This window comes from Hermetia illucens, chromosome 2 (assembly GCF_905115235.1).
Source record: "Hermetia illucens chromosome 2, iHerIll2.2.curated.20191125, whole genome shotgun sequence".
Taxonomy (NCBI): domain Eukaryota; kingdom Metazoa; phylum Arthropoda; class Insecta; order Diptera; family Stratiomyidae; genus Hermetia; species Hermetia illucens.
In genome coordinates, this window is record NC_051850.1 from 80149231 (window position 1) to 80221319 (window position 72089).

Sequence of the window (72089 nt, forward strand, 5' to 3'; positions counted from 1 at the left end):
AGTATTATTCTGGATCACATGGTTGCGGTATCAATCATAAATTTCGTGGTTATATAGGGTACAGAAGCGTCCATCTTCGTGTAGGGCGCCGAAAACTCTTCTCTCGAACGGGTAGCTATTATCGGTTGTGATTTTAGGAGAAATTATCAACGGTCTCAAAGTTGTAGTCTCCTATTTTCATTGCTCTCATTTGGCCAGTGCTATTTGATGCTGTTATTTCTTTGGTTAGATACAGCACTCGACATGAATTGCAAAAATTGGAAAACTAAAAAAAGTCCAATGCCTTTTTATTAGTGAAAATACTCAAGTCATGATCATTAACAAATTTAATTTTTATCAGTGCACATTCAATTTACAGTTAATTTTAACACATTTAGATAGAACTAAATTCAACTTATGCAAATACGTAGGCATTCAATTTTCCGTTATAAACAATTTAAAATACACATGCTTAAATAGAATCCAACGTATATAGAACGGTTCAAAATTGTCAGAAAATGTAGGGAAATAGAAAATTTTAAAATTTACACCACGATGCTTAAAAAACCTAAGGGTAACTCATTTTATCGAAAAAATGAAGAAATTCTTAACGTAAGAATACGCATTTTGAAAATGCAAATTGGTGCTATATAAAGATCGATACTTCAAATAGAGTATGGAAAATTGAAAGAAAAATCTAGAAACAAAAAAAGCCGACATTTAAAGATTTGTAAAGTAGCATATTATCGGTCTAATTGAGTGAATGAGAAATATTACGCTTATCTATATGCCCATCAACAAGAAAAAAACATATACACACCTCCCTTCTACTTAATTTGGTTAATTTCAGTGGTACTTTACCCAAAATTGTATTCGTTGAACTAAATCAAACGAATTCCGAAACTCATAATTTGCATTTAAAAATACTTGTAGAAAGTTTGGTCAACTATATATCATATACATTATGTTTGACTTGCAAAACAAATAATAATATAACAAATATATAATAACGAAATTGTATTTTACACATATGTTTAATATATGGCTTTCAATCAAATGGTAGTGTTTCCTTTATTTACTTATGAATAATTATCGTAACATAATATTTATAGATGTTTGACAGTATAACTCAAGCAATTAGTACGTTTTTATCATCTTTTTTCTTCGAGTCCCCTCCACCGCTTTGATTTGTAGATACGGTCGGCAAGTTTTCAGCAGCAGCTGCTCGTTCAGCCAGGAATTTGTCAAACTCTGTACTTGTCAGGGTTTCCTCTGTTCCATCATCTTTCTGTGAATTCAAAAAAGCAAAGGGAAGACTAGATGTATAAAACTGACCGAAAACAGAACTGTGCTGAAAATCACTAGGTAACAAGAAATCATATCAAGTTTGCTAGTAGAACTTAATATTACTGGAAGTTCAACTATTTCCTTAAAACCAATAAACAAAAACCTAAAAAGTAAGGAAAATATTGTAGAAAGAAGTAAATTTCCGGAAAAATTAACATTTAATCTTAAGTTTTTTGTCTTAATTTAAATGCGATTTAAAGTTCTTTTTCTTCTGGACGATATCAATCTAAATAGAAATTTGTATTCGCTCATTCTTCAATAGCTACAAACAACTCAGAAAACCGGAAGCTATGCACTTCAGGTATGACAGGTTTTGTGTACTTCCTATGTAAGAACATTTCAGGGGCAGTTATCCCAATTGTGCCTTGTTCGAAATGTTTATGCATTTAGTTTGACAGACTATTCACTCTAATGTGATACTGACATTCAAAGCTTTGAATTGCAATAGATTTGCACAAAACAAACAACTTCGACCTATTATAACTTTATTAGTGATAGTTCGATTTCCACCAAACTTAGTAGTATAATGCTCTATAGTATAGTCTATTTATATTACTAATTACTCCAGGATAAACATAGAGGGGGTTCCAAATTAATTTTTAGGTTGGGTAGTTTCTGAAAATGGATTCGTAAAATAAATTACCTATTTTAGGCCTACGCACTCTCTTCTATCACAATTAATGCCAAAACTAATACGGGCTTTCGAAAGTATTCATTGAGACTTTCATTTGATAATAATAATAATAATCGTTGGCGCAACAATCCATGTTGGATCAGGGCCTTGAAGTGTGTTAGAGCACTTCATTCAAGACCGTAACGGTACACTAGGAGGCAATGTGGTCAGCATTGCGCTCGCCCGAGATTATTACCCTGATTTGACTCAGGTACTCATTCACAGCTGAGTCGACTGGTATCCGACGTCAAATCACGATACAAATTCCACTGCCACCAGTGAGATTTGAACCGCGACCTTCCGTACGACAGCCTTGCGCTCTAACCACTCAGCTATCCGGACACACTTTTTATTTTACATAACACCCTTAAAAACGAGGACTGGAACTTACAAGAGGACAATGACCCCAAACATCGCAGCCGTCGCTGTACAGACTGAAAACGGGTGTCGTCACGCTAGATTAACTTTCTCAATTGCTTGATGCTAGTTTAAATAAATATGTCTGGGCTTAACTCTTGAAGCGGCTTTCCTGCAAAATGAAACCCAATTTGGAAATTGCTTCCCTTCGAATATATCTACATTTTGGGAAAAAATAGGCTTTGGAAATGTCCAGCATTGATGGAGATTGACTCCTTACTAATATTATTGTTTTGCTCCGGAGCACCTTTCATGTCCATATGAAATTCCATTTATTTATGTATAAAAAAATGAATGAAAAAATGTATCAATTATGCCGTGCACTAATTTACTTGACTGCAAGAAATATTTTAGAGGTTGTGAATACAGTAAACTACTTGAGAAACAGTTGCCCGTCAAACTGCCTCAATGGTTGAGGAGAAGTCAAACATTTCATTTAAGCTGGTTCTCACTTTGTTTATTCAGATCACAAAACAAACAAAACTTTGTGGGCAGAAGCGTAATTGGGATTATGGTAAATTTCTTTAAAACCTTAAGAGTTTGTCGGATTTGTGTAATGTGGAAACCAGCCATGATCCACAGTTGATGGAGCTTGTTAGCCATCATTCGAAGTTTTTTGTTGCAATGATGGAGAAGGGATAGCACCCTAAATTTAGAAGTTACTTCCGTAAATGTCATTACCCAATCAAATTCTTAGCCAGGTACAAATGAAGAAACAAAAAAGTACAAAGGAGAATTTAGCTTTATGTTATCACAAGGACCTTGCAGATCAAGAATCATAATGAAAACAACATCTCAAACCGAGAGGAAAACAAGCTTTATGCACTCTGCACTCTGTGACTTGGAAGTGTCTATGAAAATGAGTGAATAATAGTAATAAAAATAATCAATGGTGCAGCAAGCAGAACTTTGCTTTAGAATCGGTAAATTGATTGCACTTGACAGGTTTTCATTTCATTTTCGTTCGTCTTCCCCTTTCTTCGGTTTCTATGAAATGTATTGGATTGCTACAAACTACCGCTGTTCTTTATTTTGTGGCAATTGTTGACATTAGACTAATAAGCTCATCATATCTTTATACTACTTTATTCACCAGGGGAAACTTTTACCGTCGTTGACTATTTGCGCACATGCCAGCGTAAAAACTATCTAAAATGCATGTTGCTCTTTATAAAATATATGTTCTCCATTAGAATAAAGTAATATCCTACTTCTCTACCTTCAAATTTCTAAACCTGCAAACACTGACATTGAAAGGCATTAAGATCTGAAACTCAATTGGTCGGCCCAATTGGTACTCTGGGAATGTACATAAAATAATTGCTCGAAAAACTGCCAGGAATCAATCACACTAGCCCGTTTTTAAATAATAAAAACTTTGGTAATTGTACTTCCAATGAAAAGTCAAACAAGAGATATTTGTAGTTCCAATTCAAAGTTGCCTTACGTGCTGATTAATAGTGGCACTCATGAATAGTTCGAGATAGATTAGGTATACAAAGTCATCGTAAACAATCTGACACATAATAAAAGCAAGAACTAGAAATATCTGCTATGAAAAGAGCAAATAAGATCAACGATGCAAGCAAAAACGCTACGCTGCCCATTACAGTTTAAAAATTGAAAGAAACTTAATGATAACATTACTTACGGAAGTATCTAACCACGCAGCCATCTCGTCAAATTCTGATTCATTCGCCGTATGCTTTACCCATTGAACACATAAAACAACGGAAAACAACATAAATTCGATAAATTGAAATTTTAAAAGCATTTACAGTGCAAAAAGGAAACACAATGGGAAAAATAAAACACAAAAAAATGAGGTGTAAAAATACATTCTACTACTTTATAGTTGGTATCAAACTTACAATATCATTGTTCTTCGCTGGAGTATTTTGACTTTGAGGTTTAACTGCAGGCCTATAATATCTTCGATTAGAAAAAGACAATTAATATTTACTTTTATAACTTACGGGTTGATACCAACTTCGGAGCCAACGTTCCGCGATTGCGCCAGAATGTCGAATTCGTCAATGTCATTTCCTTTTATAGTTGCCCCTGATGCAGCCGTAACTGTATCAATTTTAGAAAGTTGCGAAGAGGCTGTACCGACGTCTGTTTTATATAGACGTATAAAATTACAATTTATACATGAAGTAGATGAGAAATAAAAAGTTCTTCTAAAAACTACATAACACTGCAAAGCTTTGATAATAATTACAAATTCCGTTACCAGATATGTCGAGAATTCAATTGTGCAAGAAACTCTCTACATGCCGGCTAAATGACGGACGCGAATCAACTCATTTTAAAATCAAAATTGCTGTTTAAAAATTCACTGACTGATTCTAGAAGTATCGATGTAGACTGTAGGACGAAAAAGCGGAACATACGAATAATTATTGAAGATTAGTGTGAATGCACCCTGCCTAAGACCTCGATATCGGGATGACAAAAGGAGATATAAAATGTTAATGAGTAAAGAGAGTCACTTGATTCTGGGATGGTATACTGCATGACAGAAGTTTAAACTATTGTTAATTATTAATTAATGATTGCTGCCAATGATGAAGGTGAACCTCCATGGAGGTGTCAAGTCACCTATAATAATAATGATAAACGTTAGCGCAACAATCCAATTGGATCATGACCTTGAAGTGTATTAGATCACTTCATTCAAGACCGTAACGGTACACTACAGGAATACAGTAACCTGTAGGAAGCAATGTGGTCAGCATTGCGCTCGCCCAAAATTATTACTCTCAGGTACTCATTCACAGCTGAGTTGGCTGGTATCCGACGTCTACATTAACTGGGACCTTAATAAACAGCCAAATTCTCAATCGCTTTTGAAGATAATTAGGGACTCTCTTTTTTCGTATATCATCTTAATTATCATTATGATTGGCACTTATCAAGAAATAACACACACTACATTACATAAGCAGTTGTTAGGAGCAAAAGGATAAATGACAATATTGGCTTTAAAAGACAATAAAGTGAAGGTCAGTGGAAAGGACGAGGAAAAATCAAGAAATTTGAAACCATATGCAATTATTTACCCAATCCTGAAAATTTCGTGGGTAAATCTTCTGAACCACCAGCAGCGCCATCACTTAGATCGATCAATGAATCTTGCTCCCGATTATTACCTGCAAATACATTTAGTTAACACATATCATAGAGCGATTCAAAAGATTACTTGTAGTGTTTGCAGCTGGTATCCCCATTGCTGCACCCAGAACTGCTGACGGTGCATTGTAATTCTTTAGATCGCGATTTTTTTCAAACCGCAAATGCCTCAGAAACAGGTTGTTTAATTCATCATTTATACGCAGCATTTCAGCCGTTACTTCATCGTTACGCACTAATCCTATCAAATCCATAATTCTTTCTTGCATTTCCCTACAGAAGAAAATTCACATGTAAATTAGCTCAGGAGAGCAGAACAAAATAAATTCAAACCATCAATTACTCACTTGCATGTTGCCACTAAATCGGTTAGCAATTTGTAATCCTTGGGATCTTCTTCCCCAGGTTTTAGTTCGGTTAGCATTTCACTCAAGATGGCCATATTCATTGTTACAATTTCTAAATCAGCACGAATTTTCGCCATTTGCTTAGGGGTCGATGAAAATGCACGAGGCGACTGAAAGTATAAAATAAAATTTATATAAAATTATATATAATTCTTCTTTCAAATGGTCACCTCTGGAGACTCTGTAGATGCTTCCTGAGGCAGCACTGAAGATTCTGGAACACTCTGTAAGCCAAAGAACAACTTTAATTTTTGTATTGTTTCTAGGTGATTACTGGCAAATATTACCCTTTGTGGAGTGTAAATTGGTGCAATAGAATCCAAATCTGTAACTGGAAATTCGATTCCTTTATTCTTAAGTTCCTGATATACCTGAACAACCCCACTCAGATCCGATTGGTTCTTAAATGTATCTGCCCATACTTGAATGAGACTAAGAACTTTTTCCTGAACGCCGGTAGGTGGGTCATTTTTAGGTCCAATCAATTTAACAAGTTCTTGTATGAATTCTTTATTAGCTACCAATACATGAAAAGCCTTTCCGCAATTTTTTACACATGTCTCCAAGACAGTTAGTGTATACATCACCACCGTATGGTTTTTCCCAGCATTTTGAGAGAGCCTTTTCCTGATTGCCTTCATTGCATCCCTGGCTGTGTCCGAAGATTCATTAATCATGTCGCATATTTCCATGTTTAACGCCCAATTCTCCGACGCAAGAGTAGCATCTGTGGCTTGCTCTAAAACAAGTTATGTTTTCAATTTTAAAATAATGCGCCACTTCACTGGCAATTCGAACTGTATATAAGTTATGGCAAATATAAGTCTTAGTCCAATTAATATAAACAAGATAAAGAAAGTAGAGAGGTACTCGCCAGGCACTAACTCTTCAATATGTAACCGTTCAGTGAAATTTCGACTGGACGTTTAGATCCTAATATTCAAGCAAGCGTTACGAAGTTAACAACGGTGAGGATCTTTCTATTTTATACTAAATTATTGAAAAGAAAAACTTATGTAAATATTTAAAATGAGAACGACAGCAACGTCCTAGTTAAAGTGATATTCGCATATTGTTCAAGAAAATGGTGGTTATTCTAGCGTTCAACGTGTAAAACAGGGTATCATTTTAAAATGATTATAAAATGAAGTTAATGAAAACCATCGAATTAAAATTTTACGTTTTGCGTGGCAATTGGGTACCATTTTTCAGCAGCCATTTGGACAAATGATTTGGTCTGCGAATTACTCCATCGATTATAGTTAATTATATACGCTTCATACTTGGAGTTCAATATTATTATTATAGCAAATGTGAAGTTCACCTAAAACAGATACAAGCAAGTCGGAATACAGGACACTGGGCCCTTCAGGTATAAAGGTTTTGTGTTCATCTTATGTGAGAAACTCTCAATGCACGTTTTCCCATTCCTCCCTAGCTAAGAATACCAAATATTCCTTCATATATTGTCAAACTCCAAGATATAAATATGTATATACATATTAAAGGCATAAATATTGCGCTCATCCTAAACAAACAAACATTATCTACCATATTCTGATGCGTACATATAAATTCCACTTTACTCTGTGCACAAAAGTGTATATATGTATGTAAATTAAACACCACACATACATGTCCTTACTGTACACTACCCGCAAACTTCATTAGCACAAACAAAGCCATATACATATCTATCTTCAGTAATTGATACTGGTATAGAAATAATTAAAAAGTGCTAAGGAACTAAAATGTCCCCATGGACCTCGCCGTTCATATAGCATTAAGCGGAGGTGCATCTTCGTAACACTGAGAGTCAGGTGACCGCACCTAACAAGGTAGGTCAATATTCGTTTTGAGAATGAAGGGGGTCCTAAGTCCGCATCAACTTAATGCAGGACCGGACCAAATGGGGAGCAACTTACTCCCTCTTTCCTGGTCCACGGACCCCGTTGCGCGTTACGGAGGACACGATGGACTGGCTTAGAAACATAGTGCGTAAATTGCCAGGATGGAAGGGAACGGAACTGTTGATATGTGCTGGTGATGATATTCCAAGGGCACATATGGTAACGGTCAAACTTTCCAAAGCTGCAGCGATTGAGACGGGGAAGCTTCTACGTCTCCTCATCACTCAGTTCCGCACACGGTTATGGAAAGCTTTTAGAAGCAAGGAAAAGGACAAAGGCAAACTCCTCATGTCGGGAATAGACGAGCCATCCCTGCAGTCAATTAAACGTCCTAACTGCCTCATCAATTACAGAGTTAGTAGCATACAGATACACGTGAACAGAGAGATACAAAGAAAAGATACTTCGGAGGAAAAATCGGATGGTAAGCCTAGCGACGTTTCCGGTGGAATCGCGAAAGCCACAGAGGCTGAAAGGGCACAACCTAGTAGAGAAGTGGACCTGCTGCCCACAAAAGAGCTGGACGACCTTGACCTTGACCTTCTGGAGCTCAAGTTGGACATCTTTTTCTGCGGAAATATCTATTCTTTTCTTACCATGCTTGAATTCGTCATTTTTTTTGTAGGCAGTTGGTAGCCCATGTGTAGAACATATGCTAAAAAACCTATTCCAAATTATGCAGCGTTGACAAACTGAAACGAGGTTTTTCCTCAGCATATATAATACCTAGTGGTACTTACTACGGTATGGTACTACGACCCAACAAGATGAACAACATGAAGTTCACCCTCGTTGTTTGGCGGGTTTGTAACCTAATTTAGCTTGTCTGAAGTTCAAAAATTTTTTCCATTATCATCTTTTATTCAACTCTCAATTCACACTTTGCATGTTTTTGGAAGAGGAACTTTTTTGGTCGATAGTAATTGGTATACGATGGACAGGGCCCACACTACTTTCACTCTTCTCCTATCCACGATTTTCTGTGGCACCATAGCTATAAGAAATGGATATTCATTGGTGCTTTACTGACCATATACTCGCTATGGTTTTTACTGTCATTCCCCGTCACCTAAACTTGCGATTCCTAATATAGTCTGCGCTTTCAGTAGAAAAAGTTGCAAATGAATCTGCGCCAGCGGAAATTTTTCATCATAGGAGCTGAAAAGCGTATCGTAGATGAAATTTATTGTGATTTTTACCGACTTCGTCCAATTTATAGCATGGAAGATAAAGTGGAACAGATGTAGCATTTATTTAAAAAACAATAACTCCTTAACTTTCGCCATTGACCGACTTGATTAAAAACGTAAATAACGGTACATTCGGATTTAACAATTATCTAAGATCCCCTTATTAATACCAAATAGTAAAAAACTGAATTTCGATTTTTGTCCACTGGACGATGCAGTATACGGCATCCCGAATTAGTGACACCAAGGGATCACATGACAAGGTTTCACTTCGAGAAGAAGTTTGAAACACTTTGGGGCAACAAGGTAAATTGACGGCATAGGGAGCAGGCGCCGCGGGAAAACGCACTTTGAACAGCATATTTCAGATTGAAATATACGCCATAGACGGAAGTGCCTATTTCAACCTTCAAAGGAGCTATAAGGGGCAGAGCATTGCTATTCCAACCAACAGCCAAGCGATTATTAAAATACTTAAGCCCTACCAGGTAAACTCATATGAATGCCTTAACAGACTGAACACGCTCAACAAGGCCTGGAGTCTCTGGGTTCCAGGCCACACTGGGTTAGCAAGCAATGAGGCGGCGGAAGAGCTGGCCAGGAAAGGAGCAACGACGGCGCTATACGGACCAGGGTCATTCTGTGAAGTCGGAGATAAATTCATGCCTACATTGAAAAATGAAGAGGAATTCCAGAAGTGGAACAGTCCAAGGTACTCATGGGAGGATACGAACCCAAGCGCTTGAAAGATTGTTTAAACTTGACCTAGAAGAGATCCCAGATCATAGTGGGAATACTCACTGGTTACTGCAGGCTAAACTATAATTATTAGCTGGCCAGCCAGGGATATCTACAGACACTGGCACTGTCTGTAGATTCTGTGAGGAGAGTGATAAAACCTGTTCTGGGAGAGTATCCAACACTTGTGCAAAGTAGGTGCAGGAACCCTGGTGAATACTTATTACCAGATGCCAGGTTGAAACACTTGGAAGTAGGGAATAAAATAAAGTTTCGGTTATGAATTTAACGGACATACTATAGTTTTGTAGATATACTATCAGTAAAATAGCACATAGTCCTTTTAAGGGCGCAGGGCGACGTACTTTGAGGATATTATTATTTTGAACGTAATATTTTGCATAATTACTCTTGAACGTATTATCTATCATAATATGTAAAAAGAAAAAAATCGAAATTGTTGGGAAACCGGAAGCTGGACACTTCAGATAAGACATGTTTTATGTATTTCTTTTACAAAAACATTTGAGTGGACATTTGTCCCATTACCTAGCACGTAATGTATATGGAAATATTATGTCAGAATATTCCCTTTTGCGTGATACTGACATTCAAAGCCTTGAATTTGCATAGAAGCGACAAGTTTGTCCTATTATAATTTGTTAGTAATAGTGCGATTTCCTCCAAACTTGATAGGATCGTGCTCTATGTTATAGCCCATATTGCTTCATGATTCTAGGATGAATTTAAGGGAAGTTTTACAGTCAATTACTAAAAATTATAGTAATTACTAAAAATTATAGTACTATATATTATTAGCTTTATTTTAACAGATATTGGTATGGAGTATTTCGGAGCCTAGGCACCATATAGTGACAACTTCTTGAATTTTTCGGTTGGGTAGCTTCTGAGAATGGGTGCGTGAAAAAATCATCCATCAAATGATCACCTCATGTTTGCATGAAAGAAGACGGTAAAAAGATGTATTTGACCTACCCTAACTTTGTTATAGATAGTAGATACCTGCAATTTTGCACCTTTGCAATGAACATGCATGCCGAGCATATCATTTCCACGACCCATTAGGTAATTAGAATATTATACTGCGCCTTATAGCACTTATTAATAGACTAATGACCAATCGCAATTGTTATCCTTCTTAAAATTGATGTACTAACGTCCGATTTATGTGAAGAGTGCGGAGTAAGGGAGAATAACGATCACATTATCTTCAAATGTAAGAAATTTTCCAATCGTAGTGCGAATTTTAAATTTTTAAATAGTTTAGGAAGGTCAAATCGTTTTCTTCAAAAAAGTCATGTAAAGCCGATTGTTGCTGCTTACACCAAAATACAAATGATAACGGACTGCGGATTATTCAATTAATGGGAATGGATGCCGCAATAACCGCAGTCAACAGAGTAATGTTGCATTCTCAAAGAACGCGGGCACGCGCAGAGACTTATCACGAAGTCCGTCGAGCGGAGAAACGACTTCACACACACACGCTTCCGCCTGGGAGAACCAACAAGTCTGTGAACTAGAAAAGTACAGGGAGCAACCGCACCAGGCGCGGAAGATTTACCAACAAATCAGCAGGATGAAGCCTTATACATCTCGATGCTCATCCTGCCGAGACAAACAGGGAAGTCTGATTTCCGACAGAATGGGCATATTAGAGCGATGGGTTAAGTACTTCGATGAACTACTGAGCAACCAGAACATTGGCAAATTGGAGGTACCGCCAACCGACGACGACGGACAAATACTGCTTTAACTTTAATATTAATTTCTTTGCAAACCACACTTTTAGGTACACCGGAACATAGACTGGGTTTTTACAATCAATACTCGATAGATTTAACCATTAGACTTTATTAAATAATTTGTGTGACTGTGACTGTTTGCTCGTTAGAGGCAGAAGAGAGACTCTCGCTTCATGTGTTTCTTTTCTGCCCCTAACTCATGGCACACTTTTCTCGCCGGTCCTCCACTCCCGTGGTGAGCTCCGCAAAGTGGATAGATCCGCGCCATCTATTCGTTCGCATTCGCAACATTCGAAATAAATTTCGAATGCTGCGAATCCTGCCGCGCCACATCACTCCGCCCCCAGATGAAACCTAGGGGTTTCGGCGACTGATCCCGGAACTTCGTTCGCCGTCAATCCACAAAACGGACACGACGCTGCTTCGGGGCGGACACGGGTTTCAGCCTGGACAGAGAGACCGCCTTTTTGTGTCCACCGATCTCGAGCTGGAAGAAATGTTCTCCCCGCTCGAGAACGCGGTACGGGCCCTCATATAGAGGCTGCAGCGGCTTCCGGACGGCATCCGTCCTGATCAGCACGTGCGTGCATGTGTCCAGTTCCTTAGGCGAACAAGCAGGTATGGGCGAGTGTCGAGTGGGTGGTGGCGCTTTGATGCGTCGGAGATTGTCCCTCAGCAGACGCACCAACCCCGACTCCGTGAGACCCGATCTCTTGTCGAAGACGGGTCGCTTGGGAGTCTTGGGTTCTCCCCGTATACTAGCTCTGCGGGGCTGGCAGCAAATTCCTCTCGTCGGGTTGTACGTAGGCCGAGTAGGACGAGAGGCAAGACTTGGGACCAGGACGGATCGTCACGCGCCATAATGGCGGCTTTCAGTGTCCGGTGCCAACGTTCTAGCATCCCATTGGATTGCGGGTGGTATGCAGTAGTCCGCTGGCGTTTAAAACCAAGGAGCTTGCCTAACTCGGAGAAAAGGGTGGACTCAAATTGCATTCCCTGGTCAGTGATGACCACTGCAGGGACGCCAAAGCGAGGTATCCACTCTCGACAGAGGGCTTCGGCACATGATTGCGCCGTAATGTCTTTCAGAGGTATTGCCTCAGGCCACCGCGTGAACCTGTCGATGATTGTGAAACAATACCTATAACCGTGCGAGTCTCGCAAATGCCCTACTATGTCGAGGTGTATCGTGTGGAAACGCTTGGTAGTGCGGGGGAATGAGCCCACTTCTTTCCTTACATGCCTGGAGACTTTACACTTTTAGCATGCGATGCACTCTCTGGCCCAGGAATTGATATCCTTATTCATGGAGGGCCAGAAGTATTTTCCGGTGACTAACCGGTTTGTTGTCCTGATGCCGGGATGCGCCAAGTCGTGAACTGCGTAGAACACTTCCTTGCGAAATGTGGTCGGAATGTATGGCCGAGGTCCCTTTTCCGAGTCTTCGCAGCAGAGAGAGAGGTTTGAGCCGAAGATGGGCAACTCCCGAAATTTGTATTTGGGGTTGGATTTGAGGCTCTGAAATGCTGCGTCATCCTCCTGCGCCTTGGCAATAGCCGAGAAATCGAGTGAGGCGGGGATGTTAACCTCGGAGACACGAGACAAAGCGTCAGCAACTATGTTGTCCTTGCCGGACACGTGCTGGATGTCTGACGTAAACTGGCTTATAGAGCTCAGATTTCGAATGCTGCGAATCACTCTCTCTTCTGCCTCTAACTCATGGCACACTTTTCTCGCCGGTCCTCCACTCCCGTGGCGAGCTCCGCAAAGTGGATAGATCCGCGCCATCTATTCGTTCGCATTCGCAACATTCGAAATAAATTTCGAATGCTGCGAATCCTGCCGTGCCACACTGCCACCACCAAGTATAAAAGAAACAGTCCATGCAATTCATTGGCTAAAAAATCACAAGTCGCCAGGAGCCGAATTGGTTTAACATGGAGGCGACCAGTTACACCAAGTGGTTCCTCAACTTGTGCTCAAGGTATGGGACAGCGAATCAATGCCTGACGATTGGCAACGAGGCATTATCTGTCTCATACATAAAAAGGGAGATATCAAGCAGTGCAGCAATTATATAGGTATCACGTTGCTGAGTACCATCTATAAGATATTCTCCGCTATCTTGCTAGGCCGGATAGCGCCATACGCCCCAAAACATCATTGGCCCATACTAAAGAGGCTTCACTACAGGCAAATCAACAACAGATCAGATTTTCTTTCTGCGGCAAGCGATGAAAAAACTGTGGGAATATGGACAACAGTTGCACCATCTTTTCATCGACTTTAAAGCCGCCTATGATAGCATAGCCAGGGTAAAACTGTACACGGCCATGAGAGAATTCGGTATCCCGACGTAATTAATAAGAATGACTAGGCTGACCCTGACCAATGTGCGAGGCTCTCAAGACCATTCGACATCAACAACGCTCTACGACAAGGAGATGCCCTATCATGCGTCCTCTTTAACCTGGCCCTCGAGAAAGTAATCCGTGATGCTGAGGTAAATGCAAAAGGTACGATCCTCTTTAAGTCCACCCAATTACTGGCCTATGGTGACGATATCGACATCATGGGAAGAACCAACCAAGACGTAAAAACTGCCTTCATCCAGATCGGGCAGGCGGCGCGAGATCTTGGGCTGCACATCAATGAAGGCAAGACAAAATATATGGTGGCAACGTCAGCACCGAAAACCAACCAACCAACAACATCAAACTGCACTCGTCAAACGGGTAGAATAAAGATAGGAGAATACAACTTTGAGACCGTTGATAATTTCTCCTATCTAGGGTCGAAAATCACAACCGATAACAGCTACGATGATGAAATCCGCGCACGGTTGTTGTCAGCCAACAGAGCCTATTTCAGCTTACAAAAACTGTTCCGCTCGAAACATCTCATCATAGGGTCAAAGCTCTTACTGTACAAGACAATGATCTTGCCAGTCCTCATGTATTCTTCGGAAACTTGAGTTCTTAGCAAAAAAAATTGCGAACTCTTGGACGCGTTCGAGAGAAGAATCCTCCGAAGAATTTTTGGCCACTTACATGAGGATGGACGATTCCGTAGCCTACATAACGACGAAATCTATGAGCGATACCATGACCGTCCGGTTGTAGATAAAATCCGGCTCAATAGGTTACGGTGGGCGGGTCACTTAATCCGTATGGATGAGGATAATCCAGCCCGGAAAGTATATAAGGGCAATATCTATGGTAGAAAAAGAAGACGAGGCAGACCCTGCCTAAGATGGAGCGATGGCGTAGGACAGGACGCTAGACAGCTTTTGGGAATATCGAATTGGTGGACCTCGGCGCAAAACCGGGATATCTGGGGTTCCTTATTAAGGCAGGCCTAGACCGGATACCGGTTGTTGCGCCGTTGATGATGATGATTATAATTTCAGTTTTTTTTTTCAAAAAACGGTCTTTGAGAGTTTTGTTAGATTGCACCATAAAAGTAATTTCCGTCATTAGTGAAAATAAGGCGAGTCGATGTCTAGGTGTCTGTCTGTCACATTCGATTTATTCGTAAACTACTGGACCGATTGTCACGGAAATTGGTGAGAGCATGTGGTCCTTTATTCCCTTTACATACAGTAAGTGGCGCCATTTTGTGTTAAGTTTAAGGTGGGGCTCCCCATACATGTGCATGAAGGGTGCAACTTTTTTTTCACAGGTCTCATAGATGATATTGAGTGAAAAGTACGGGAGTGAGGGCTCAAAAAAATGTAACAGGTCTAGAACTCCATTTATATATAATCGCAAACACGACATGAGTGCGAATTATATTGAAGTGAGATCCGTCCTAACTTCAAACCTACACCAGGCCGAATTTTTTTTATCAAGGATGCTGGGACTCCTGAATCCGCATTTGATGACGGACCGGATCACTTGGGGAGCAACTTACTTCCTCTCTTGTGGTCCACGGACTCTTCTTTTTGGGTTTTTGCGATTATATATAAATGGAGCTACTTTCGGTCACGCTGCTCCCAGGGCAGAGGTGAGGCAGCGTCTGATGAGCTACCTCTGCCCTGGACGAAACCGTCAGTCAAGATTTTTTCTTTTCTTTTTGAACTTGGATGTTTAACCCAAAGAATAAAAATCTTTTGCCTTAAGGAGGTCATCCCGTGTGTCGGATCCGCAGAATCAAATTTTTTTTGCATCAATTGTATCTAATATATTGTAGAATATATGGGTAAAGTATTTTTTTTAATATTCGGAGTCATTCGGAAATTATTGTGTTAAACATTTGTCGGTCCGAATGACTTCCTTAAAAGGACAAGAATTGAAGCCAATGCTGCACATGTGTTTCTTGAAGAAACCTAAGGTTTATGGACTAGGTATAGCAGATTAATGATATTACTGATCAGTTAAGATTTGATGGCTAAAAATCACATTCTACTTTCTAAATGCGTTTTTCTCGAAACTGCATATTGAAAACCTGCTGCCACCATAGCCCAAAATATATCCAACGAAATTCTTTGAAATTTTCACGACTTATTCAGAACATATTTCTACGGTCCGCAAACTAGGATAATTGCGATTCATTCGTTATTTTTTTTTTTATTCATTAAAAAAGCCTTGAAAAAACACCAAAATTCACAAAAAAAGTTTAACAAGGCACCAAAAATCTAGCTTTTAATATTTTTTAATAATCCTAGTTTGCTCACTGTAGCTAACTCTGCACGTTAAAAGGCCGTTTACTCCTTTTCTTTAAGATGATCACAACGCCCTCTAGCGCGGCAGCAGAAAAACACCTTTTTTGGAGATGGGTGTATAAATTGCTGTATTTCAATAATGAACTATGCTATCAGACTGGAAAAATTATTACGCATGTTCAAGATATTAATAAATATATGGTGAAAAACTCGTATTTGTATCTTCATCCAGTTCTTCTCAAAAAAGCTCTAAAACAAGTCGGAATACCGGAAGCTCGCGCTTCGGCTATAAAGGTTTTGTGTTTATCTTAGGTGAGAAACTTCAACGCACATTTTTCTATCCGTATATAGCTACAAATCCAACACATTCCTTCATATTTTTCCAAACTACAAGACATATGTAAATATTACAGCCATAGATATTATCCTCACCCTAAACAAACAAGCTGCCTATTTCCAAATACTGTACATATATATGCACGTATATAAATTGATCGTACCCATATTTCCGATTTACTTCGTGCAGAAAGCATACGTATGTACATATATAGCACGCATATTGAGTACAGTTGGTTTGATATATCTATCTGAATTAGACAATACCCGCAAACTTCATTAGCACGCATATACTATATACCTACATACATACATGTCTGTTTGCTGTAATTGATATTCATGTAGAAATGACTAAAAAACTTAAACAAAATAATTCTTTGCGACCTCATTCATAAGAACTCCTTTCGTTCTGGAATTGATGAATTAAAATGTGATGATGACGTCATACACGTTGTAGAATGCACGAAATTCACAAAAAATGGCAAAGTTTGACCCCCTATAACTTTGTTAGCACTATTTTTGGTTCTGAGAACGAGACCTGTTACACTTTTTGTGGGTCATATTTTGAGCCCTCAGTCCCCTATGTTTCACCCAATATCAAATATGGAACCAGGGTCGAAAAGTACTAATTGAGCCCACATTTTATGAAAAAAAATTTGCACCCTCCACTCATATGTATGGGGAGCCCCCGTTAAACTTAACAGAGAATGACGCCACTTGCTGCATGTAAAGGGAATAACAGATCACATACTCTTACCAATTTTCATCACAATCAGCTGTGACAGACTGACAGACGGACAGCATGGTGATGGAAATTGCGAAAAAAGCAATGGAGGCCAATAAAACTTGCGCGGTAGTTACTCTCGACGTGAAGAATGCCTATAATACGGCAAAGTGGAGCAAAATAATTGCGGCTTTAGCCAAATTGGGGGCTCCTAAATATCTGGTGCACATAGTCATGGAATTTCTCCGTGAGAGGATATTGTGCTACGATTCGGACGGTGGACCTAAGACGTATACAACAACCTGCGGGGTTCTACAAGGATCAGTCCTCGGTCCTCTCCTGTGGATAATAATATATGACGGAATTTTAAAGTTGCAACTACCCAAAGGAGTGACAATCATTGGCTTCGCAGACGATGTCGGAGTAACTATCGTCGCACAAGACATTGATGAGATCGAGGTACTCACAAAAGAGGCAATTTTTGAAATCAGGTCTTGGCTAGAGGAAGCTGGTCTGACGCTCGCGGAGTATAAAACCGAGGTAGCTTTGATTACAAAACGAAGGTAGCAGACGTCGATAGTCTCATCTTGAAAATTTAGCAACTAATGCTTCCGGAGTGGCTACATTGTTGGCAAGAATATTGCCAAATATAGGTGGACCTAGGCAAAGCCGTCGGCTCCTGATCTCGAGTCTTGTTAGCTCCATCTTGCTTTATGCAGCTCCAGTCTGGGCATCGTCTTTGAAGGTGGAAGCAAACAGAAGAAAAATCGCAGCCCCATACCGATTGAGCGTATTACGTACGTCATGCGCTTAATGTACAACTTCAGATGAAGCAGCTTGTGTGATAGCCGGCATGATCCCCATCGACATCTTGGCGAACGAGAGCCGACGCCTCTATGACCCATCATATGCAATCGGTGAGTCCTATACCAATCGTCGGCAATTGGCACGAAGTGATTCTATTTTGGAATGGCAAAAAAGTGGGATGATTTACCTTAAGGACGCTGGACACACAGGATTATTCCAGATGTCTCTAAATGGATCAAGCGAAGGCACGGTGAGGTTAGTTACCACCTACCTCATTTCCTAAGCGGACAAGGAGGGTACCGTGCATACCTTTATCGCCTCAGGCGTGACGACTCCCCGTATTGAACGACATGCGTGATGATTCCGGAAGATGCAGAGCATGTTGTTTTTAACTACCCGCGGTTCGCTGCACACAGAGCGGAGGCGGAAATTGACGCCGAGGCACGGTTGACACCCGAGAATATCGTGGACCACATGCTAGCCTCTGAAACATCTTGGACGGCGGTGGAAAAATTAATGAAGACGATCCACAATCTGCTGAGGAGGGAGGAGCTTCGAAGGGAAGTTACAAATAACGACAGAAGCCGCAGTTCATAACTGATCCTGCCCCGCGATGTAATACCGAAATGGCAGTCCCGCGGGGTAAGCGAAGGAGAAGGAGGTGCTTTTAGTGACTAAAAGTCTCATATAACCGTATGGCAGGAACCAGCAGTAGGTTTTGAACCTTTCCACCTTCCAACGTATAAAAAAAAAAGACCGACGGACAGACAGACATCGACTCGATTCTAATAAGGTTTTGTTTCAAACAAAACCTTAAAAAGCAAAAAAACAAGTCGGGAAACCGGAAGCTTGTCGCTTCAGGTATAAAAGGTTTTGTGTTTCCCTATGTGAGGACATAACGTAGTTCTCCATTGGCTTATAGCATTGACCCGAGATATTGAGATCGTTCAATTCTGGGCAGGTTACTGCCATTGCCAGAAATGAGCGATTTAAATATCTCGAAGGGCAGGTTACCGACATTGCCAAAACTCAGCGAGTTAAATATCTCGAGGGGCAGTTCACTGCCATTGCCAGAACTCAGCGATTTAAATATCTCGAGTCAATGCTATATATGGAGAACTGCGTAATGAAATTATTTCACACATTAACGCAACCTGGATGAAGTGGCATTCCCCAACTGGTGTTCTTTGTGATCGACGTATCAGCGTACGTCCCAAATCTAAAATTTACTACAATGTCGTCCGTCTGCCGCTCTCTATAGTTCTGAGTATTGGCCGACTATAAAGGTCAATGAACGGCGTCTTGCGGTAATGGGGACGAAGATGTTGCATTGCACTGGTGGCGTGACACGTTTTGATTACGTCTGAAATGAGAATATCCGCGATCGAACGGGTTTGCACCGATCGTGGAAAAACTGCAAGAGAGGCGATTTCGATGGTGTGGTCACGTAATTCACACTAACGAGAATTCAACAACCAGTATTGGCCAGAACATCGAAAGCAATGGTAAGCAACCAAAAAGCCGGCCAAAACAATGGTGGCTTGATATGCTGGATGGGGATTTAAAGGTCTCAAGATTACATCCTGATCAGGCATTTGATAAAATAAAATGACGAAACCGATCACCACAGGCCAACCCCGCTTGTGAACTGATGGCTGAACAAAAAGAAAACGATGTGAGGAGCGAGGAGTGCGCGACAGCTCCGTGTAATATAGCTAAAAATTCCATTGCCCTCTATTTTCTAGAAAGCGATTTAAATAAATCATTTGATGGAAAGCCCTGTGTTGATAATGGTCAACCTCATACGCCTCACACCGTGAGTTTAATATTATTAGCAAATGCCAACAATTTAACCAACATCAAATATAAACAGTCGGGAAACCGGAAGCTGGACGCTTCAGGTACGAAAGGTTTTGTCTATTTCTTAGTACGTAGCACGTAATATATCCATATATTATGTGAGAGTATCCACTTTCGGGTGATATTGACATTCATAGTCTTCAATTTTCAAAGAAGCAACAAAGTTGAGGTATTATAACTTTGTTAGTAATTGTGCGATTTCCACCAAACTTGGTAAGATCATGCTCTATATTATAACCTATATCACTGCATGGTACTAGGATGAACTTAGGGAGGGTTTCTAACCAATTACAAAAAATTGTAGTAATATACTATTATTAACTTTATTTAAACAGATATCGGCATGGAAGGTATTTCGGAGCCCAGGCACCATATAGTGGCAGCCTCCTGATTTTTTTCAGATTTTTCGGTTAGGTAGTTTCTGAGAATGGCCCCCTTAAAGAAGTGATCACTTTCAACCCCCCGCGCTCCCCACCCTTCCAACGAATGTCAAAACTAAGATCGGTTTTGAAAAGTACTAATCGAGACTTTTAATTTGATACCCCACATGACTATATTTGATGAAAAAAATTTTACACTCCCCTTTTGCATGTATGGGGACCCCCCCTTAAATTCGACGTAAAAGGATGTAATTGACTGTATGCGTGAGCGTTAACAGTTCCCACCTTTCTACCAAATTTGGTATCAATCGCGATAACCCTCTCCGAGAAAAATGGGTGTGACGGACAGACAGACAGACAAACAGACGGACAGACAGTAAACTGATTTTAATAAGGTTTTGTGTTTACACAAAACCTTAAAAAGGGCTAGGGAGAATTAGATTCTTCTTGAATAGAATTTTAATATTTCACTCGAATTTCAATTATTCTCGTTAATTATGACGTCAGCATCTTATTTGTGTGACTTAGGATGCTGTTAATTAGCACGAAATTGATAAGTTTGAACTTCTATAACTTTGACACTAATAGTTGGATTTTCATAGAACTTAGCATGTGTATGCACGAGACTGTTCTCTATGTCGGTGCAAAATTTGGTACACCTAGGATGAACTTAAGGGAAGTTTTTTAGTCAATTTCTAAAAGTTGATAATATACTATTAGTAAATTTATTTGAGCAGATACCGGAATGGGACATCTCTCGAAGATTAGGATTTCACATAAGTGTTTTAAACAAAACCTTAAAACGGGCTGGAGATAAATAGATTCTTCATAATGCGACTTTAATATTCCACGCGAACGTCAATTATTCCGGGTAATTATGACGTCAGCATCTGATTTGTAGGGCTTTGGAAGCAGTAAACTCGCGCGAAATTGCTAAGTTTGAACTGCTATAACTTAGGCGTTAATTGCCTAATTTCCATGAAATTTAGCACATATATAAATATTGTCCCCTATGCTGGTACAAAATTCAGAAATCCTAGGATGAATTTAAGGGGGTTTTTCAGTAAATTTCTAAAAAGTAGTAATATACTATTAGTAAATTTATTTGAGCAGATATCGGAATGGGACATACTTTGAGGCCTAGATTCCATTTAGGCGCACCACCCTGATCTTTTTCGGATTTTTAGGTTGGGTAGCTTCCGAAAACGAGTCTAATGTCAGTTTCGGAAAGTACAAATCGGGACCTTTCATTTGATATCCTGCACAACTATATCCGGTGAAAAAAAGTTTTAAATCCCCCCTTTGCATGTATATGGAGCTCCCCTTTAAACTCCACCTAAATTTATGCCACTCGCTGTATGCGTGAGATTTCATAGCTCCCATCTGTCCATCAAATTTCGTTCGGATCGGTTTAGCCGTTTTGGTTTGGTTTTTGGTGCGTGTGACAGACAGACAGACATTGAATCGATTTTAATAAGGTTTTGTTTCACACAAAGCCTTAAAAACGACCTTCACACTCCCTTAATTATAACCACATATCTTCTGCTCGTTTAGTCAACTAGATTTCGGCAAACTTCAGAATATGGTCATGTGGGGTATCAAATAAAAGGGCTCGTTTAGTACTTTTCGGAACTGGCCGCAACCACATGATTAATGACAACTCCCTCACATAATTATCGACGACAACCAGTAAATTCCTCAATCAATTATATTCAAGGCCTTCGTCGAGGCCCCAGCGAACAAAAACCGTTACTATCTTCCCTCAGACAACAAGCATCGCCCCGAAGTGACTCACAAACATCTCGGAACTTCGAAAACCGCCGATTGGGCCGGCCCGTCGGTATTTAAGGATAGTAGTAAAATTCATTCCTCGCGCCGATATTCCTGTACGGCTTGACTGCCAGGGCACTGGACCTGTTTATTAAGAACATAGACAAAACCTTTAAATACGTGATTACTAATCTATCGACCGACAGACTTAAAGTTCGAATCAATTGTCCTACACTCAAAAGAGACTCTTCCAATTATTCTCGTGGCAATGAAAATCAAGGAATTAGCACAGGTTACGTCGATTCACATCTCAAATCTCTCCACCCTTTGGTCACAGGTCAACCAAATTAACATACGCCTCTTCGGCGTAACTCTCGATTTCGGGTGATTTGTGATCGACATATCAACGAACGTTTCAAATCTAAAATTTTCTGCAATGTCATCCTTCTTGTCGCCCTCTATGGTTCTGAGTGTTGGCCGACTATAAAAGACAATGAACGGCGTGTTGCGGTAATGGAGACGAAGATGTTGCGTTGGACTAGTGGTGTGACACGTTTTGATCACATCCGAAATGAGGATATCTGCGATCGTTATGAGGTTGCACCGATCGTAATCGGTGTCGCCATTTGGCTCTATAAAATGCCTGGTCCGGATGCAATCTCGAGGCTTTTAAATCCCCATCCAGCGTATCAAGCCGCTTTTGTTTCGACCGGCCTTTTGGTCGTTTACCATCGACTTCGATGATCGCCTCTCTCGTAATTTTTCCACGATCGGCGAAACCCCATTACGATCGCGGATATCCTCATTTCAGATGTGATCAAAACGTGTCACACCACTAGTTCAACGTAACATCTTCGTCTCCATTACCGCAAGACGCCGTTCATTGTCTTTTATAGTAGGCCAATACTCGGAACCATAGAGGGCGACAGGACGGACAAAATTTCGGTAAATTTTAGATTTGAGATGTTCACTGATACGTCGATCACAAAGAACGCCACTTCATCCAGGTTACGTTAATGCGTGAAGAAATTTCATAACGCAGTTCTCCATTGGCTGCTAGCGTTGACCCGAAATATTTAAATCGCTCAGTTCTGGGCAGATCACTGCCGCTCACAGTAATTGTACCTGTTTCATGGGGATTGGTCGTCAAAAATTCAGTTTTGTTTAGATTCAATCTGAGACCGTGTTGCATGAGGCGATCATTCCATTTTTCGACAAGTTGTTCGAGATCATTTGCTAAGAAAACATCATCTGCATAAAGCAGTGTATAGGGCGCAGGACGTTGGACGTCCCCTGTGACGGTGTCCATTACAAAAGCAAAGAGGAGTGGGAAGAGGACGTTTCCTTGATGAACACCAACAGAGGGACGAAGCGATTTTAATACACCCGCCATATTTCGAACTCCTCTTTTCGGATCGTGGTAGAGCAATTGAACCTAGCGCACAAGTTCTTCTGTAACTGTTGTCAAGAACGCATTCAACAATTTTCATAGTATGGGAATGTAACCGGATCGGGCGGTAATTTGAACATTCTGCTAGACTACCTTTCTTTTTTCATATTGGAACTTTGGTACTTTCTTGCCAGTCAGATGGTGTTCTACATTCCTGAATAACCCGATTAAAGAATTCACTGAGCCAGTGTTGAGTCCCAGCTATTCGCTATCCAGAACTCAGATGCGATGTCGTCAGGTACTATTGCTTTCCTCGATTTCATTTGTTTTATTACTTCCTCGACTTCAGCAATGATTGTAGAAGTGGAGGATATGCAAATTCTTCAGTTGAAATCTACTCAGAGTATTCTCGCCATCTAACCGTTACGGCTTGACGGTTGGTAAGCAAAGTACCCTTCTTGTCATCAACACAACAGAATTATTCGATATCCTGTGTGCGTTCGTTACGGCTTTTGGCAAGTCGATGCAGATCTCTCTCGCCATCCCGAGGGTACATATTATCGGAAAGATGTTTGTAATGTTCCGTTCGGGTGACAGCGACTGCTTTCTTTGCTTCCCAGTTGGCATTCTTATAAATTTGCCAATTGGCCAGTGTTTTATCGTCGAGAAATTTGTCTGGTGTAGCAATATGGATTAGTATAGGTGTTATGCGGTTAAATTTCGATGCCGAGGTATAGCTTCAGAAATACCGCATAGAAGAAACGAGGACTTTGTCAAGGATATAAAGAATAACGCAAGTAGAAATGATTACAATTGAGAATACCATATCACGAAAGAGTTTACAGATGCTCGCAAGTTCTCCCATCTTTCTTTGGCGGATGGTTCTCCATAGTGAATAACAAAAATATTTTTACATTAAGCGAGGTTCTATTCCATTGGTGTGCATTGTTAGATACATCCCATATTCAGTCAGATATGTAAATTAACAATGGTACCGAGGTTGGCTCAACATTTTGGGGTAAAGTCAGATAAGATTGTAATACTCCGAAGAGCACTATGCTCTCTCTGTACTCTGAAAAATCCCTTAGAAGCCAGCGTTGCGATGCGTTCCTATGACTTAGGAATTAGTTTCAGAGATGATATTGATTATATTGTGACATTCGAGTCTAAAATAAGCAACGCCGTAGTACAGGGCTACGCTTGGTGAGGAGATCGAAACAAAGGAAAGGAATTTTCTATGAGGATCTCAGTGCAGAATATTTTAGAAACTGTATTTTCCGTGATCTCCATATTGGTTACAATAATACATTGTTTTAAATTTTTCTTTTTAAACACGCTTCAGATTAATGAGTACCAGAATAGTGTAGCGCTATGCATCACCGAACACTTTTAACGTAGAAAAGAAAGACGTTATTTTATGAAACATTGCACGTAGCCCAGAAAAGGTTTCCTGAAGATGGCACTCTGATCGTGATGGGTGATCTGAATGCCTAGGTGGGATCTGCTGTGATAATACTTGCTTGGGCCTGTAAAGAGTTGGATTTGTATAGCTCGGCATTGTTGGCACCGTTTGAGTATGGAGCCTGTTGTAGGCTTAACATCGCGTGGCGATCAGAATTAAATTCACAAATTGTCTTTTGAATATACCCAAATAGAAACATCGGCCTCATTAGACGGTTTTGCTTTCACTAATATATTATTTTATTTTGATACGCATATACCGACATCTCGGCTTTCACTTGTTCCCTTCTTCAGTGATATACATTTGCGGCCTGATCACTTAATGGACGTTTACCTTCGTTTTCATGTTTAACCGCTGTATAATGAGAATGGACGATTCCGTAGCCTACATAACGACAAAATCTATGAGCGATACCATAACCGTCAGGTTATGGATAAAATCCAGCTCAATAGGTTACGGTGGGCGGGTCACTTAATCCGTATGAGTGAGGATGATCCAGCCCGGAAAGTCTATAAGGGAAATATCTATGGTAGAAAAAGAAGATGAGGCAGACCCTGCTTAAGATGGAGCGATGGCGTAGGTCAGGACGATAGACAGCTTTTAGGGATATCGAATTGGTGGACCTCGACGCAAAACCGGGATGTCTGGAGTTTCTTATTAAGGCAGGCCTAGACCGGATACCGGTTGTTGCGCCACCTGACTGATCTTTGGCTACCGAAAACGAGTTTGAGTGGAGTGGAGGTTCTGGAATGTCAGCATGCTCACCGATAGTACCGAGGACCTCCAGAATCCTAATCCGAAGCCGATATAAGATGGGCATTTTGGGCCTAGGTAAAGTAACACGGTGGGACTCTCCAAAGTATTGCCTTTTGCGCCATAATACTTTTGTACTCTGAAAATCCTGATGCTAACAGAGAGATTTCGGCCTCGGTTTAGGAGCATTACAATTGTGCAGTGCAACGCACTAACGCAGATTTCCGCTATATTTTAATGAGCAATTACAGGCAGTTCAAAGTTGACAATACGATGGGTAATCTGAATGCCAGCAACGGTGAACGTAAACTTCTCCAATTTTCACCACTTCATCATCGGCAGCAGGTTGTTCGAGTACAGGACTTGCCACAAGGTCTATTGCTTTTCGAATAACCGACAATGAATATCTAATCAGATCGATCAAATCACAATCAATAGTAGATTTAATATTTGTCTTTTCAATGTGCGTAAAAAAGGTGTTGACATCTGTTGACGTAGGTGACCATCAGTTGATCTACCGAGCTCGAGATCGAGCTGATTAGATTCTGTGCAGTAGGCAATAATGACTAAAAATCAAAAAATTAGTTGCGCTTCTAACTAACAATTTAATTTTCAATTGTTAGTTGCAATAAATAAATTAGTCACAATCATTCGTTGTTAATTGTATTATAATTACTTTTCACTACACTGGTATTCGCAATGCCATCTCTGAGTTTCCGTGACGTCATTAAACAAATTGACCGCTTTTAAGGTTTTGTGTAAACACAAAACCTTATTAAAATCGGTTTACTGTGTGTCCGGATAGCTGAGTGGTTAGAGCACAAGGCTGTCGTGCGGAAGGTCGCGGTTCAAATCTCACTGGTGGCAGTGGAATTTGTATCGTGATTTGACGTCGGATACCAGTCGACTCAGCTGTGAATGAGTACCTGAGTCAAATCAGGGTAATAATCTCGGGCGAGCGCAATGCTGACCACATTGCCTCCTACAGTGTTCTGTAGTGTACCGTTACGGTCTTCAATGAAGCGCTCTAACACGCTTCAAGGCCCTGATCCAATATGGATTGTTGCGCCAACGATTATATTATTACTGTCTGTCTGTCCGTTACACGCATTTTTCTCGGAGACGGTTACAGCGATTGGCACCAAATTTGGTAGAAAGGTGGGAACTGTGAACGCTCACGCATATAGTGAGTTACATCATTTTACGTCGGGGTGTAAATTTTTTTTTCATCAAGTATAGTCATGTGGGGTATCAAATTAAAGGTCTCGGTTAGTACTTTTCGAAACCGGTCTTAGTTTTGACATTTTTTGAAAATGTGGGGAGTCCGGGGGGTTGAAAGTGATCATTTTTTTAACGAACCTATTTTCAGAAATTACCAAACCGAAAAATCTGAAAAAAATCAGGGTGCTGCCACTGTATGGTGCCTAAACTCCGAAATACCCTCCATACCGATACCTGTTCAAATAAAGTTAATAATAGTACATTACTATAGTTTTTAGTAATTGACAGGAAAACCCTCCTTAAGTTCACCCTAGAATTACAAAATTTTGCAGCAATATAGGCTACAGCATAGAGCATGATCCTGCCAAATTTGGTGAAAATCGCACTATTACTAACAAATGTATACTAGATTAAAACTGTCGCGTTCCTGCAAATTCAAGAATATGAATGCCAATGTCACTTGAAAGTGGAAATTTTCACATAATATATGCATATTTTACGTGCTGCATGCTAATGGGTCAAATGCCCACTGAAATTTCTTTATAAAAGAAATACACAAAACCTTTCATACCTAAAGCGTCTAGCTTCCGGTTTCGCGACTTGTTATATGTATGAGCAGGCTAATGAAGTTCTCTACCATTTCACACCCGCCAAAGATGGGCGATGAGACGAGAACGACGACTTCTGGCAACTTCTGGCCACATAAACATAACATTATCTCCGTCCCAAAACAGCACAACTATTCCAATATGGATTTTATAGGAAACAACCAGAAAGCAGACCAAAACAGTGATACGCTATATGGCGTTTTCAGCAACTCAACTAGTGAGTTTGTTTAAAAAAACTAATTTTTAGAAAACTACAGCAAACTATCGGCGATCTCCGGAGCCTCCAATAGAAGTCCCCCCCCCCCAAACAAAAAAAAATCGTTAAACTAGAAGGTATTGTCTATACAATGATCCACTGTTGGCTAGGCCTATGCCCGAGGGAAATCGTGAAACTAATCTAAAAAGAAACAAATCGGGAAACCGGAAGCTAAACGCTTCAGGTATAAAATATTTTGTGTTTTCATATGTGAGCAACGATGAGTGCATGACAGTTCCATACCTATCTAGTTAAAAATTCAATTGCCTTTATTTTTAAAGAGCAATTAAGAGAAATAATTTGATCTGGAAAGCACTGTATTGCGAATAGTGAATTTCATACGTTTCACACTAGGAGTGCATTAAAAAAAACAACCTGTTACGAAACCACAAAAGGAGTTTCGGACTGGATTGACTACACAACGACGAACCCAGCAACGACAACGAAATAACAATTTGCGCATTTTCTCTCCCTGTACAGAGATGGAGCTGCCAAGCAGCTAGCCGATACTCTGTTCCAATGTAGGGCTGATGTAACAGTGTTGCAGGGGATGCGTTGAACAGGGAACAGTTTCCTGGAGAAGAGCCAATACAACATACATATGTGCTCGGAGTAGGTTTTTTAGTCAGCCAAAAAATGGAACCTACTGTTATTGGCTTTGAAAACATAAGCGAACGGCTATGCACTCTGCGCTTGCGAGACAAATTTAGAAATATAAGTCTCATTAATGTTCACGCCCCTACAGAGGAGACTGCAGAGTCTATGAGGCAGTAGAACGAACCCTCGAAGCCTGTCCCAGGTATAATATCAAAATCATACTTGGTGATTTTAACAGCCAAGTAGGGACGAAGCGCGTGTTCAGGCGATACGTTGGCTCCCATAGCTTACATCAAAATACAAATGATAACGGACTGCGGATTATTCAATTAGCAGTGTCACACGAAATGGTTGTTGGAAATACCTAGTTTGTGCGGAAAGCGGTTTGCAAACAAACGTGGTCCTCTTCAGACGGGACCACTTTCAACCAAATTGACCACGTGCTGATCGAACGCGCCACCTGTCAGCCTTGATGAATGTCAGAATATATAGGGGGGCCAATATAGACTCGGATCACTATCTCGTTGGCAGGTGCTCCAAGCTCGAATGGCAACACCACACAGAATCCCCTCTGAAAATCAGGTGAGAGTTAACACCGAAGCCATCCACAGCACAGCCCTCCGCAACACCTATGAGGAGGAAATGAAGGAAATGAATGAGGAATGCTGCATACCGAGTAATGTTGCATTCTCAAAGGAGGCGGATACGCGCGGAGACTTATCACGAACTCCGGCGAGCGGAGAAACGACTTTACAGACGGAAAAGGGAAGCTAGGGAGAACCAACAGGTCTGTGAACTCGGAAAGTACAGGTAGCAACCACACCAGGCGCGGAAGTTTTACCAACAAGTCAACAGGATAAAGTCTTACACACCTCGATGCTCATCCTGCGGAAACAAAGAGGAAAATCTGATTTCCGACAGAATAAGCATATTGGAACCACCACCAAGTATAGAAGAAACAGTCCATGCTATCTACCGGCTTAAAAATCATAAGTCGCAGGAGCCGATGGAATTACAACCGAATTGGTTAAATATGGAGGTGACAAATTACACCAAGTGGTTCATTAACTTTTGCTCAAGGTGTGGAATAGCGAATCAATGCCTAACGACTGGCAACGATGCATTATCTGTCTCATACATAAAAAGGGAGATATCAAGCAGTGCAGCAATTATAGAGGTATCACGTTGCTGAGCAATATCTATAAGATATTCTCTGCTATATTGCTAGGTTGGATAGCCCCATACACCCGAACATCATTACCCCATTCCAAAGAGGCTTCACTACAGATCAGATTTCCTCTCTGCGGAAGGCGATGGAAAAACTGTTAGAATATGGACATCAGGTGCACAATCTTTTCATCGACTTTAAAGCCGCCTATGACAGCATAATTAAGGTAAATTTGTACACGGCCATGAGAGAATTCGGTATCCCGACGAAATTAATAAGAATGACTAGGTTGACCCTGACCAATCTGCGAGGCCAGATAAAAGCAGCAGGATCACTCTCGAGACCATTCGACATCAACAACTGTCTAAGACAAGGGGATGCCCTATCATGCGTCCTCTTTAACCTGGCTCTAGAAAAAGTGATCCGTGATGCTGAGGTAAATGCGAGGTGTACTATCCTCTTTAAGTCCACCCAACTACTGGCCTATGTTGACGATATCGACATCATGGGAAGAATGATCAGAGACGTACAAACTGCCTTCATCCAGATCGGGCAGGCGGCGCGAGATCTTGGGCTGCAAATCAATGAAGGCAAGACAAAGTATATGGTGGCAACGTCAGCACCGAAAACCAACCAACTGACAACATCAAACCACACTGGCCAAACGGGAAAAATAAAGATAGGAGAATACAACTTCGAAAACGTTGATAACTTCTCCTATCTAGGGTCGAAAATCAAAATCAATAACAGCTACAACGGTAAAATCCGTGCACGGTTACTGGCAGCCAACAGCTTACAAAAATTATTTCGCTCTAAACATCCCACCATAGGGTCAAAGCTCCTATTGTACAAGACTTTGATCTTGCCAGTTCTCATATATTCTAAAATGTTAGATATTGCCTTCTGTTTGTAGTTAAGTCTAAAATTGATAGATCAGTAGCTTACTCCAAACTACAATTTTATTTTATTATGTATATATATTTCGGAAGCAACTTACTCCCTTCATCAGTACAAAGCTACTACTAGTAAGCTACTGGTCTATCAATCTCATATATTCCTTGGAGACTTCTTAGCAAGAAGCCGTTTGGCTGTGGATAAAATCCGGCTCTACAGGTTGCGATGAGCGGATCACCTAATCTGTATGGATGAGGATGATCTAGCCCAGAAATTCTGTAAGGGCAATATCTATGGTAGAAAAAGAAGACGAGGCGGTCTGCCTCTGTCTGAGATAGAACGATGGCGTACGCCACGACAGACCCTGCCTGAGATGAAACGATGGACCGCGGCGCAAAATCGGGATGTCTGGAGTTCCCTATTAAGGCAGTTTTGGTCCGGATACCGGTGGTTGCGCCGTTAATGATGATGATTAATCTTATCTTAACTCTCTATGCACTGTTTTACATTCATTCATAACTAAAAATGCAAAAAGTGTCCTTCATTAATTGTTAAACTGCAGATATACATATGTAGATACATATCAAAGATATAAATAATGTGCTAATCCCAAACAAATGAACGTTGTCCATCCAAATTGATCTAGCACACATTTTCCACTTTACTCCTTGCACAAAAGCATATATACATATAATAATAATCGTTGGCGCAACAATCCATACTGAATACTGAAGTGTGTTAGAGCACTTCAAGCAAGACCGTAACTGTACACTACAGTACACTGTAGAAGGCAATGTGGTCAGCATTGCGCTTGCCCGAGATTATTACCCTGATTTGATTCAGGTACTCATTCACAGCTGAGTCGACTGGTAGCCGACTTCAAATCACGATACAAATCTCACTGCCACCAGTGAGATTCGAACCGCGACCTTCCGTATGACAGCCTTGTGTTCTAACCACGCAGCTATCCGGACACACATATATACATATACTTAAAGTAAATACCACCCGTACTAACGTACAGACATGTCTATTCTATTGGGCACTACCCACAAACTTAATGAGCACGAAAACATATATACACGTGTCTGTCTTCGGCGGAAAAGAAGGTAAAGAGGAACAAGAAACAACAACATGCCGCGTTACCAGAAAAACCTCTGCTTAAAATTAAGGCGGACACAAAGGACGGAGCACCAAAAGAAAAGGTGGGGAGACAAAGGAGGATTAGACTACCAGCTCTGCTTATTAAGCCGACGGAAGGCAAGACTTTTCTGGAGATCCTCAGTGAAATCCGTTACAGGATCAAGCCTAAAGATAGTGGAGCAGAAGTGTCTTCTATTCGAAAAACGAAAGGTGGTGGGATCCTATCACCCGAAGACAAGAAATAAAGTTACGTTCTGTGAAGCAGTTAAGCTGTTTCTGGGAGAGAAAGCTTTGCAATATGCACCGAAGTGCAACCGCTCAGGAGTTGCTAGCTCAGTTCACTGCCGAGGCCAGAGCTGGTTTAATGCTCCTCAGTGAGCAGTACCGAAACAAGAACCCAGTTTAATGACACCCTGACATCAGATACCGCTGCCATATAGATTCACAACGGCACCCTCCTTAGGGTTTGTCTGGGTTCGGTGTTTAGGGATGTTTTTCAATGAGACAATGCCGGACTTTCGACGCAGGCTTGATGCTTTGGAGGACGCTATCTTGAGCATTGATATGCGGATCATGGTTGGGATGACTTCAATGCCAGGGCACTTGAATGGAGCATGTCTCACTCAGACTCCAGATGGACACGAATTCTCGAAATGGCGGCGAGAGCAGGACTGGTAGTTTTAAATAGGGGATCCATCCCAACGTTCCGACGCCCAGGCTACGAAGGAAGCATTCCAGATATAACCTTCGCGGCGGAGTCACTTGTGTCGCTGGTGGACAGGTGGCGAGTTCTGGAAGACTTCTCCAAGCAACCATCAATACATTGCCTTCGAAATGGTGGATACAAACTCTCGGTGTGCGCACCCAAGGCACTCTTTCTGTGCATGGCACGTTGCCCAGGTGAACACTGAGAGGATTGTCGAAACTATTGGAACAGATATGATCGCGCTGGAGGGTACTCCAGGGGATGGTGGCGCTGCAGCTAACACTGTTGTAAGATCAGTTATGAAGCTGCCCAGAAGAGCATCGCGACGTATATTGGTGGATGGCAAAAATTGCAGAGTTCCGGACTCACGGAAGGAGTGTCACAGACTTCGCCGCTTAACACAACGACCGGGAGGAGGCATATACCATAATAACGGAGTACAAATCAGCCAAAAGAAGACGCCGCAGCGCAGCTAACAGGAGCAAAGCTCGCTGCTGGCAGGATCTGGTTAATGAGGTGAATGGAGACCCGTGGGGACTCGATTATAAACTTGTAATCCGAAAAATTCGTTCTTTACGAAAACCCTATCCACTTGAAGCCAAGAAGATGGACCGCATGATACTATTCCCTGCGCACCCCGTACGGGCTGATGGCGTCGACGGAGAGAGCACCGAGGAGGCACTAGGACCCCGATGGTATTCCAGCAAAGATATACAAACTGGTATTCCAACATCGGCCAGTCCTACTGCTCGGCGCATTCACCGTTTGCTTGAAAGAGGGCATTTTCCCTTCTCATTGGAAGGTGACGTTGCGGTTGCGCTGCTCAGCAAAGGGAAAGGCGACCCTGAGTTGCCGTCTTCATATCGCCCACTTTGTATGCTTGACACTGCTGGAAAAGCGCTGAAAAAGCGCTCGAAAAGCTCGTCAGAAGTAGGCTCGCTGAAGCGATACGCGCTGCCGGAGATTTTAGAGCAGGGAAATCCACAGTTGATGCTGTCACGCAAGTCGTGGATGCCGTTCGGCGAGCGGAGGCACATAACCGCCGAACTCGTCGGGTGGTGCTCCTCGTAACGCTTGACTTCAGAAACGCCTTTAATTCCGTAAGATGAAAAGACATTCTACGCACACTAGACAATACTTTCCACGTGCCGAACTATCTCTTACGGATATTGAGGAACTATCTAAGGAACCACTGATGTCAGAGGAAGATTGTGGTCACATCGCGGGTTGCACAGGGATGCGGCCTAGGGCCGGACCTCTGGAACGCTACTTATGATAGTCTACTTAAACTCGACATGCCAGAAGAGTCGTGCCTGGTCGGTTATGCAGATGAAGTTGCGGCGCTTGTTGCCGGACGCCCTGCCGAACAGGCGCACAGCAGACTCGGCATATTGATGCGACGGATAAGCGAATGGATGACTCCTCGTGGTTTCAACCTTGTACTAAAAAACTGGAAGTAGTCATCCTGACTAAATAGATAATTCCGACCCTGCGTCCTATATCGATTGGCGAGTCGATAATCGAGTAAAAACCACCGGTAAAGTACCTCAGGCTGACTCTTGATTCAAAGATGAGCTTTTTTGAGCAAATCAAAATAGCATCAAATAAGGCTGAAGCTCGAATTTTGGCGCTAAGGCAAATATTGGGAGTTTTACGTCTTGCAAGCGATGATTAGTTTAACGCAGTCTGTCCTGCTCTACGGTGCAGAGGTATGGGCTGACGCACTTGATAAGGAGGTATATCGCGGCGTCTGCGTACCGCACTGTCTCTGAACCGGCCCTTATGGTGATGGCGCGAGTGATTTCCGTTGCCCGGCTTGCTAAGAAGCGTCAAGCCATATACAAGCGCAAGTGAGGTGGTTGCTCGTGAAGAACGGCAACGCACACTAGATGAGTGCTCATTGCCAACTTAGGTGCGTGGCTGAATCGGAAGCATTGTGTGACTAACTACTTCCTTATCCAGTTCTTAAGTGGGCATGGTGGTTCTCAGTCTTACCTGCACAAGATTGAAAAAGCACGATCTCGGGATTGTATATTTTGCAATGGAGTTGCGGACGACGCCAATTACACTCTTCTTTCATGTGGAAGCCGGGATGGGATTCGTGAGCAGCTCTATTTAAGCACAGATGCTGAGGGGCGCTGACAGGTGGAGTCGTGTTGCGCATTACGTTCGGGTCCTTCTCGTTGCAAAAGAAATAAAGCTCGACCGGTGGAGGAACCGGATGGCAGAGGATTCCTTGAACTGACAGTTCCTTTCCTCCTCTACCCTCCCGTTGGTGAAAGGAATTCCGTGATTTGAAGGCTCCGCAGTGTGACAAACGATCCCAGGCTAAGATCTGAGGATGGGCAGGTAATTAGTTGGTAGTCCGACGACGTACCGTTGCGGGATCTGATCCCGTGTACTGGGAGATGGGTCGAGCAGAAGCATGGAGAGTGGAATTACCACCTAACGCAGTTCCTTACGGGACACGGTGTCCTCCCCTCCAAATACATTCCCTACCTTTGAAGGTAACCATGGGGCATTGCAACATTGGGACTCTGTTGAAGGGTTCACTTGACTGCCGCCCCAATACTCGTGGGTACAAAATTAGGGACATTTTAAACAATTTCAATGGGACCCCAGTTGCACGAAGACAGTACACAACACGGTTAAGATTCGCTCAACAACACCAGAGCGGCTCTTCGCCCTTGGATGTTTTGGCGGTTATGCCGTCAACCACCAATCTTCAAACAGGTTTCATTTGAGCTCGGTCTGGAATCATCAACTTACCGGACTAATCAAAGGAGCAACACAAGTGTTCCACCTATAAGGCATTCCATAAACCCAGTAGTCAGCAGAAGCTTAGTAACTGGGGATGTCGACCCAATTTATAATGAGGCTTCGACCGCATTACAGGTCGCATTCACAGAATATGCAGAGATTCTCCCAGACGCTAGGCCAAAAATGACCATCATCATCAACGGCGCAACAACCGGTATCCGGTCTAGTCCTGCCTTAATAAGGAACTCCAGACACCCCGGTTTGGCGCCGAGGTCCACCAATTCGATATCCCTAAAAGCTGTCTGGCGCCCTGGCCTACGCCATCGATCCATCTTAGGCAGGGTCTGCCTCGTCTTCTTTTTCTACCATATATATTTCCCTTATAAACTTTCCGGGCTGGATCATCCTCATCCATAGGGATTAAGTGACCCGCCCACCGTAACCTAATGAGCCGGATTTTATCCACAACCGGACGGTCATGCTATCGCTCATAGATTTCGTCATTGTGTATTGTGAATCGTCCATCCTCATGTAGGGGGCCAAAAATTCTTCGGAGGATTCTTCTCTCGAACGCTGCCAAGAGTTCGCAATTTTTCTTGCTAAGAACCCAAGTTTTCGAGGAATACATGAGGACTGGCAAGATCATAGTCTTGTACAGTAGAGCTTTGATCCTATGGTGAGACGTTTCGAGCGGAACAGTTTTTGTGAGCTGAAATAGGCCAAAGATCCCAAAACTAAAGGTTACTTCGGCAACTACTAACATCATTGCTGCCATTGACAGAATTTGGGCTGATCTTTTGGCTAGCGAGATGACTGCTACAGAGGTTCACAGCCTGGTCTATGTTGCAGCTGACACGGTTATTCGTCTCCATAATCAACATCTTAGAGCGAATAACAGGGGTGTGCGCCGGAGGACCCCACCATTCTGCGTATTTCGGCTCAATAAAAGAGTCGAAAGGTTGAGAAAGGAGATTGGCCGTGTCACGCAAGCACTTCTTGGAAATCCATCACCAATAGCGCACAAATCCGTTGCGAACATTATTGGGAACTACCATCTCTCCAATGATGTGACAATCGAAGAAATCCTCGATGTGCTGAAGCAGAAACGTGTGTTATGTTCCAATTGCATCCGTAGGTATCAAAAGAACTTTCAGGGCAAATAATACCTTATTCTCCCAGAACGGAGATTTTATAGAAATCTCACCAACTCAAGTCGTGAAAGTAACCTCGATCTGGATCAGGCAGAAGACTTCTGGAGAAATGTTTGGAGCGAACCTAGCCATCGCAATTTAGAAGCAGTGTCGCTCCTACACCTTACGCGTTTATGTAAGGGCCTCCCCGACATTACCAGGCCTGACATAACTGAAGCTGAGGTCCACCAATTCGATATCCCTAAAAGCTGACTAGCGTCCTGACCTACGCCATCGCTCTATCTTAGGCAGGGTCTGCCTCGTCTTCTTTTTCTACCATAGATATTGCCCTTATATACTTTCCGGGCTGGATTATCCTCATCCATACGGATTAAGTGACCCACCCACCGTAACCTATTGAGCCGGATTTTATCCACAACCGGACGGTCATGGTATCGCTCATAGATTTCGTCGTTATGTAGGCTACAGAATCGTTCATCCTCATGTAAGTGGCCAAAAATTCTTCGGAGGATTCTTCTCTCGAACGCGTCCAAGAGTTCGCAGGACCTAGCGCCCTCTGGGACTGTTTTCCAGGAAACTGACGACAGAAAGAGACGATGCAGCGCCTATGACAGAGAGCTGCTCGATGTCTTCTGATGTCAAGCATTTCCAACGATTTCTGGAAGGCCGATCCTTCATAGACTTCACAGATCACCGACCCCTCATCCACGCCGATCAAAAAGTCCACCGCCTGATTGGAAACCCTGAGCCCGGCACTTCAACGTTTGGATATCGACGAATTGACTGGCCAGCCACTTTACGTAAGATAGCGTAGCGTGAGTGCCACAGTGCGCCCGCTTACTCAAAAATACGCCAAGAAAGCAAAAAACGCCACATCATTGGTTTAACAATATTAGCCGTGCCAAGACTCCAAGGTGCAAATGACATGATTTGCATTTTACAAATTACACTTATCGGACACCGCTGCCATCTGGGTTCGGAACGAGGTTCGACTTCGTGTTGTTGCAGAAGGTCGAGGGGTTTTTCTGGACCCAGTGTTTAGGGATAATATTTTATTGCGTTTACCTGACGCCGGACGAGACGATGCCGGACTTTCGGCGCCGACATGACGATCAGGAGGACACCGTTTCGAGCACGGAGGGACGAATCCTGGTAGGCGGTGATTTTAATAACAGGGCCCTTGAATGGGGCATGCCTCTGTCAGACTCCAGAATGAAACGGATTCTAGAAATGGCGATGAGAACCGGGCTCGTATTTTTCAACCTCAGATCCACGCCAACGTTTCGGCGCCCAGGCTGTGAAGGAAGCATTCCTGACATCACTGTTGCGTCAGAATCTCTGGCATCATCGGTGGACGGGTGGCGAGTCCGGCCAGTGATCACAAATACATCGCGTTTGAAGTGGTTGACACTACTTGCTGGCGAGCACCAACGCGACGTTCCCCCTGCCTGTGGAATGTCACGACGGTGAACATCGGGAAGTTCATCGAAGCTCTTGGAGCAGATAGGGCCGCGCTGGAGGGCGCTCCGTGGGGGTGGTAGTGTCACAGCTGACACCGTCGTAAATTCAGTGATGAACCTGATCGGCGTGTGAAACTTCCATGCCCCGTAGTGGCCCCAACCACGACAAGCCTTCTATGTACTGGTGGACGGCAGAAATTGCCGATGAGCTCCGTCGTTTGGCACAACGTATTCACACCAACGAGGAGGCATGTGCCATGAAGGCACAAAGTAGATCAGCAAAAAGGAGTCTCCGCAGCACTATAAATAAGAGCAGAGCCTAAGTACCGACCAGATGGACCGCATTGTGCGAGCATTGTTTCCCAGACGTCCTGTACAGGTTGATGTCAATAGCGCAGAAAGCGTCGAAGATTGCCCCCTTTTAACAATGCGAGAGCTCGAAGAAGCGGTTCTCACTATGAAAAACAAGAAGGCACAAGGTCCTGATGGCATCCCGACGGAAGTTTAGAAACTGGTGTTCCGCCAACGGCCAGAATTGCTGATTGAGGCGTTCAACGCTAGCTTGAAGGAGAGCAGTTTTCTTTGTCGTTGGAAAGTGGCCAGACTTGCGCTGATCAGTAAGGGTAAAAGGAGACCCGGAGCTCCCGTCTGCATACCGACCGCTGTGTATGCTTGACACAGCCGGGAAAGTGCTCGAGAAGCTCATCAGTAGGCTCGCTGAAGTGATCCGCGCTGCCGGGGACTTATTCCCACGGCAGTTCGGGTTCAGAACAGGGAGATCCTGCTACTCACGGCTTCAGCCTTGCACTCGAAAAAGCCGAAGTTGTGCAATGCTGCAGCTTTCACCAAATCAACAATGAAATGCTTCATCTGTGGATGAACAAGTAAAGTTCAACAATCTGTCACTCAAATGAAGTCTTTGAATTTTGGGCTGTCTATATAGCATGCAAGGATAAGATTGCTTGAAGGTCTGCTTTATCTTGCATAAAAAAAGGAAAAATAAACAGTGCAACAAAACAAATTGGAGATACAAGAGACATTTAGAACACAATTGGGGCTCATAGTGGATATTTCTAAAGCAGGTTTCGGTAACACCAATGACGATAATACGGGCAGAAGATTTTTTATAATAATAATAATAGCCTAGTATACCGCCTAAAGGTAATTTTAGAAGCTATATTATTGGGCCACATGGATGTTCAGACACAAGTAAATTCTATGTGGAACTATATCCTTTGCATCCAATGACGTCTGCTCTCCATAAAATATCACTTCACGGTCCCATTCTGATTGAAAAGCTTTGTTACCCACTGCTGCTAAGGCCCGCAATAAACAATTTCGTTCGTATCGTCTAGATTTCCCGCGAATGTCCAGTCGAGAGGCATATAATTGCGATGTCATCTACAGACTCATCATAATCATAATTGGTATGAGATACTCTTAAAATGCGTTTGCCCGCTAAAGTGCACAGTGAAGTAGATGAGGATCTTAGTGAAGACCTCGTAAAAACGTCTCAATTTCATCTACAATAATTCTATACATTCAGCTGGATGTCATTCCGTTCGGCTTCTGAGCGTTTAACTGTCAAAACGGATTTTTGAGAAGGCAATTATTTAGGAAATACTTTATGTAATTGTATGCAATGTGATTTACAGGAATATTATCTTTATTCCTCAGCTAATTTGACATTTCGTCGTTTTGAACTCACAACGGGAAGGCGATCGAAAACTGACAACGATCGGAGTTAAGGGGGTCATCCCGTGTGAAGGCCGTTTTTTTTTGTGAAGAGCTGGATAAAGGAGCAAATATGAATTTTCACTATATATTTACTAATATCTTGATCAGGAGTAATAATTTTTCCAGCCCGATACCATAGTTCATTATTGAAATACAGAGCAATTTATAGACACATCTCCAAAAAAGGTGTTTTTCCGCCACCACGTTAGAGGGCGCTGGGGTCATCTTAAAGAAATAATGTAAACGGCACTTTAACGTGCGGACTTATCCACAGTGCGCAAACTAGGATTATTAAAAAATATTGAAAGCTAAATTGTTGGTGCTTTGTTAAACTTTTCTTTGTAAATTTTGGTGTTTTTCGAGGCTTCTTTAATGAATAAAAAAAACTACCGAATGAATCACAATTATTCTAGTTTGCGGACCGTAGTTTGTTCTGAAGATTTTGGCCTATGGTGGCAGCAGATTTTCAACTTACAATTTCAAGACAAACGCATTTGAAAAGTAGAATGCGATGCTACTCCTAGTCCACAAACTTTAGGTTTCTTGAAGAAACACATGTAAAGCCTTGGCTTCCATTTTTATCATTTTAGCGAAGTCATTCGGACCGATAAATATGCGCTTTATTACGGCGATCAATTTAAACCTGACATGCGACATTTTACCTATTTAACACCTTAATTTCCGAACGACTTCGAATATCAACAAATTACTTTGCCCATATATTCTGCACCATATATAGATGCAAAAAAATTCGATTCCTCGGATCCGGCACACGGGATGACCCCATTAAACGCAAACCTCAAACGGAGCACTTAGCGTGGCTCGCGAGTCTTGTGAATGCCAAATGCAACGCAGCTTTCAATATTTTAACGTTGAGTGATTCACAAAAAAGAGAGCTACTATATTCCTCGTAGTGAACAAAGTAATCAGTTGACAATTAAATCCTATCGAGGGCAGGCACTCATAAAGTTGACTTATATGGAATCATTAGCTGGCGAATCGAAGTATTCGTCTGCACAGACAAGACTGCCATGAATCAGACCGTGACCAGAAGTAGAATGTAAGAGTTCCGAAAGCATCATAAAATATTTAAAGTGAGAACACTAAACAGAAGAAACTTGTCCGCGTCCCAATTGTGTAGTCACTACACTCCATTTACAGCATTCATATCAACATCTCGGATCATTACTCATGCTTGTTAGACTGCATCTAATCGGACCAAATAAGATATTCGGCATCAGTTGCCAAGCCGCCGATTGAAATTCTGATTTCCTAACAAAACCTGATAAGAAAGAGTCACCAAACTAATAATAAGCGAAGTAGTAAGAAAAACAAGAACCCGAAAAGCGAAAAATCCATAACATATGATTTTTGTAAATAAGCGACTTATTTGTTCAACCCCGCGGCGGGGCAGGACGGCTACGTCGGCTTCCTAATTAAATTACCAATCCGTTGTCCAACTGGAGTCGAGAATGGGTTCCCACCCAAGGAGCCTACGTTAAAAAACGATGCCATTGCCAAAGTTTACAACGAAAACACCGAAATCACTAAGCACTTCTTCCACAATTCGTACGTGCGTAGAAAAAACACCAATTGCGACCACTATTACGGGCAAAACGTCACAAGACCCGACCGTCGCCTTCGTACCTGTCAAAGCATTCGACGAATGTAAAGAAAGTACAATACCGGACAACATCGCATGCGATATTTGGCGTACAAAAGAATCAGTTTCCATTGTCGTATTGTACCCTATCCTTTAGAGACAAAACAGTGGAAACCCTACATTGCGCAAAGGTAAACTGAGGGGATGCGCTGCCAAATGCAAGAAAACAGAAAAATGAGATCAAATCCGCAAACTCATACGTTCCCGTAAAAGAACCCTGCAGGTAGTACCGCTTTCCCCGATTGAACAGTTGCATAAGGGCTAAAGTACAAAGGGTACGTGCGCGCATGTGCGTGGTAATAATAAGACGATCAACCAAGTTCCAGGCTAAAGTACAGTTGCGCTCCCTGCTCTATGAAACACTAGAGGGTCAAAGGTCGATGGAGGTCGCGCCGGGGGTAGTATAGGGATCCATCCTAGGGCCGGACCTCTGGAACGCTACCTATGACAGTCTGCTTAAACTCGACATGCCAGAAGAGTCGCGCCTGGTCGGCTATACAGATGATGTCGCAGCGCTTGTTGCTGGACGCACTGTCGAACAGGCGCAAAGCAGACTTCGGCATATTGACGCGACGGGTAAGCGGATGGATGACTACTCATGGTTCCAACCACAGTAGATCTACTAAAGGCAGTACCCTTACAAAAATGACCCCACTTGCAAATGTGCTTGCAGAAGCTTATCTGTACACATCAGAGACGCTAAACAAGGAAAAGGCATAATCTTCGTCAAATCGTGTTGGTAAGAGAGAGATCGGTGAGCTTTTGCTATTCCGGTACTACGGCGCGCTCACCCATATAGCAAAAAGTTATTTCACGTATTCACTTATACATAGGCAAAACTTGCCAATCTCACGAATACATTGGCAAGTCCGGGCGGTATGTCAAACACAGCTTATCGGGTTTTCGGTACATCTCGCTCATGCACAAGGGCAAAACAATTTGAAATCGTGTATACTCGCACTGATTTCCCCATTGGAGGGCAAGGGGGAGTGAGGTAGCTGTCTAGTATCTAACTGTGGTTCCAACCTTACACTGGAAAAAACCGAAGTAGTCATCCTGACTAAAAAGAGAATTCCGACCCTGCATCCCATATCGTTCGGCGAGTCGATAATCGAGTCAAAATCAGCGGTAAAGTACCTCGGGTTGACTCTTGACTCAAAGATGAGTTTTTCTGAGCAAATCCAAGCAGCAGCGAACAAGGCTGCGGCTGGAGTTTCGGCGTTAAGTAGGCTAATGGCAAACATTGGGAGTCCTACGTCTAGTAGGCGACGTCTCCTGACGAATTCAACGCAGTCTGTCCTGCTCTACGAGAGAGGTATAGCCTGGCGCTGTTAACAAGGAGGTATATCGTAAACGCCTCGCGCAAGTACAGAGACGGGGAGCTTTACCGGTGGCGTCTGCGTACAGAACTGTCTCTGAACTGGCCGTGATGGTGATCGCGGGAGTGATCCCCGTTGCCCTGCTTGCTACGGAGCGTCAGGCCATATACAAGCGCAAGGGAGGTGGTTGCTCGCGAAGAACGGCAACACACTCTAGACGAGTGGCAGCTCTCTTGGCAAAATGAAACTAGAGGCAGATGGACTGCGCGGTCCATCGGCAACTTAGGTGCGTGGCTGAATCGGAAGCATGGTAAGACTGACTATTTCCTTACCCAATTTTTAAGTGGGCATGGAAATTTTCAATCTTACCTGCACACGATTGGAAAGGCGCGTTCTCCGGATTGTGTGTTTTGCAATGGAGTTGTGGACGACGCCCAACACACTTTTTTTTCTTGTGGAAGGTGGGATGGGGTTCGTCAGCAGCTCTATTTAAACACAGGGGATCTCTCTCCAGACAGCATTGTCGAAGAGATGATGAGGACTGCTGACAGGTGGAACCGTGTTGCCCATTACGTTCGGGCCCTTCTCGTTGCTAAGAAGATAGAGCTCGGCCGGGGGAGGAGCCGGATGGCAGGGGGTTCCTTGAATTGACAGTTCCCTTCCTCCTCTCCCCTCCCGTTGGTGAAAGGAATTTCCTGATTTGAAGGTCCGCAGAGCGAGAGAGTTCGGGCACTAGCCCGAAGTAATGTGACAAACGGTTCCAGGCTAGCTCTCTGACGATGGGGAGGTTGAAGTAATAAAAACTTGTTGTTTCTTTTTCGTTGGTGTGGATATTTATTCTTGCAAATACCGATATTTCGGGAACCATTTGTTCCCTTCATCAGTGCTAACAAGTTTTGCTTTTATTACTTCAATTAATTAATCGTTGGAAACACCGCATAATTTCACTCAGATGGGGAGGTGTTTAGTTGGTAGTCCGACGACGTACCGCATTCACCTACCCTACCCCCCAAAAAAAGTACGGTTGCATGCCTGTGGGCAAATTCTCCATACAAACTCAGGTTACGGTAAGGGTTATAAAACATCAAAGGGCGGGGCCTTTAAACGTAAACCGTTAAACGTTGAGCTATCAAATTCGTTCCCTTTGGCTTGTAACAGAATTATGAGCCGATAATCATTTAGGAAATACTTTATGTAATTACATATATTGTATGTAATGTAATTAAATGGAATATTCTCTTTGTACCTCAACCGATTTGACATTTCGTTGGAATGTTTTTGAGTCACAATGCGAAGATAATCAAAAACTGATATAATGCTCGCGGTTCGACGTAAACCTCAAACGAAACACCCTTTGCGCAGGCCGCGAGGCTCGCGGATCGGATCGGATCGTAGCTGTAGAAAATGTTTGAGAAGCGTACTCCGCCTTTGAAATACTTTTAAAGCTGAAAAAGAAGAAAATTTTGAATCAATCTTCAGACATAAAATACACATCTCTAAAGACGGGTGCAGTCCGGACGCGCTGCGCTACGTCGAACAGGAAATGGACGCGTTGCGCAGCGTTGAGGAGTCAGTTAGAGCCTCAAGAAGATACTAGACAGCTACCACACTCGTCGGTACATCAAAGAGCTGAACAGAGCAGCACCGTGCATCGCGGTACGGTAGGTGTGGCTTAAGAGTTTACAAGATGTTTATTTTATAAAGGATTTTGGCACGTTAAAGCTAGATACGATTTTTATTCATGAATTTGTAGGGGACGATATTGTTTGAAGTGGTGTCGAATAGTATGGGAAATGTAATTAGAGTGTGCGATAAGTTGAGTAATTATATGAAATGAGTTGAGTTTGGCGGGGATTATATTTAGTTAAAATACTGATTCTGTTGTCGGTTTTGTTGGTATGGGGTGTTATTTGGGTGGTTTATAGGTAGGATTGGAAGTGGAGGTCCATGGGGTAACTACATGATTACACTGATATGATATATGATTATTAGATCTTGCCACTATGTAAAATTAAAGTGGAACACTTGAAATTATGCAGTTGCTACAAGTTTATTACGATAATGTGTTAGTTTTCTTCTTTCTTATTTGCTCATATGTACCGGGGTATCTTATGATGTTCCTTATCCCTGAATATTCAAACAGATTTGCATTCAATATTTCATACATTTTATTATTAGTCTCTAAAGGCTTATAAACGCTTCGGATGTACTTTGAATTCCTTATTTTTCAATTGAATGGCTCATATTTCTTGTTTGAACAAGTGTTTAGGGTAGTGAAGCTCCAAATTGGAATGTCGCGACATAACTATATTTGAAATAAGATGTGGGAATTGCTAGTATCCCATTAGGATCCCCTATCGTTTATTCAAAACTTAGAAGGACGTTTCCAAGCGTTTATTTTCGGTTTCGGAAATGTATGTGATTATTTGTTTATTTGTTGCAGAATTAGATTTCGTTAATAATTTAACTTCTAACTCAGCGAATTTTCAATTTTCGACAAATATAAATCTACTTAGTTATGTACTTTCAAATTGAAATTTCATGGACGACTTAGTAGTTACAACATTGGTGTACACTGGTTTCGCCCATTGTTTGTCTTTTGCTCAGTTGTTCGAAATTGTGCAGTAACTTTCATATATCTGTCTGTCCATCCGTCTGTCACACCAAATTTACTGCGAAACTGCTGAATGGATTAACATGAAATTTGGTGACAAGATGTGGTCTGTGTGTCTTTTTACATGTAGCGAGTGGCACCATATTGTGTTGAGCTTGAAGGGGACTCCCCATATATGCGAACAAGGCGGGTACATTTTCTTTTTCACAGAATATAGTCATATGGGGTATCAAATAAAATGGGAGATAGGGCTCAAAAAACTATCCAACCGAAAGATCTGAAAACAAGGCCCCAAAGTACATCTCGTTCCCATATCTGCATAAAAAAGTTAATAATAGTATATTGCCATATTTTAGAAATTTATCGGAAAACTCTTGACTTCATCCCACAAGTACAAAATTCAGAATCATCATAGACGATAACATAGAACATAATTCTGAAAAGTTTGAAGTCAATCCAACTATTATTAATAAAGTGATACAAAGTCAAAATTTTGCATTCCAGGTAAGTTTATTGCTCCCTAAGAAGTGTATGATGTCATCACCATATAAAGCGAATTTATATGAACGTCGGGTTCCATGGGGATATTTTTGTTTTCCTTTTTTGGCTTTTTTAGTTACTTGCATATCAATGTCAATTACTCGAGGTAGACATGCATGGATATGTATGCGCAAGTAACGATTGCGGGTAGTAACCAATATAATAGACATGTGTGTACTTAGTTACCAGCGGTTTTTAATATACGCACACAACATATATTGTGCTTTTGTGGACAGAGTAAATTGGAAATGCGTGACGATGAGTTAGATGAATTTAGAAATCTACACATATGTATGGATATATATGAATCGTCATACAGGAATAGATAATGTTTGTTTATTCAGGATGAACACAGCATTTACGTCGCTGATATTGTACGTACATATGTCTATCCTGGATTTTGGCAAAATATGGACGAATATGTTGTATTCTTAGCTATGCGCGAATAGAAAATCGTGCATAGAAGGCTTCTCAAATAAGATGAACACAAAACCTTTACACCCGAAGTGCCCAGTTTCCGGTATCCTGACCTGTTTCATATTAAGACAGTATAGATTTCTTTTTCCTCGTTACATTATACATTATTGTTGCTGAATTTTTCTTATTATTAAATAATGTCCGTTCTCCTTGTTCTTCGTGCTTAAACGATGGATATAAAAGTTCAATGTTGGAAATTAAATTCCATAGTATACCAAAAAATTAAGCTATGCCTGTCCGTCGACCAACCTAAATTCTCTTCAGTGCTCGTTCTGATGAGGGGGCCGTTTCCATTACAGCTTCCCACTGTAAACTCTGGATGATGCTGCAAAACCTGCTAAAATCTGTTAGTTATTTTTTAACTTTCAGCGTGATCTGTTAACAAACTACCAGAAAAATTGAAAGATTCTTTTTTCAAAAACTCCTATTTTTATTAAACTGTTTTTGTTTGATTAGATGTTCACAAAAGTGGTTTGCAGACTATCAACTTGCGCGCGGAACCTTGATGTACCCAGAACTTACCAGCAAAAATGCTTGCTGATATATTACCGCTTCAGCCTCAAGTTTATACTTTTACCAATGCTTCAGACTACCGACTTAATTCAGCTGTACAAGCGGAAACCAATGTAGAAATCTAAACAATGCGATCGTTTCTCGCTAGCAGCTTCCGAGTCTAGGGCCAAGGTTGTCACAGCATCTGGATGATGGCAAGAAAATGTGAAATTCGCTCAAACATTCTCCCGCCCAAAGAATGCTCCTGTGCAAACCGCGGGATGGAATCATAAAGGAGTTGTTGTTTTCAAAATTATCTAAAAACATTATCATTACATTTATCAATCACTTAAGGGGTCATCCCATGTGTTGGATCCGTGGAATCGAATTTTTTTTACATCAATTGTATCTAATATAATGTAGGATATATGGACAAAGTGATTTTTTTGATATTCGGAGTCGTTCGAAAATTATAGTGTTAAACACGTGATAAGTCACATACCAGATTTAAATAAAGCTCGTATTTATCGGTCCAAATAACGTTCGAGTGACTTCTCTAAAAGGACAAGAGTCGAGGCCAAGGCTGTAGATGTGTTTCTTCATGAAACCTAAGTTTTATGGACTAGGTATAGCAGATCGCATCGCATTCTACTTTTTAAATGCATTTTTCTCGAAACTTGCATATTGAAAATCGGCTGCCACCATGGCCCAAAGTCTATCCAATAAAATTCTCTGAATTTTTTTTCACGACTTATTCAGAACATATTTCTACGGTCCGCAAACTAGGATAAATGCGATTTATTCAGTAGTTTCTTTTTTATTAATTGCAGAAACCGTGAAAAAAGGCCAAAATTCATAAAAAAAAGTTCAACACGGCACCAAAAATTTAGCTTTTAATATTTTCTAATAATCCTAGTTTGCCGACTGTAGTTGAGTCTGTACGTTAAAATTTCTTTTTTTTCTTTAACATGATTGCAGCGCCATCTAACGTGACAGCAGGAAAACACCTTTTTTGGTGATGGGTGTATAAATTGCTCTGTGTTCCAATAACGAACTATGCTATCAAGCTGGAAAAATTACTATCCACGCTCAAGATATTAATAAATCTATGGTGAAAAATTCGTATTTGTATCTTTATCCAATTCTTCACAAAAAGTTTGCTAAAAAAAGCCAAAAAACGGCCTTCACACGGGATGGCCCCCTTAAAAAAGGGTTACAAAATAAATCATCAACATCATCTTTACATTTATCAATTACTATTAATTATTTATCAAAGGATTAGAAACTAAATCATCAATCGTCATATTTATCAATTACTTAAAATATCTAAAAACTACTACAGCAATCTTCACATTTTTTATTATTCCATTAAGCTAGTCTTCATTATTAACCTATATATTTTTTTTAGAAGCTACAAAAAAATTTCTCCTTAAGTTAAAATTTTCCCTTTCTTAATTCCAATCAAAATAATTAAAACCAAAGTTCAACTCGCACACTTTTCTTGCTTCATTCAAAATTCATATCTTATATCAATAACATTCTCCGGGACCGCATTTAGCTAGTGACATTCATTCACATGAGTTGCATTACTTTCAAAACAATGCAATTCGCAGACGCTGGTCATTGCCATGACCTACTACCTACCATTCAAGAACAAATTACATTATTGCGTTCCATTTCACTCTTCTATTTTGTTGCGGGTAATATACTATACATATTATTATTATTTACATGGAATATGTATAAGATTTGATATAGTATAATTGGTCTACCTTTAGTCCAGTGACTAATAATCACCACTGTCCGTAGTAACAAACCTCCACCTACGGCTGGTGATACCGGAGAGTAGCCCTTTCAAATGCCCGTGTCCAATTCATTCCCGCACTTCCTGTACCCTCAGTGATGTTAAAAGTAGTTACGTCAGAGCACAAGATGACAAAGTGACCGGGAACCGAAGCTCCAGCTGCATATTATTGCAAACTATGGGAATCTTTTCCGTTTGTCCCTTGAATACAACCCCTAGGCTAGTTTTTACTACATAGGTTTCATCCGTCCACTTCCTTAGGAGGCACCACTCTTGTGGATCCTTGACCCCCTTCGCAATCTCCTTCACACAAGCTGGGCCCGATCGCATCAACTTGGCTTCGTAAACCTGAGATTGGATTTCGACCGCATTCTCCTCAAAGAGGAACTTATCCTTCCCGGGACTAATGAACATACCTCAGTATGGTACGGCTGCCTCCAACTCCCAGGTAAAGTTTCTAGAATCTGGTGCTTAAATTACCATGACATGGGAGAAGCGCTCCCTGTAAACTAGTGGGATCCAAAATTCAATTGTAATTAAATTATCCTTTACCCATGTTGCTGGAATATGTATTTCAAAAACCCTTTCAGGGCGCTCAAATTCCGGTAGTACTAAACCAGCCACCTCCTTATTCAGGCGCTTCACATATTCTTCCTTTATGGGTCGAAACTGACTTAGCTGCTTGTGCTTTGCCCTTATCGCTCCTATCGGTGCTTGCACCTCCATGGAGTATTCCGATATTTCCTGCTTAAGCATCGCTATTTCCTGATTACCTATCACGGCGTTGATCTTACCATCGACTTGGCTGTATTCAAGGTCAGTTATGTTAAGCATTAAAACTGCGATTTTCGCCTGCTGATGCTTCATCGGCGTAGGCCAGGACGCCAAACAGCTTTTAGGGATATCGAATTGGTGGACCTCGGCGCAATACCGGGATGTCTGGAGTTCCTTATTAAGGCGGGCCTAGGCCGGATACCGGTTGTTGCGCCGTTGATGATGATGATGCTTCACCGACTGTATCTCTCGGTCTACCATTACATTCCGATACCCTATATATCCTACGGCCCCTGTTGTAAGTAAAGTTGACAGTACTGTTGCATTGGATACTCACTTCGCCCCTGCTTTCAGGGCCTGACCGATGGCGAAAGGAAGGCTCAACCCTGCTGATCTTGTAAGCAGTTACCAAATCTTGGCAAGCATTTTCAGCTTGGAGGTCTATATCAACTTTAACGTTGAAGCAATGCTTCCCTGGTTTGGCGTTTACACATTTTGTCAAACTTTTCCATCTAACGAACAATTAGCGCCAAATCCTCAATGAGATTCATGGAAGTTGCAATGGTATATTTTATGTCGAACACCTTAACTTGAACCGCTCTTGTCTTTAATACCGGATCTAGCGACCAGGCGCTAGATATGAGGAGTAGAAGCAGCAAACACAAAACTATGGTGATCTGTGCCAGCAACTCACCTTTAGCCTTCACATAGGCCCGCGTTCTGGGCTGAGACGGAGGACCACTTAAGCAGCTGTTGGCAATTGAGCGAGTCTCCTGATTGGAGGGGCGCTTTTCTAGTAGAAGAGGCACGAGTTGGTGAACTGCTCGTTGCACACTGTCCCTACTAGCTGTTTCAAGCTTTACCTGTCTCACACTCCCCTCAGGATCCGGAAATATTTCGGTCATTTGCGCCTCCTTCCAGTTTGGTGGGCAGGGATCCTTTTCGTTGATTAAGACTAAATCTCCCTGACCAATCGGACGCCCTGGATTCCTCCGCCTGTAGCGTTTCTGCAGAAGGCCCAAGTAATCATTTTCGAATTTCACCCGAAACTGCTACTGCAATTCCTGAACCTACAGCCATCGCTTTTTTGCTGGAAGCTCTTCTCGAAGTCCTTTCCCCATTATTGGTGCGAGATGCCGCGCTGGATAAGGAAGTGTGCTGGCGTCAGCACCTCATAGCAGTTATCTGACTGAGGATACAACGGTCTACTGTTTAGGATTGCATCTCAAGAATGCCACAGTATGGAAATCCTCATATGTAACATTCGCCACTGATGACAGTCTTCTCAAAAATCGCTTAAAACTACCCACTGCTGCTCCAAACAATGGTGTAAAGTGGCTTACTCTTGGAGGATTATGATGCCAAAAAAAATCGTTTCCGCACCTACCAAGTTTGCTCCATTATCAGATCGTACTGAACTTGGTTGCCCCCGTATACCTTCGGAAAGCAGCCTTCCAGATGAAGGGCCTTGGTTGCCATGCATAGGAAAACAACAACATAAACCTTTATCGGCTTTGCATTTCACAGCGGCCTCCTTTAATCTGGAAAGGCCCACATAGATCTCTCTCTATGTTCTCAAACACGAGGCTTGGTGACACACATTCCACCGGGAAATGCGCCGTTCTTAGTGCAGCCGACTGTCCTTTGAAACGAATGCATTTCGTGCAACCCCTAATCCATTTTTTAACCCGTTGTTGTACAACGTGTGTCCGGATAGCTGAGTCGTTAGAGCGCAAGGCTATCGTACGGAAGGTCGTGGTTCAAATCTCACCTTTTGGCAGTGGAATTTGTATCGTGATTTGACGTCGGATACCAGTCGACTCAGCTGTGAATGAGTACCTGAGTCAAATCAGGGTAATAATCTCGGGCGAGCGCAATGCTGACCACATTGCCTCCTAGTGTACCGTTACGGCCTTGAATGAAGTGCTCTAACACACTTCAAGGCCCTGATCCAACGATTATTATTATTATTATTATGTTCTGGCGAACCAGTGCCATAGTTGAACCTACACCACAGTGATCATTTTCCTCATGCATGTACCCAATCAGAAGATTACAGAGGTGCGACTTGCCTAAGATGATGGGATGCTTCTAATCATGGAGCACTAGGGTATGATTCCGATGCGCCGAGGTCCGCCTATTCGATATCCCTAAAAGCTGTCTGGAGTCCTGGCCTACGCCATCGCTCCATCTTAGGCAGGGTCTGCCTCGTCTTCTTTTTCTCCTTTTTCTACCATAGATATTGCCCTTATAGACTTTCCGGGCTGGATCATCCTCATCCATACAGGATTAAGTGACCCGCCCACCGTAACCTATTCAACCGGATTTTATCCACAACCGGACGGTCATGGTATCGCTCATAGATTTCGTCGTTACGTAGGCTACGGAATCGTCCAACCTCATGTAGGGGGCCAAAAATTCTTCGGAGGATTCTTCTCTCGAACCAACGGCGGTTAACGGCCAAGAGTTCGTTAACTTTCACCCTGCTGTCGATAACTGCGGCATACCCATCCTCGAATGCGTCACCGAATCCTACTAACTCCGTGATGTCCTCCGCTTTGCTATACCCGGTCCACCTTGGAATTCGGACCTGATTGAGACGATCCAGCGAGTGAAGCACCTTTGCAAACCTTTCTTGAGTGTTTTCTGAAATCCTATCCTCCCAGTCATACCCATCCTGCCACAATCTCTGGATTTCAGTGCGAAGTTTCATGATTATAGGAAGTATCCATCCAATAGGATCGTACACGGAAGCAGCTAAGAATTTTCCGCTTAGTGGTTTGCGGTTTGTTGATTTACCTTCATACTGTATTGAAAACAATCTTCCCGTGGGTTGAAATGTAGTCCCAGCAGCTTAATGTCACTTTCAGCCTTCTGAAGATCGATATAAGCTTCCACTTGTAGCGTCCTATCCACATTTTTCAGCACTGATTGGCAGCCCAAAGATTTTTCGGACAGTTTCCTTGGTGTTTTCTAAACTCGAGGTTCCGTACAGAAGATCATCCATGTAAAAGGCATTCTTGATGATCCTCGTCAGGGGCGTTGTCCTCAGCTACCTGATGGAGTGTCCGTATAGTTTGCTAGGGAGCACAGTCTACGTCATAGGTGATAGTTTTCAGAAAATATTCCGTAATAGGTTCGTTAAGGTTACCTCTCCACAAAGTTCGCATCTTTAACTAATCAGGTATATAATACACGTCCCCACTAGTATCAGCTCTAAGCGCTGCAGGCACCTCCCCTATATGGCCCAAATCCAAATATTTCCACATAAACTCGTCCGATCTCTTCTTATGTTCTCCACGGCCTCTCCACTGCTATCTATAGTGCCTAGTCTTGTACAGCTGCTCGCACCTTTTCTCCATTTCGTTCCCATTTTCCTTGCTAGCTGGCATATCCTAGAAGTCTCTTAATTTCTGCTCGAATTTCTCCATTGATATATATGTGGCAACGACGTTTGAGGGGGTTGCCTCCGCTTGTCCAGACACTACCCACCCAAGCCGTGTACCCTGGGCGAGCAATCCTCCCTTCTCGCCTACCCCGTCCAACAACAACAGTGCCAAGATATTGGACACCAATAACACCCGAACATGTGATGCATACTCCGTTACTGTGTCGGCTAGTTTCCTACCGGGGAATAGCTGACTGACTCTTTAAGATAACGGGGGAGCTTCCCTGGTTACAGGCTTTTCAACTAATGCTTTGGTATCCACACTTGAGCCGTCCTCTAATCGTATACTGGGTTCACAACCGTGGATACCTTTCCTGCAGATATGCCTCCTAGTTCCGAGAGTGTTCTTTTTCTATTGAGACGCAACTTCTGAACTAGATCTTCAGCTAAGTAGCTACTCTGACTTCCTTGGTCTACCAAGCAGCGAACGGCGACGATATGATTATCCTTTGCCCTAACCTTAATTAACGCAGTGCGTAGTACGGTGTTAGAATGCGCCGCAGCGGTTGAATTTTTGGGGTGGTGTGATGTACTACCTTCCACGGACACTTTTACCTGCTGTTCTTTGTCGGGATGGAGTATCGTTTCATGCTGCCCATGGCATTTGAGATCTTTCATTCTGCGGCAAGTCTTCCCCTTCCAATACTTGTGGAAAGCGCATAGCACACACACCCGATAGTGGCGCAGAATCTCCAATTTGTCTGGGCTCTCTAGTAACTTTAGACACCGAAGAACTCGATGGTTTCCCATGCATATCGAAGCACGACGTTTGCTTCTTCTGTTCCTCGCTTGTTCTAGCAACTGAAGCAATCTCTCGATGTGACTTCTTTTTATTAAAGTTGTTCTCTTTTTTGGAGCCGAACTTCTCGAAAGGCTGATCATTTGTAGAGACATTATAATAAACCGGTTCTCCAAGAATTGATCCAAATTATCCAGACTTACAAGTAGCTTAGGGTTGTTTAGTGATGAGTCGAACTCTCTTCGGGTTGTCACATCCATTTTTCTGGTCAGAAGGAAAGGGATAAAGGGAACCCGTTCATTATAGTTGAATCCAGTCTTCCTCAGGTTGGGCCACCGATCTCATGGTATCCAGAGCTTTACCAATGGTGCTTGGACATTTTTGGTTGGGAAAGGTCTGTGAGGACCTGAATCTCCTTCTCGATCAACGTGCGCCGGTTACTGTAGCGCCGATCCAGGATATCCCATGCCTTTTCATAATTTATTCCGTATACATCTAAATGTTCCAATACTAGTTTAGCGTCACCCTTCAGCTTGCTCTGCAGCATCATCAACCTTTATGCCCTTCCAATATCTGACCCATTGTAGACAGAATTGAAGATGCTGCGGAATGATTCAAACTGGTTCAAATCTCCTTTAAAGGTGGGAATGTCTGGCACTGATGATTCCAGGATAGCCTTCCTTCTGGTTGGTATCTTCCCAAACCATTATCCCAATCAGGTTGATTAACCTCACTTGTGCCTCCGCTGGAGATGACCCTTCCTGTGACCTTGCTGACATCTCGTGGCCCTTGTATTTACCTCAATTCCTCCATAACCCTGAAGCATTCTCCCTGGTGCTGGCGACCTGTCATCCTGACCTGTTTCATTCTAAACAGTGGGTCCAATTTCTCCATCCTCCTCAATTGTTCTCGATCTCCCTGATTTTCCCCCGAGTGCACCTTCAGGGTCGATGCTACTTCCTTCTATGATGATACCCTCGTGCACCCTCATTACAAGCTCCTTCGCTTTCGCATAAGCACCTATCATCACCGGGAGCTTATTATCTCGGAAATAAACTAATTCTTGTGGAGGATTCTGCCTTAGGAGGAGATTAAGGTCTGTAGGGAAATCCTGATATGTTTGTTGGATTTCCTTTCGCGCAGCCTGTCACGAATTCTCTTTTCCTGCCTGAGTTTGATCAGACTTTCCCTGAAGCCTTCAATTTTGCTAAATCGTTCTTGTTGAGTATCGATAATGGTGTGGAATTCCATTTTACTTTCCTAGTACCTAACACAATTAAGGACAAAAATGATCAAATTTTCACTCGCACTCTGCGCAAGCTTCACACAATGAATTTTTACCTCTTACTCTAGTTCGAGCTAATGCAAATTTTAAGTCGCACTCCCTGCACGAGCTTTTTCACAATAAATTTTTGCCTCGTACTCTAATACGAACTAGTAACTCCCACTCCTTGCACTAGTACTCCACTCGTGCACGAGCTAATACAAGTTGTCACTCTCACTCCTTATTGTTCCCAAAAGATTTCAAGTTCGTACTCTAGTTTATTCTCTAAAGATTTTAAGTTTGTACTCCTGGCGAATTACACAGTTGGTTTGCACCCCTGCAGTTACTAATGAGCAAAGTGCACAAATTTCACTTCACACTATGACAGGAGCACAAATTGGATCACAAGAGCACAACTGTATTGATTTTTGGCGAAAACACAAATTGGAACATAAGAGCACAACTGTATTGTTTTTGGACAAAAGCCCAAATTGGAATATAAGAAATATCTACATAAATTTCAATTTATTATCCCTTAAACCAGTACTTTCAGATACATCCAGCTTGACGGACCAAATGTTCCAAAGTACACCAAAAAATTAAGCTATAGCTGTGCGTCGTCCTACCTAAATTCTCCTCAGTGCTCGTTCTGCTGAGGGGCCGTTTCCATTACAGCTTCCCACTGTTAGCTCTGGAGGATGCTGCAAAACCTGCTAAAATATGTTAGTTCTTTTTAAGGTTTTGTGTGAAACAAAACCTTATTAGAATCAAGTCGATGTCTGTCTGTCTGTCACACTCGGTTTATTCGGAAACGGCTAGACCGATTGTCATGAAACTTGGTGGGAGCATGTAATCTGTTGTTCCCTTTACATGCCGCCATTTTGTGTTAAGTTTAAGGGGGGCCTCCCCATACATGTGAATGGAGGATGTAAATTTTTTTTTCATCAAATGTGGCCATGTGGGGTGTCAAATGAAAGGGATCAATTAGTACTTCCAAACTGGTTCCATATTTGATATCGGGTGAAACATAGTGTAACAGGTCTCGTTCTCAGAACCTATCCAATCGAAAAATCTGAAAAAAATCACAGTGGTGCACCTTTACGAAATCTAGGCTTCAAAATACATCCGGTCCCGATATCTGCACAAATAAAGTTAATAATAGCATATTTCCACATTTTAGAAATTTACCCGGCAACGCCCCTTGTCCCAGAAGTACAAAAGTATGGGAGTAAGGGATAACATAACGCACAACTTGGTCAAGTTTAAAGAAAATCCAACTATTATTAACAAAGTTATGGGGGTGAAACTTTGCCATTTTTGGTGAATTTCGTTCATTCACATATCAATTCAATACAATTCAATACCACACCCAAGGGAGTTCGTATGAATGAGGTCTCTAAGAACTATTTTATTTTAGTTTTTTTAGTCATTTGTATATGAATATCAATTACTCCAAACAGACGTGTGTGTACGTAGGTATACACTATGTATGCGTGCTAATAAAGTTTGCGGGTAGTATCTATGTAATTCAAATAGATATATTTGTATATTAAACCAGCCGTACTTAATATGCATACTATATATATACATATGTACAATTTTGTGGGGGGGTACCATCAATTTATATACGTGCATATATATGTACAGTATTCGAAAATAGGCAGTTTGTTTGTTTAGGGTGAGGATAATATCAATGGCTATAATATGTACATATGTCTTGTAGTTTGGAAAATTATGAAGGATTATGTTGGATTTGTAGCTACATAGGGATAGAAAAATGTGCCTTGAGGTTTCTTACATAAGATGCACACAAAACCTTTATACCCGAAGCACCAGCTTCCGGTATTCCGACTTGTTTACCTGTTAGCGTGATCTGTTCCCAAACTGCCAGAGAAAATTGAAAGACTATTTTTCAAAAACTCCTATTTTTATTAAAGTATTTTTGTTTGATTGGATATTCACGAAAGTGGTTTGCAGACTATCAACTCGTGCTGCTTCGAAAATACCCGGAACCTTGATGTACCCGGAACCTACCAGCGAAAATTCTTGCTAGCACATTATACGCTTTAGCCTCAAGTTGCTTATATGCTTCAGACTACCGACTTAATTAAGCTATACAAGCAGAAACCAATGCAGAAATCCAAACAGTGCGTTCGTTTGTCGCTAGCAGCTTCCAGGACCAAGATTGTCACAACATCTGGATGATGGGAAAAAGTGTGAAATTCGCTCAAACAGTCCCCTCTTAAAAGTTAAGTCATTCACTGGTTACAACAAATTACCGACTAGTATTGCATAGTTTAATCTTAGCCTCCCATTTGTAAATGAGATTCATTGTAAATTTGGTTATTGAACATGAGAAATAATGAGAATTTTTTTTCTTTCTACTGAAAGTATGGTTTAGCAAGAAGAATTGCGAATTCTTCGACGCGTTCGAGAGAAGAATCCTCCGAAGAATTTTTGGCCCCCTACATGAGGATGGACGATTCCGTAGCCTACCGAACGAGCGATACCACGACCGTCAGATTGTGGATAAAATCCGGCTGAATAGGTTACGGTGGGCGGGTCACTTAATCCCTATGGATGAGGATGATCCAGCCCGGAAAGTTTATAAGGGCAATATCTATGGTACAAAAAGAAGACGAGGCAGACCCTGCCTAAGATGGAGCTATGGCGTAAGTCAGGACGCCAGACAGCTTTTAGGAATATCGAATTGGTGGAACTCGGTGCAAAACCGGGATGTCTGGAGTTCCTTATTAAGGCAGGCTTAGACCCGATACCGGTTGTTGCCCGTTTATGACGATGAAGGGGCAGTGTGGTAGCTATATCTACCTGTGATAGGAACTGCCAATTATATGGGCACGATTTATCCCATTGCCATCTACCAGCGAAGTGCCTCTTTTGTAGTGGACAACAAGTATACAATATGTACTGCCAAGGAAAATCAAACAAATGAAATCAAATGCGCCAACTGCGCATTTATTCAACAACACCAATTGTTCTAGGAGATTGGAGTCTATCAAAATAAAAGAAAAATTATCTGAACGCAATAGAAATATTAGAACTTCGTTGTCGGTGTCTAAAGCTTTTGAAGCTTCACAGGAAGCTTTCCCCTCGCTCTCCAAAAATGTGCATCATAACAGTTCTGATCGGCAAAACCAGCAACCAAGCTACTGTTCTATTTAGAACAACACAGTAAATTCCCCGCCCACAACTGACATCAACCGTGATCTATTCAGCATCAGGACTAGTTCAGAATTTAGCTAATTGTAAAACGCGTGTGTTAAATGTCCTACTTGAAGTTACTGTTAAGTATATCTATGGCTAAGAAGATTAGTCTGTTACTATGGAATGCACAAAGCATCAAAAGTAAAATTATCAAAACGTTTGATTTCCTTAATTTCCTTAATATAGAACTTTTTGCTATCACAGAAACTTGGCAAATTGCATTTTCCCCGAGTATAAAATATACAGAAACGTCAGAGAAGGCGTTAGGGGGGAGGTTTTGCAATTTGCGCTAAAAACTCTATTCAGCATTCAGCACTTTTACTCCCCAAGACTGAAATCACTGAGGCCGTTGGGATTAAACTATAGGGTTCAAATATTAATTTATTTACTCTTTACTTTCCAGGAACGAAACTTACCCGAGAAAAATGGGACTCCTTCAAAAAGCATATTGAGTTTCTTACATCCTTTAACAAACGTTTATTATGTGGAGACTTAAACGCTAAGTATAGACTATGGAATTGCGCAAGAGCAAACAAGGCTCGCAAGATCCTTTTTGATTTAGTTTCTCAACGAAGCATGCTAATCCATGTCCTTCATGATCACACCTTCTACGCGGGCAGTGGCTATGGTCTACGCTCGACTTTTCCCTTAGCGATGGTAAAAGCCATATAGGTTTAGGTGCTTATCACTCTAATTTAATATTACAGAAAACATCAAGGATATACGAGTACAATGACAATTCAACTGAAAACATAAAATTAAAGAATATTATGAGGAGTTCTCCTTCTTTCTGTGAATGACGAGTATATTTTTAAGTATTAATGCGACCAGTCTGGTCGAACGCTAGCAACTTACTCTCTTCAATTATTTACACAATTTGTCAAATCAGTTGGCAAGGCCTACTACGCCACGGAGAGCACCGGTGTTCGAAATAAATTTCGAACGTTGTTAACCCTGCTGCGCCACACAGGCAACGTGAGGGGCTTACGAAAACGCCAGCATTGCCGTCACCACTGTCTTCTAAAAGAACTTAACAACCTTCATGCACTGATCCAGCATAAACTTTTTTCCTTGCGGGACTCGAGATACTTTGTTGTCAGATTGCGAGAAGGGATTCAATAAATTTTGGAAAGTCTACAAAGTCATTAAAAAACTAGAAATCAGACTATTCCAACCTTACGATCCGACGACAATTTGATAATTAGTGATTCTGGGAAAGCGGAGTTGCATCCCCGTAGATTTACATTGTCAACTAGCAATTTTCGCAGACGGCACATGTCTTTATTCTAGCGGTCGGGAAGCAACACTTGTACTAAACAATTTGGAAATTTTTAAGTGTTCCCCAGATGCCTCGACCTACTTTGCACAAGTGCCGGACATTGTCCCAGGACGTGTATAGAAGTTTCGTCGTACTCCTCACAAAACCTGCAGGCAGTGTCCGTAGATATCCCTAGCTTCCCTCTTGGTAGCTCCCTAGCTCCATCCTTGGTAGGCCCGCCCAGTATAGTTCCCTCAACCGTTCCTCTTCAGTTCTTAGATTCATTGCCATAAAACCGTTTCCGATTCCACAGAAGGGTTCTGGCCCGTGTAAGGCGTCCCAGCTCCCTTCTTGACTAGTTCGTCCGCTGCCTTCCAACCCACCGTGACCTGCAACCCAAAGTATCCAGAACTTGCTGGACTAGCCTAGTGTATTCAGTCTCTAAAGGCATTCCCATACTAGTTTAGAGTTCACCTGGTTGGACCTAAGTGCCTTGATCGCTGCTTGGCTATCGGTGATAGCTATGTTCTGCCCCCTATAGTTCCTTTGCAGATTAAAGGATGCACATTTGTCTATGGCGTATATTTCCGCCTGGAATATCCTACTGTACCTGCCCATTCGCTCAAAGAACATTTTTCTTGGACCAATGACACCGGCACCCGCTCCCTCTGCTGTGAGGGATCTGTCAGTGTACCAAGTAGTCATTTGCTGGTTTAAGCCGTATGTCGCAGCCAGTTATCCCTTGGTATCAGTAATTCGGGATACCGCCTAGAAAGAATATCAATCTTCCTTCGATTTAGGCAGCTCCCCGCCTCACTCATACTACCGGCCATCCTGAATATTACCCTCCTTGCCTGCATCTGTATGTGCAAACGGAGAAAGGTTAACCCCAGAAGGACCTCCAGGGATGCCGTTGGGCATGTTCTCATTGCCCCACTGACACACACGCAAGCCAGCCTTTGGAGCTTATGTAATTCCCTGGATTGTATGCTGAGTTCGGTTATTTCTGCCCAGAATACCGCTCCATAGGTAATCATTGGCCTTACTATTGCAGTATATATCCAAAGTAGTATCTTCGGGCTGGAACCTCATTTTTTTCCTGCTATGGGTCTGCAAGTCGTCAGACCCTCGTGGCTTTCCGACATGTGTCTTCCAGAGTAATTTTTGATCTAGCGTAATTCCCAAATATTTGACCTCTGTTTCTCGTTTCACCTCCATATCATGTAATGTTGTGGCTTTTAAGTGATCAAGCTTACACCTACTATGGTGGTTTTGGTTGGGTTGATCCGCAGTCCCACCTTCCTGCATCAGGCACTAGTAACCCTTAATCCAGTTTGGATTCTATCGCATAGGGTATCTTCATATTTGCCTCTACAAATTAAAACAATGTCGTCCGCGTTATCCTGGACTTGTATTCCAGTATTTGTTAACACGTCCAGGAGTTCATCCACTACCATACTCCACATCAGCGGCGCTAGTACCCCACCCTGAGGGCAGCCTTGAGTGGTGTTCATGACTTGTATTCCAGTATTTGTTAACACGTCCAGGAGTTCATCCACTACCATACTCCACATCAGCGGCGCTAGTACCCCACCCTGAGGGCAGCCTTGAGTGGTGTTCATGACAATAGAATTTGTACCTGTCCATACTTCAGGCAGCTTTCTAGCAATTTGCCCACCCAGAATGCCAGGGTGTTTCCCACTCCTTTGCGGTTCAGGACATCTTGTATCTCTGTGTGCGATGTGTTGTCGAATGCCCCTTCGATATCGAAAAACGCGCACAGTGCAATTTCTTTTGTTTCTATGGCGTCCCGTAGTACCTCTGTCAGCTGATACAGAGCAGTTTCAGTTGACCGTCCTGCCCGGTAAGCGTGTTGACAGTAATGTAGGGGATTACGCTTTAGAACGTTAGTTCTAATATAGTTGTCTATGATTTTCTCCACCGTTCTGAGTACGAACGAGGTTAGGCAAATTGGTCTGGTCTGGTGAAAAGGATCTTTCTTACCCGCTTACGGATTAAAGACCACTTTTGCCCGTCTCCACGCCCTTGGTATGTATCCCAATGCTATGCTCTCCCTTATCACCCTCAGGAGAGACTCTAAGATAATTCCTAGGCCTCTCTGGATAAGTGCTGGGAAAATGCCATCTACTCCGGGAAATTTCAATGGTTTAAAAGTTCCCACTGCCCATCTTAGGCTAGCTTCTGAGCATACCTATTTTGCTAGTTTCCAGCTCTCTTTCCTTCCATTTTTATTCGTTTTTGGTGTGTCGGGCAGAATGTTGTCGGCTGCCACCATGGGGTAGGACCCCGGGAAATGAGTTCTAAGAAGCAGGTGTATCCTGTCCTCCTCATTCTCGGTGAATGTCCCATCTTCTTTTTTCAAACAGACAGAGGATATTCCCCCGTCTTTGGCTACAGCCTTGTATAGCCTGGTTGCTTCTGTGATCTGTTCGATCCCTTCACAGAATTCCCTGAAGCTGTGCCGTCTCGCTTCCCTGATCGCCTTGCTATACGTAGTCAGTGCATTTTTGTACCTCTGCCAATCCCCGGTTTGTTTTACCCGGTTGAAGAGTTTTCGTGCCTCTGTTCTCATTCTGGCCAGGTTCTTGTTCCACCATGGTACATCTCTTGATAACTTAACTATCTTAACCGGACACCGTTTCTAGTTCCAGTTCGCTGCTGATGTCACCGCCCCCTTGAAGGTGGGCAATGTTGTTGCTCAAGTGCGTTACGTAGGATTCCCAATCCGTTCTCTTGGGATTCCTTATTATTCTTTCTATTTTGGAGTTACCCTCAACGTCGAATCTGATTATCCTGTGATCAGACATAGAGGGTTCATCCGACACCCTCCAATTCCTGACTATTCCGTTCATTAGGGTATTTCCTAGAGTTATATCTAGTACCTCCTATCTTGTGCTGGTCACAAATGTTGGAGTGTTCCCTACGTTGTATATTTCTATCTTATTGCTAAGAATAAATTCAAGAAGGTACTCCGCCTCTGCGATTGGTGCCACTGCCTCCCCAGACTTCGTGGTGGGCGTTGGCATCGCACCCAAGAAGAAGTGGTAACGCCCTCTTCTCGCAATACTTCGTCAGTTTCGCGAATCGTTCCGGTGGAGCCCGGATTTCCTTCTCTCTCTCCTGGGAATTATCCCGATGCCACAACTGCCTCTCGAGTGCTCCTCCCGGCTTCCAATGAGACTTGGGTAACCACAAGTTCCCCTGTTAAGAACTCTGAAAGACATATGTATTTTAAATTACGTTTAAGAATTATGCAAGCTCTGGTTTTTCACAAGAGGAGTCTCAAATTACCTGCATGCTTCCTCCTTGTAGACCGCGAATTTGCTCCGATACACTCAGGGCTCCTGAGGCAGCTCTATTCCAATGTTCTCCTTGAAACTTGCCCTTACAGTTACTGCAGATGCAGTTTTCGCATGGTGGAGGTTTATCTGGGCTATCTTAGTGCTGGCCATTGGCTCCGTTATTGTTTGAAGCTCTTCTCCACTGTCGGACTGTCGCCCACCTCCTCCGACATGGCGCTTTCCTGCGCATCGCTGTCCATCCCGAGCCCTAGGAGTCCTAGGTCTAGGTCGTCCAGCTTCTGCTCTTCACTGGGAAGCAGGTCTATTTCCCTGGTTGATCCAGTCCTTTCCGTCTCTATGGCTTTCGAGACTTCTTCGGGGACCTCGGTATGTTTTTCACCCGGTGTCTCCTCCGAGGTATCTTTCCTCGGCTTTTCCCTGTACACATGCACGGATATATTGCCAAATCGGTAGTTGATATGGCAACTCCGACGTTTAGTTGCCTCCAGGGATCGGTTATCTACCCCGATCGTGAGAAGTTTACCCTTGCCCTCCATCTTGCTTCTGAAGACTCTCCATAATCGGATATGGAAATCCTCATTCTGAGCAATTAGGAAGTCCATAAGGTATTCCGTTTCTATTGTAGTGGCTTTTGGCAGAAAAACTGTCACCATATGGGCTCTTGGTATATCATCCGCAGCACATGTTGACAGTTCCACCCCTTCCCAGCCTGGCAATCTAGGAACTATGGTTCTAATCCATTCTGCGGTGTATTCCGTTGCGCAGTCCACCAGTATAAGGCCTGGTCAAAAGCGTATCCCGGTGAACACCAGTTTCGAAGTCCAACCCTTGATCATCTGCCTGACGACAAGGTCTTCAATGATTTCCTGCTCCTCACGAGTGAGTATTTGCTCAGGAAACATTTTTGGCAGTATGAACAGACCCGCCTGATTAACCAGCTTTTGTGCGGTTTTCGTTTTCTTTTCTTTTTTTTGTACTCATTTGATTCCCACGAGTATGGGTTAGGAGGTCCGCCGTGCCGTAACCCCCCGTAGCACGGTTCGCTTAACACCCTGGATTGGGGGAGGTGTTTTTTGATTCCCCAGTCTAGAACCGTAGCGTTTTGTTAATAATAGGGTTACCTCGTACAGGGAGTGACTATCACCACTCACTAACGGTCTTGGTAGGTGAGAAGCTTGGCCCCTGAAATGCCACGCCCGCCCCGAAAAGAGACAGTTCATCCTCAGAGAGAGATAAGTTGGTCTCAGGGACCTATGTTCCGCGTCAGTCTGTCCTGCAGTGTACTGCTTCACCCCCGTTCGTTAGATCTAACTTTAGATAAGAAACTAATTTTCAGAGACCATATAGACAATGTCTTCTTGAAGGCCTCAAAGTGTATACACACGCTGTACCCTCTTATCTATAAGAAATCCCATCTTTCACAAGCTAATAAATTACTTCTATATAAGACCACATTTTTACCATTAGTTACTTAGGCTTCCCCAGTGTAACATCGTTGTGCTAATTGCCATCTTGCAAAGCTCCAAATTGCCCAAAACAAATATTTAAGATTAATATAAAACAACCCTGGCATCACTCAACTAGCCACCTTCATCAGATTGTCAATATTGCCAAAGTCCAAGATACACTAACTAAATTTTCATTTACTTTCATCAATAAAACAACAGTTTCAACAATTCTCCCGTAACGTCTGCTCCGAAGTTGCAATAGCCTTCTTCCCTTATAGAAGGTTCTGTTAGATTAAGTGATTTTGTTAATCTGCTTTTATCCAGTTCTAAGTTAGTTAGTAAAAAATAAGGTCTTTGCTAACTTTGCCTTACAATAATTACACTACTAATCAGTTTATACTCGAATAGAAATAAAACTTTACATTCTTATAAATATATAAGTCAGCAAACCGGAAGCTGAACGCTTCAGGTACGAAAGGGTTTGTGAATTTCTTAGTACGTAGCACGTAATACTCGTATATGCATATATTATGTGAGAATATCTACTTACGGATGATATTGACATTCATAGTCTTGAATTTCCACCAAACTTGGTAAAATCATGCGCTATACTATACCCTATTTCGTGGTGCTAGCATGAATTTAAGGGGGGTTTTGCAGGCAATTACTAAAAATTATAGTGATATACTTTTATTAACTTTATTTGGACAGATATCAGTATGAAAGGTATTTCGGAGCCCAGGCACCATATAGTGCCAGCTTCCTGATTTTTTTCGGATTTTTCGGTTGAGTAGTTTCTGAGAATGGCCTCCTTAAAGGAATGATCACTTTCAACCCCCCGCACTCCCCACCTTTCCAACAAATGTCAAAACTAAGATCGGTTTCGAAAAGTACTAACCGAGACCTTTAATTTGATACCCCACGTGACTATATTTGATAAAAAAAATGTACACCCCCCTTTTGCATGTATGGGGACCCCCCCCCCCTTCAAATTCATTTTAAAAGGATGAAACTCACTGTATGTGTGAGCCTTCACAGTTCCCACCTTTCTACCAAATTTGGTGTCAATCGCTACAACCGTCTCCGAGACAAATGCATATGACGGACAGACCGACAGACAGACAGACCTGTGAGGAGTGGACAGATCTCCCATCAGGCGCGACCCCAGCTGGCGGATTGGGGCATACCTATTGATGTGTAAATATGTGTTCATATACTTTTCTTGTCTGACTGTGCATGGGCTTGTGTTTGCTCATCTCTGGTGCGCGGACCAAAATGGCTATGGGAAGGATATCCAGAACATAAAACCACTATGGAAGACGTGAGGAGAAAACTTACGGTGCAGGGGCTCGGAAACCCAGTCCGGCGGCTTTTGGGAGTGAGCAAGCGGGCTCCCGGTCGTCGATATCTTTCGACGGCAGTGCCTCGGTGGTGGCATCTAATGCTACAAGTGTTTTAGATTTGGAAAAGGAAGTGCTCAAGCGAAGTACCACTCTACCAAGGACACCAGTAACAAAATCGAAGAAGGATGAATTAAAAGCAGATCGTTGGGCAACAAAAACAACAACAACATCGACCGCACATATTCAAGAGGAGCAGCAATAGGAGGTACTCCAGGACCAGGAAAAGGACCCATTCAGAAGAAGCTCGTCAACTTTGAGATCTCCGCCAATGCCAAACATCAAAAAAGATAGAACGGACGGAAGGTCAACGAATGCCAAATGTGAAGGACTATTTAAAAGTAGTAATCTCGTTAGGAATCATGGAGAGCAGAGCCTTGAAGCAGAGGAATTACCCTTCACACAATTTGGTGCAAAAATAGTGGAGATGTCTGAGTTCATCAAGGACAAGCACAACGTCCACCAAGCCATAAAAAATATGGTGAGAGCAATTAGAGTGCTCTACAATAAATCGCAGCAGGAGGAACAGAATTCCAAGAGCAAGTCGAAATCTGTTGCCCGAACGGTGTCACAAGTGACCCAAGTGACACCTAATCGTGTTGCAGTCGGCCTGCCACCAAACAAGAGAGTGCGGGAAGAAGATGTGGATCCTCTGGGAAGTCAGCAGGCGCCTAAAAGGAAAAAAGCTATACAAATAGTTCCGAAAAACGGAACTAAAGACCCCGAAGGGAGAAAGCATGTCCCCCAAGTGCGAGCTCCGGCAATCGACTCGACAAAATCCAAGGGGAATGACAAACGTGGATGGAACAAGGTAGTTAAGAAAAAGGCGAAGAAAAAGGCAAAAGTGCGAATTCGCCCAGAAGCGATTGTAATCTACAGCAATGTCTTAAGCGGAGATACTGAAAAAGGGCAAAGCTGACCCCGACCTAAAAGATCTAGGCGGAAATGTCAGCTAGATTCGAAGGGCCTAAAAGGGTGACCTCTTGTTTGAGCTGAAAAAAACCAGCTTGGGGAAAACTGATGGCTTCCGAACTCAGGTTAAGAACTCACTTGGGGAGAATGTGACAGTACGGACCCAAAAACATAAGGTCTATATACAGTGTAAGGATCTCGATGAAGTGACATCCAAAGGAAGAATTTGCACTGCCTTGCTGGAATAGTTCAAGTTGGAGGAACTTGCCGAAGAGTCCATTGTGAGTTTGCGGAAAGCCTATGGCAATACTGAAACGGCCACATTGCGATTGCCAGTGGACGCCGCACAGAAGTTATTGGCGGCCGGGAAGGTTCGAATCGAATGGGTTGTTTGCCGTCTGAGAGAGCAGATTTCTCTAAAGTGGTGCCTCAAGTGCCTCGCGTTTGGCCATTTCGTGAAGGCATGTACCAGCGGCATTGATCGGTCTGATCGATGCAGAAGGTGTGGGGAGAAAGGCCATGTTGCCAGGGCGTGCAGTGGGGACCCCAAATGCTTATTGTGCGACGGAAGTGAGGGACGGGATTACCGACATTTTGCCGAAAGTGTTAAATGCCCGGAATTTAAGAAGGCGCTGACTTCAATGAAAAAATGAGGTTTATTCAAATAAACCTCAATCATTGTAGGGTCGCTCAAGATTTACTCGAGCAGACTATCTACGAATCCGAGGTGAAAATTACCATCATTAGCGAACCCTATAGAAATCATCACGGTGACGTGTGGGTTATAGATTTGTCTGGTGGAGCGGCGATATGGGCATGCGATCGACAAGTCCAACAATGTACTGGAAATCAGACATATAGCGGCTTTGTGTGGGCGAAAATAAACGGGTATATGTGTACAGCTGTTACGCCCCACCAAGCCTGACACTGCCCGAATTCGAGGAAATGCTTGACAGTCTTGTTCTCGACGCAAGGGGTCGTAGTCCAGGGGTGGTTGCTGGTGACTTCAATGCTTGGGCCCGTGAGTGGGGTAGCAGAGAAACAAATGCAAGGGGCCGCAGTCTATTAGACGCTATCGCACAGCTGGATATCGTTCTGACCAACGAAGAATGTATAAACACCTTTTAGAAAGGGAGGTCTACCTCAATCGTAGACTTAACTTTTGTCAGCGCTGCACTGGCACGTGGTATATCTTGATGCGTCGGCAAGCACTACACCCACAGCGATCACCAGGCAATCTTCTTTGGGCTGTGGGTGGAGTCACCGGGCATAAGACCATCATGCCCGAAACCGAGAAAGATGTCAGGCTGGTCCGCTAAACCTCTGGATGAGCAAACCTTCATGGAAGTGTGGTTAGACCAACCTAATAAAGCAGGCGCCTCTACGGAAAGAGCTGCCCATGGGGCCCAATACATCGCCAAAGCGTGTGACGCGTCCATGCCGAGGAGGTGCTCATTCCCCAGTAGAAGACCGAATTACTGGTGGAATGCTGAACTGACCAGCCTTCGATCAGCCTGTCACCGAGCCTGAAGAGTGGCTTAAAGAGCGGTAGGCAGACCAAGGGCAAAAAAAGCGCGCCTATAAGAAAGCCCGCAAAACCCTCAAGTTCGCCATCCAACGGAGCAAGAGGGAATGCTTTAAGGAGCTCTGTTTAGAAGTGGACGTAAACCTGTGGGGGCGCGCCTATAGAATCGTGATGGGGCGATCCAGAGTCCGATCATCTACGCGGATCACATGCCCTTCACTCTTGTTAAAAATTATCCAGGGGCTATTCCCTCAGCAAGAGGAGGACATAGACAGCTTCCAGCGGCCTCTGAACGACACGGCAATACCGCCAGTCACCAGTGACGAGCTGCTGGAGATCTGCGCTAGGATAGGAGATAACAATGCTTCGGGTCTAGATGGCGTGCCGAATAAGGCCCTTTTTTTTTTTTTTTTTTGGAGTAGGGTAGGTGAATGCGTTTACGCACAGAGTGTTGGACTCCCGCAAAAGCACGCTGGCGGACTACCAACTAAACACCTCCCTGTCATCAGAGAACTAGCCTGGAACCGTTTGACACATTACTTCGGGCTAGCCCTCCCGCTCTCCCGGCTTTGGGAGCCTTCAAGTCAGGGAATTCCTTTCACCAACGGGAGGGGAGGGGAGGAAGGGAGTTGTTAGTTCAGGGAACCGCTTACCGTCCGATCCCTCTGCCGGTCGAGTTCAATCTTCTTCGTAGTAAGAAGAGCCCGAACATAATGCGCAATACGATTCCAGCTGCCAGCGCTCTTCAGCATCTCTCTGACAATGTTGTCTGGAGAGAGCTCCCCTGTGTCTGCATAAAGCTGCTGGCGGAGGCCATCCCACCTCTCGCAAGAGAAAAAGGTGTGTTCAGCGTCATCCGGCACTCTATTGCAGAACACACAATCAGGAGATCGCGCCTTCCCAACCCTGTCCAGGTAAGACTGAAAACCTCCATGCCCACTTAGAAGTTGGGTAAGGAAGTAATCAATCTCACCGTGCTTTCTGTTCAACCATGGGTCTAATTTGTCGATGAGCCGCGCAGTCCACTTGCCCCTTGGCTCATTTTGCCAAGAAACTTGCCACTCGTTAAGGGTGCGTTGACGTTCTTCACGGGCAACCACTTCTCTTAAGTTTTCGCCCTTACGGCGATAGATAGCTTTGCGCTCCTTGGCAAGGAGGGCAACGGGGATCACTCCCGCAATCACCATCACAGCCGGTTCGGAGACAGTGCGATAAGCAGACGCCACTCGCAAAGCTCCCCGCCTCTGCACTTGAGCTAGGCGTTTACGATGCACCTCCTTGTCAAGGGCATCAGCCCATACCTCCGCACCATAGAGAAGGACGGACTGCGTTGCTCCCATGAGGAGACGTCTCCTAGTTGATATAGGGCCGCCCACATTCGCCATTAGCCGACTCAAGGCCGCGACTCCTGCTGCAGCCCTGTCCGCGGCTGCTTTGATTTGCTCGAAGAAGCTCATCTTCGAGTCGAGCATTAAACCAAGGTATTTAACCGCTGGTTTTGACTCTATAGTCAACTCGCCGATCGATATGGGACGCAAGGTCGGGATTCTCCTTCTGGTCAGGATGACTACTTCGGTTTTCTCCAGCGCAAGGTTGAAACCGTGAGCAGTCATCCATCCGCTTACCCGTCGCATCAATATGCCAAGTCTGCTTTGCGCCTGTTCAACAGTGCGTCCGGCAACAAGTGCCGCAACGTCGTCTGCATAACCAACCAGGCGCGACTCTTCAGGCATATCGAGTCTCAGCAGACTATCGTAGGAAGCGTTCCAGAGGTCCGGCCCTAGGATGGATCCCTGCGCTACTCCCGACGTGATTTCCATCCTCCTCTGGCCCTCTAGCGTCTCATAGAACAGGGAGCGGTCTTTCAGATAATCCCTCAATATCCGCAAGAGATAGCTTGGCACGTGAAAGGAGTTCTCTAGTGTGCCCAGCATATCTGTCCATCTTACGGAATTGAAGGCATTTCTGACGTCAAGCGTTATGAGGAGCACTATCCGTCGAGATCGGCGGCTGTGCGCCCCGGCTCGATTAAACGCATCTACGACCTCCATAACAGCATCCACTGTAGATTTCCCTGTTCTAAACCCGAACTGCCTTGCGGATAAGTCCCCGGCAGCACGGATCGCTTCAGCGAGTCTACCCCTGATGAGCTTCTCGAGCACTTTTCCGGCCGTGTCAAGCATACACAGCGGTCGGTATGCAGACGGGAGCTCCGGATCTCCTTTACCCTTACGGATCAACGCGAGTCTGGCCACTTTCCAGCGAGAAGGAAAAATGCCCTCCTTCAAGCACGCGTTGAACGCTTCGAGCAGCAATTCTGGCCGTTGGCGGAACACCAGTTTGTAAACTTCCGCCGGGATGCCATCAGGGCCTGGCGCCTTCCTGTTTTTCATAGTGAGAACCGCTTCTTCGAGTTCTCCCATTGTGAAAAGGGGGCAATCCACGAGGCTTTCCGCGCTGTTTACATCAACCCGTACAGGGTGTCTGGGGAACAATGCCCGCACAATGCGGTCCATCTGGTCGGTGCTCAGTATGCAGGGCTTCCGCAGAGCCCCGATTTTCCGAGTGACAAGCTTATAGCCAAGTCCCCACGGGTCATCATTCACCTCATTAACGAGATTTTGCCAGCCGCGAGCTTTGCTTTTATTTATAGCGCTGCGGAGTTTCCTTTTTGCTGATCTATATTGTGCCTTTATGGCACATGCCTCCTCGTTGGCGTACAAACGTTGTGCCAAACGGCGGAGCTTATGACACTCCTTCCGTAGGTCGGCAATTTCCGCCGTCCACCAGTACATAGAAGGCTTGTCGCGCCTGGGGCCTCTCCGGGGCATGGAAGCCTCACACGCCGTCGTTATCAGATTCATCACTGAATTTACGACGGTGTCAGCTGCGACACCACCACCCCCCGGAGTGCCCCCCAGTGCGGCCCTACCTGCTCCAAGAGCTTCGACGAACCTTCCGATGTTCACCTTCGCGACATTCCACACGCAGGGGGAACGTCGTGTTGGTGCTCGCCGGCAAGTAGCGTCAAACACTTCGAACGCAATGTACTGATGATCACTTGCCGAGAAGTCTTCTAGGACTCGCCACCCGTCCACCGATGATGCCAGAGATTCCGACGCAAAAGTGATGTCGGGAATGCTTCCTTCACAACCTGAGCGCCGAAACGTTGGCGTGGATCCGGTGTTTAAAATTACGAGTCCGGTTCTCGCCGCCATTTCCAGAATCCGTTTCCCTCTGGAGTCTGATTGAGGCATGCCCCATTCAAGAGCCCTGGCATTAAAATCACCGCCAACCAGGATTCGTCCCTCCGTGCTCGAAACGGCGTCCTCCAGAGCATCAAGCCGGCGTTGAAACTCCGGAATCGACTCATTCGGCGTCAGGTAAACGCTAAAAAACGTTATCCCTAAACACCGGATCCAGGCAAATCCGTCCCCCCGGCCTTCGGCAAGAACACGAAGTCGAACGTCGTCCCGAACCCAGATGGCAGCGGTGCCCGATAAGTCCAGATACCATGAGGACGGGTCCTTAAGCTTGCCGTGAAATCCAGGCCGGACATGTTCGCTGAGTTGTTCGAAGCGTGCATGTCCGACGGGATATTTCCTGCATCATGGAAACGACAGAAGTTCGTGCTACTGCCTAAGGCTGACAAACCTCCAGGTGAGCCAACCTCCTACAGACCTATTTGTCTTTTGGACACTGTGGGGAAAATGCTTGAGCGAGTAATCTATAATAGATTACTCCCGGTTGTTGAGAGCCAGGGAGGTCTCTCAGATCGGCAGTAGGGGTTCCGTAAAGCCAGATCAACCATTGATGCCTTCAAAATGGTTACTAACTTGGCCGAAGATGCAATCCACGGAAAGGGCAGTACTAGCAAATATTGCATAGTAGTGACCCTGGATGTGAGAAATGTTTTCAATTCGGCTAATTGAAACCTAATACGGGAATTTCTGGCGAAGATTAGTATTCCCGCTTATCTTGGAGCTGTTGTCAACAACTATTTATAAGAACGGAGGCTTCGGTATGACACCGATGACGGACCTCAGAAGTACGTTGTCTCCGCGGGTGTCCCACAAGGCTCCGTAGTGGGCCCACTGCTGTGGAACATCATGTACAACGATGTTCTTAATCTTCCCCTTCTGTAGGAAGCCACGGTGGTGGGCTACGCCGATGATATAGCGCTGGTTGTTGTCGCAAAGCATCTCAAAGATGCTGAGTTATAGCCATGCGAAGCGATCAGTGCTATTACGGGTTGGCTAGAGAGTTCTGGTCTGACACTTGCGGAGGAAAAAACGGAAGCGGTCCTCATCACCAAGCGCCGTAAAAGAAATTCTGCCCGTATTCAATTGGGAATCATATCATCACTTCTAAGCCTGCCATCAAATACTTGCGAGTGATGATAGATGGGAAGCTTAGCTATAAGCCACACGTGCCGTATGTCTATGACAAAGCATCC

At 43.1% G+C, this 72089-nt stretch overlaps 1 protein-coding gene across 3 annotated transcripts; it reads right to left on the minus strand.

The window, feature by feature from the left end:
* Positions 1-308: 308 nt before the first annotated feature.
* Positions 309-41214, minus strand: LOC119647480 (TOM1-like protein 2). Of its 3 annotated transcripts, none has more exons than XM_038048423.1 (10): positions 41056-41208; positions 6246-6697; positions 6129-6182; positions 5899-6068; positions 5622-5824; positions 5482-5571; positions 4393-4534; positions 4288-4339; positions 4068-4121; positions 309-1267 (listed from the first exon to the last, which is right to left on the minus strand). In XM_038048423.1, exons 1-10 carry the CDS (start codon positions 41141-41143, stop codon positions 1109-1111), a joined length of 1464 nt encoding a protein of 487 aa, XP_037904351.1. In that variant the 5' UTR covers positions 41144-41208; the 3' UTR covers positions 309-1108. The 3 variants fall into 3 exon arrangements, with proteins under 3 accessions (XP_037904351.1, XP_037904353.1, XP_037904354.1); XM_038048425.1 differs by lacking the exon at positions 41056-41208 and adding an exon at positions 40854-41049; XM_038048426.1 differs by lacking the exon at positions 4068-4121 and having other exon boundaries at positions 41056-41214.
* Between the last annotated feature and the right edge of the window lie 30875 nt (positions 41215-72089).

Coding starts and splice junctions, on each gene's coding strand:
- LOC119647480 (XM_038048423.1), bottom strand. CDS start 41,143: ATGGAAACTGATTCTTTTGTACGCCAAATATCGCATGCGATGTTGTCC. Junction 5,572..5,621: donor ACCAGCTGCAAACACTACAA/GTAATCTTTTGA, acceptor ATGTATTTGCAG/GTAATAATCGGGAGCAAGAT. Junction 4,535..5,481: donor CACGAAATTTTCAGGATTGG/GTAAATAATTGC, acceptor TATATAAAACAG/ACGTCGGTACAGCCTCTTCG.